General features: G+C 47.2%; 4 protein-coding genes across 4 annotated transcripts; 2 read left to right on the top strand and 2 right to left on the bottom strand.

Moving 5' to 3' along the window:
• Positions 1-20,316: 20,316 nt before the first annotated feature.
• Positions 20,317-22,380, bottom strand: LOC145946772 (uncharacterized). Its single transcript, XM_083056525.1, has one exon. The coding sequence runs from the start codon at positions 22,375-22,377 to the stop codon at positions 20,317-20,319; it is 2,061 nt and encodes a 686-aa protein (XP_082912651.1). The 5' UTR covers positions 22,378-22,380.
• A 704-nt stretch (positions 22,381-23,084) lies between these two features.
• LOC145946797 (uncharacterized) lies at positions 23,085-23,925 on the top strand. The gene is made up of 3 exons (XM_083056555.1): positions 23,085-23,416; positions 23,564-23,765; positions 23,858-23,925. The coding sequence occupies exons 1-3, from the start codon at positions 23,330-23,332 to the stop codon at positions 23,923-23,925; spliced, it is 357 nt and encodes a 118-aa protein (XP_082912681.1). The 5' UTR covers positions 23,085-23,329.
• A 24,668-nt stretch (positions 23,926-48,593) lies between these two features.
• On the bottom strand, positions 48,594-52,641 carry LOC145946796 (uncharacterized). Its single transcript, XM_083056553.1, has 2 exons — positions 52,186-52,641; positions 48,594-51,251 (listed from the first exon to the last, which is right to left on the bottom strand). The coding sequence occupies exons 1-2, from the start codon at positions 52,639-52,641 to the stop codon at positions 48,594-48,596; spliced, it is 3,114 nt and encodes a 1,037-aa protein (XP_082912679.1).
• Positions 52,642-59,251: 6,610 nt separating this feature from the next.
• LOC145946795 (uncharacterized) lies at positions 59,252-60,085 on the top strand. Its single transcript, XM_083056552.1, has one exon. It carries the CDS (start codon positions 59,252-59,254, stop codon positions 60,083-60,085), a length of 834 nt encoding a protein of 277 aa, XP_082912678.1.
• Positions 60,086-72,089: the final 12,004 nt, after the last annotated feature.

The raw sequence follows: 72,089 nt of genomic DNA, 5'->3' as shown, positions 1-72,089 counted from the left end.
GACACTTGCCTTTGTTCGGCTATTTCGTCCGACCACCAGTACGCTTTGCGGCGCGGTATATATTTGACCCGGGGCATGGCTGCGTCACACGCACTCGTGATCACCTCCCCGAGCCATTCGACCCGACCCTGCACTCCCTCATTGGGTATAACCGTGCCGGGCCAGGTCGCCGAGGCGACTGCGGCCACTAGCCTGTCTGCATCCAACTTCTTCAAGGCCCATCTCCTTGGAGGCCTCTCATCTCCCCCTTGGGCGCGGCTGAGCACCCCTTGGCGGACGACGCAGACCCGCATCTCTATATAGAGATGATCAGATAGAGTCTCGTCGTCCACCACTCTCCATCCGCTTATTCTGCTGGCCGCAGGGGAATTGGCCCACGTAAGGTCAATTATCGACTCTCCCTGCGGCCTGATAAGGGTGCTCCTCGTGCCTGTATTCATAATGTACAGGCCGAGTGCCGCCGCCCATGTCTCAAGGGCATTGCCCCTAGCATCGGTGCGCCGGGAACCCCAACTGCTAGACTTAGCGTTAAAGTCCCCGGCCACTATTACCGGGCGGGGAAGGCAGGTACGGACAAAGTCCGCCACCCCGTCCATCACTTGCTCAAACTCGGCAATGCCCATATTTGGGGAGATGTAGCACCCCACGATAGAGATAGGCCCCCATTCTACAGAGACGAACCCCCTGCCCTCACCTATTTTTCTGCAGGGGGGGGAGTTCACCTCTCTCCTCCACGTAATGGCCACCGAGCCCGCACCGTTAGTCGCCCAACATGGGTGACTTTCCGGTACCATGTAGGGCTCGGCGGCAATCCCCACACCACACCGGCGCGCCATCATGGTCTGAATGAATAGATCCTGGGCGCGCCGGGCGTGATTAAGGTTGGCCTGAAGAAGGGGTATCGACATGACTCTATGTGTCGCCGGCCTCCTCCATGACCACCTCCATCATTTGATTTGCCTCCTTAGGCTCATCATTCCCATCTTTCTTAGGTTGTTCCTTCCTCTCCGCAGATAATTCTTTTGCAGCGACAGCGGCAGCAGCAGACATTCCTTTGCTTCCACTGCGCGTGATTCTGCGGGTCTTCTGCGTTCCTTCTCTTGAGGTTGTTCCACCTTCTGCACTCCTTCCAGCCGGGGTTTTCTTTGGCAGCCCTGCCTTCTCCTTCTCTGGTTTGCCCCTTTGTTTAGGAGGGGTGCAGATCCTGCTCCCCATCCTGTGTCCCGCAGGTCTGCCTGCTTCCGCGCACAACACGCACTTGGAAGAGTTTTGGCAATCTTGAGCTTTGTGCCCCTCTTCCCCACAATTGTAACAGGTATTTCTCCTGTCCCTGTCATTCTTGCATTGCGCCTGCACATGGCCCATGCCCATGCATTTGTAGCACTGCACAGGCCGTTCTTTTAGAAGTTCCACGGTGGCCATTATCCAGCCAATCTGGATTCTGGCCACCGCTAGTATCTTCTTCGCAGAGGCAAGCGGGCACTTCACCCAAACGGTGCCTAGGGCTCTGGCGGCAAAGCGCATTTTCCCAACTCTTACATCGTCTGGGCTGCACTCTCCCACCTCCGCTAGCTTCCTTCTTATTTCTTCATCTGTTGTGGCCCTATCAAGGCCACGAACACGTAGTTCAGCCGTTTTAACCGGCCTTCCTACTCTGACGCCTTCAACGTCCTTTAGGACTTCGCGGAGCTTATTCGCAAACTCATCTGCTTTGGTCCCACGATCCTTCCCCTTGACCTCATAGACCATTGCACCCGTGACCCCTATGTGCGCCTTAACGCTGGGGATGCCAAGGTCCTTGATATTGATCATATCCCTTGCCTTGCCGATCACCTCACCATAACTTCCAGGGGGACATGTGAGAGTGACCGCGGCAGTTCTGAGAGCCCTCTTGTTCCCTATACCCTCCTTTTTTGCGGGCTTCGGTCTCTCCATCGCCTTACCCTCCTCTTTTTGAGGAGGGAGTGAGGATGCGGCCCTTTTTCCCGGTCCGGATGTCGGTGTTTGTTGTTGGTTCCGTTTTCTTGTGGCTTCCTTCTCCCGTCTGCCTACAACCTTGCTCCAGAAAATTTCCTGGGTTTCGGTTTGTTGGGGAGGGAGTGGAGCCTTCTCCGGGCCGGGCATTGGGATGGAGGGGGGATTCTTCCTTTTCAAGAGAAAGTCCTCTCTCGGACGTTGAGGCTTCGGTTCCTCCTTCGCCTCTGTCTTCTTCTTCTTCCCCTTCTTCTTTTTCTTCCTCTCCTTGTCACCAACCGTCGTTGCCCGAGGATCAACGCCACCTTGCGCAGCAGGCGTCCGCTCGGGGCAGCTGGCCGGTACCGCCGGCCGAAGGGGCGTGGAGGTATTTGAAAATGAAGAAGAAAGTTTTCTTTCCAGCGGGAGGGATTTACTATCCCCTCTCTTGAGGTTCTCCATAAAAGCCCCTCTCTCCTCGAGTAATGCCTGGATCCTTTGTGACAGGTCATCATATATTACTTTATCCTCCTCTTTGCTTATTCCAGGAGGATGCTCCCCTAGCGCCTTGGTTGTTCCTTTGATGGGGGGTCTCATTGGCTGCGATGAAGGCAAGGGAGTCGCCCTCACCTCCATCTCCACCTCCATCGGGTCGTCAGTGCTCTGTTGGGGTTGCGCAGCTTCCCCCATCTTTTCCAACTCGTCTGGCGGGTGCGTGTCTATTGCGGGAGGTTGGATGCTTCCATCCTCTATACTTTTACGCATTATCCGCGCTCTTTTGGCTTCATTATGAAGCCTGGTGTTCTCCGCCTTAAGGGCCCGGACTTGCTTCCTCAGTGCCTCCGTCGAGCCCTCTTCCTCTCCGATATCTTTTGCATAGATTCTCCCACAGATGGTAGTGATGGCAGCCTCTAAATAGCAGGCCGCCTCCTTAATCTGTGCCTGAATCTTCCCTTGCAATCCCTTCTTGGACTTGCAGAGCGCCTCCATTAACGCCCGTGTCTGGTTCAGACTCTCGGCCGCTATTTCTGCGTTTGGAGCAATTCTCAGATCGTCCGCACATTCTAACACCAGGTCCTTCATTCGCAAGAATTGTTTAGATTCTTGATAAGGAACCTTGGTGCTCGCGATGGCTCTCTCATACTCCTCTTCTATTTTGGCTCTCTCTTCCCTTTCTTGTTTAACCAGCCTGAATGCGCCGGTGGTCTCGGGCCTTCCTCTCTTCCTTTTCCTGGGAGGAGGTATGAATTCCTCTTCATCTGAGTCATAGTGTTCCGTGTCCTCCACGTCCACAAATGGCTCCTCCGTGTCCACAGATGGTTTCACCGACATTACAGGCCCTCTGGATGGACCAGCCACTGCCCGATCATTCGGCGGTAGGGTCATTCTCGTCCTCAGCACTGGCTTCCTCACTGCGATTTTATGATCGATCTGATCGATCTTTTTGATCCTCAGTACTGGAACCTGCGCCTTGCAAGTGCTCGACCCACTCGTCGTTTCACTCCGACTCTGCTCCTCCCCTGCGCTTGACATCGTGGCGCTTGTAAGTTTGGAAACTTCCGTTTCCATCACCTCCACCTCCCGCTCATTCTGTTTCTTATTTATTTTTGTGCTAGTAATCATCTCCTTTAATCCCACTTTCCCGCTGCGGCTCCGTCCCCCAGGGTATACCCCCACCGGCCAAGGGGTGCCCCGAAACATGACCGGCCACACCCCAAGGCCGGGCCCCAAGTTCCCCCGGGGAGGGGACATATGTCTTAGGCCGGGGGGATACCGCACCCCGGCCAGACTCCGAGCCCCTTACTCACCCGTGTGGGTTTTTGACGCCCACACGGGCTTTCGGGGGTCCCCTGCCTCCGACAACAGGGGTACCGCAGCGGGTGGCGCCACCCGGGGGGCCCCACGGACGTTTCGGGCAAGGTCGCCGCTCCCCGGCCCTGCCCTACACGCCGTGGCGACCAGCCGTCCCCCCACCAGTAATCACATCCAGTGGAAGGGACACCACCTCTCCCGGCCGGCCGGTTCGGTACGGGAAACGGTCCCGACCAGCCAGGAGTACAAACTCTCGCCGCCAGGCCCCGCCTCGGAATAAGTCCGAGCGGCCCCAGCGGTAGGCCCGCGTGGCACCCTCCGGGCGATGCCCCTCGGGTAAACCCTCCGGGCAAAGCCCCTCAGGTAACCACGCGTGACCACTACGCCGCGCCCGGCCCGAGCTCGGAAACGTCCGAGTGGCCCGGGCTCGGCCGACCCCAGGGACGCTGGGACGGGGACCCAGGCTACCCAGCCTGGAGACCCCCAACCAGCACCCTGAGGCCGCACTTGTCGCCGGGCCCCGCCTCGGAATACGTCCGAGCGGCCCCGGCGACAGACCACCGTGACTCCCTCCGGGCGATGCCCCTCGGGTAAACCCTCCGGGCAAAGCCCCTCGGGTAGTCACGGATGGTCACCCACCCCCGCGGCCCCAGCCGCACAAGACCCCACCCCGAGACCCCGAGGGGAACACCCCCAGGAGAAACCCCGGAAACATCCCCCCCGAGAAAACGACGCAAGAACCCCGCGGCCCGAGCCGCAAATGCATGGCGGGAGGGCAAGCGCCGGAGCGCCGTGCAGTGCCCTCTCCTAACGGTGCCATGCCACCGGGCGTTTGAATTCAAGGTCGCCATCCTCTACCACATACGAGCCGAAGCTCTATAGGGGAAGTGGGCCCCGTCCTCCCACAGGGAGGGCTCCCCGGGACTGGGGAAACTCCCCAGACCCGGGGAGTTGATGTACCCGACGTTACTCGGGTACGGGATGCTGTTAGCACCCCTTGCAAGACTATCCTCTTGCAAGGGGTGAGCTCTCTCGCCACGGCAAGGCCGCATCCCACGAGAGAGGTGGCAACCTAACCTAACCTAACCTAACCTTTTTTTTTTTTTTTTTTTGACGCTGTGGAAACCTCATGGTACCACTCATCCCCCGGGTAGGGGATGAGGGTTATGTGGGACTCCTTGTCCCCCATCACCGATACACGAATGTATCGACGATGGGGTCCAAGACCTACCTCACTAAAACCACAGCGGGTGCCTTCGCGGGCTATTCGGGGGATGGCAAGGAACTGCCGAAGCATTACTTCTTGCCATCCCCAAGCCTTTTCATCCCGGGAGAGCATCTTCCCCGAGAGGAAGATACTCTCCCCCCGCACTTATCGTGCGGTTCTTCGCGGTTGCGACGCAGGGGGACACCACCCCCACGTCACGCCCTCCCAAAAAGTTTGGGGGGCGGGGTCACGGCTCGAGTGTTCCCGCTCGAGCCGCCACCCCCGGCTCCCGGAACGAGGCTCCCTCTCTCTCCCAAAGGAAGAAGAGATTCGGCCAGCGCTCCGGGAACCCTACTCCTGGGAACTCCCCCCCAGAAGAGAGGGGAGAACCCCCGCAGGCAGCGCCACCCTCCCACCGGCGCTCTAAGGCACCGGTGAGAGGGCCGCCGCTGCCGCGTCCATACCCGGGGGACCACGTGCGATGAGGCTCCTGGCGAGCCTCTGTGGTCCCCATGCCCCCGGGCCGCGGTTCCCTCCATTAACGGGATTCGACCATTGGTCCGGGGGCGTCACCGAGGCCCTCCCCGGGAGGAGGAACCTAACCTTTTTTTTTTTTTTTTTTTTTACGTCAGGGAATGTGCTAAACACATACCCTCCACCTCGGGGGAGGTGGAGGGTTATGTGGGGATGGATGAGGGCGGAAGGCCCTCTATCCGACCCACTAAACCCTGACGGTGGCCATCCTCGCGCAAAACTGGAAAACCCCCGGGTTCGCTTTACGCATGCAACCGGGAGGTTTCCTCGCGCTCGCGCGCCGAAACGCGCCCGCCCTCTAGGAAGGCCGGTTTTTTGAGGCCGACCTTCCTTGAGAGGGAGAAGTGGGGCCACCACCACTTCTCCCCCTCGGAGGGGACTGCGTGCAATGGATTATAATGGCCCCCGCCATTGAAATCCTGCAGTCCCCCGACCCCCAAGCTGTGGCTCCCTCCGCCCCCAAAAGGGATGTTAGGATTCGGCCATCAACTTAGAGGTCAACTCCCGGAGATTTCCTTCGGAAAGGAAACCTCCGTAGCGGGAGGGGGGAAGACATTCAGCTCAGAGGCCGGTGTTGTCCTCCTCCGTCCCGTTCTCTCACCAATTCTATTCTCATCTTATCGAAGGGAGGGAGATACAAGTCTAGGGCATTCGAGCGTATGCCCTTCTTCGCGTTCCGCCCCTCCTTCCTCTTCGGACGGAATCCGCATTGGGGTCCGCTTCTCTTTCTCTCTCTGCTTCTTCTTTAGCAGAAATGACCACTTCGCAGAATGTGGTCATTCCCGCAAAGGCTTCTTCTTCCTCAACCATTTTCGCGATGATCGTCGGGAGAGACAAGTCTCTCCCTACCTTCTCCACCAGGACACGGCGCTGTTCATCCCACGCTGGACAATCCTCCAGCGTATGCTGCGCCGTGTCCCGATCTGCACCACAGTGGTGGCATCCTGTCGTCGGCTCACGCCTCGCAACTCTGTGCAGGTACTCACCGAAGCACCCATGCCCCGTGAGCACCTGCACCAGTCTATATGTCAACCCGCCGTGCCGCCTCCCCACCCATTCCTGCAATACCGGGCGGATGGCCTCGACGGCCCTCAGGCCTGCTGTAGCTTCTTCGAGCCTATTCTGCCACTTGGACAGTAGGAGCTGTCGAGCCTGATTCTTCAGTCCCGCAGCTGCCTTCTGTGTAAGGATGGCCCCACCTTGTCGGATCTCCCTGCGTCTTCTATAGAGCTCCGCGTGCGATTCCGCCAAGAGTATCCATGGTGGCGATCCCGCCACGACACATGCCGCTTCACAGGCGTTGGTCCTGTACCCCCTCGCCAGTCTGGTGGCCAGTCTTCTTTGAAGCCCCTGCACAATTCTCGTGCTGCTTCTGCTGGCCACCAGACTTTCAGCCCATATGGGGGCTCCATAGAGGATCATCGAGCCCACCGCCGTCATATAAAAGCGACGGGCTCTGTCCTTCGGCCCCCCAATATTTGGCATCAGTCTCCCTAAATCGGAAACCGCCGCCCTGATGCGGGGGGCGAGGCGGCTAAAGTGTTCCTCGAAACACCATTGACTATCAATAGTCAGTCCCAGATATCTTATGTGGGAGCTGATTTCAACGCGGACTCCCCTAATTGTTAAGTGAGACTGATCTGGTCTGTTCCTCTTTGACTTGGCGAACCATATGGCCTCCGTCTTATGGAGGGCCACGTTCAGCCCCAAAGCACGAATGCGACCAACGACTATTGTGGCGCCCACTGTCACTCGGCGGGTAGCCTCCTCCCAGTCTCTCCCCCTGGCAAACACCAGCGTATCATCCGCGTAGCATGTTGCACTTATGCCAGGGAGGAGAGCGCCCCGCAACACAAAGTTGTATCCGAGGTTCCACAGGAGCGGCCCAAGTACCGATCCCTGTGGAACCCCACATCCCGTCTCCCTCCTGAAGAAAACCCCATACCGCCCCCGGTATATGATGCTCCTGTCGCGGAGGTAGTCCTCTATGATCCTCCTGATATAAGGAGGTACTCTGTGATACTCGAGCGCACTCCTTATGCTTTCCCAGGGCAGAGTGTTGAAAGCATTGGCGATGTCGAGACTCACCGCCAATGCCACTCCACCCCGGGATGTCGCCTCCTCCGAGAGGTTTCGCACCCTTTCTATGGCATCAATAGTCGAAAGCCCTTCTCGGAAACCGAATTGGCACTCAGCTAAGTTGGGACCCCTTCTCGACAGGTGCCTGACGATGCGGGCCTCAACTATCCTTTCCAGTAATTTGCCCGCCTCGTCTAACAAGCATATAGGGCGATATGCCGACGGGGATTCTGCAGGGCGCCCCTCTTTAGGGAGGAGCACCAGGCCCGCTTCCTTCCATATCTTTGGGAACTTGCCTTGCTTTAGACATTCGTTGAACAAATGTCTTAGACGGCTACCCAGGGCACTCAGTGCTATAACCCACGCCTTTCCCGGAATGCCATCCGGGCCTGGGGCGGTGTTCTTGGACCTTAGTTTTATCACCGCTCTTTTTAGCTCAAAGGCCGACACTTCCTTGTCCTCTGTCCAAAACACTGCTGGGATAAAGCTCTCCCTACGGTTGTTCCGTTCTTCACCCTCTGGGAAGAGGGCTGCCACCACGCTTTGCAGTGTTTGCGGATGGAGACTCTCGGTAGGAGGAACCTAACCTAACCTAACCTAACCTAACCTAACCTAACCTAACCTAACCTAACCTTTTTTTTTTTTTTTTTTTTTTTTTTTTTGTCGATGAGGAATCACAGTCTTTACTGACACCCGCCGCTTCGGGGGAAGCATTGGGTAGTGTTGGACTCCGGTGGTGACGCATCCGCCGACCTGACCGACTACCAACTAAACCTCACCGGTGGCATCCTGACGCTTAGTGGCAACTCCCCGGGAACCGCTCGCGCATAACTTCCGGGGAATTGCCTCGCGCCTGCGTTATAACGCACCAACTAAAATCGCGAAAACTAAGAGACCCGGGCCAATATAAGACCCGGGTCGACCAACTCGAAGAGGGCATTCCAGCGCCACGTGCAATTGCCGGAATGCCCTGCCCACCATGATTCGGGCGTGCTATGGCGCACACAAACTACCCCGTTTGTGTCACCTGCCCCAAGCATGATGGGTTAGCACTCTATGTAAAAGGAATAAGGAAGTATGGAAAGGAAATGTAGGATAAGGATAAAGGTTTAACAATATTTCGCTCATCATGTAGAGAACGATGACGGAGAAACGGAGAGCATCCCCTCCCGTCTACGCTCCTCTTCCTCCTTCATCTTCATAACTGAGGATGCGAATTCCGTGAACTCAGTCCAGAATTCTTGACTCACCAGGATTATGTCCATTACCTTTGTCAAGGTGAGGCCTTCAACCGGGTCCAGACCCAAGTCTCCCGATAGTCTGTTCCTAAGATTGGCCCAGCTGGGACAAACCGCTAGCGTGTGCTCAAGCGTATCGTCGATGTCATGACAGTGGTAGCATTCGGAGGTTGTCCTCTTGCCTATTCGCCAGAGAAAGTGCCCGAAGCTGCCGTGCCCAGTTAAAATTTGGGTAAGATGATACGTGACAGCCCCGTGCTCCCTCTCCATCCAGCGTACCAAGTGCGGCTTCGCAGCATCGATAGTCCTGCGCCCCCAGGCTCCTGGCCGGCTCAAGAAGATAACCCATTGTCTATGGAGCAGGATTCGTTCCTCCATTCTTATTTCTTTTATTGCATCTAAGCTCCATTCATCGCTGTTCCTCAGTTCCATAATTCTTTGGTAAGTCCTTTGTCTCAAGGACGCCTCCAGAGCCCATGGTGGCATTCGAGCGAGCAGTGTTGCCGCGTCAAAAGAGACGGTTCGATACGCCGCAATGACCCTTATAGCAACGGATCGTTGAACCCTTCGCAGAGGGCGTAAAACTTTGTCCGGAGCAGAGGATAACGCCCTACTCCAGACCGGCGCCGCATACATTGCTACAGACGTCAATACCCCTGAGTAGAGTCTTCGTTTCCGTTCACCGGGTCCCCGGAGATTTGGCATGAGGCGGCTCAAAGCTCTAGATACTTTAGCCAATTTCGCCTCAATATACTCAAAATGCGACCTAAAGTTCCATTTGCCATCGATGATTACCCCGAGGTATTTCATGGACTTACCTACCGCGATATCCGACTTCCCGACTCTAATCAGGGGCATGGCGTCTGGATACCTGTTGCAAAACAACACCGCCTCCGTCTTACTTTCGGATACCGTAAGACCCAGCTTATTAATGTGCCTAAGAACACGCGCTATTTGAATATTCGTATTCACAATTGCTTCAAACAGCCTGTCAGCGGTAGCAATAACCAAAGTGTCATCCGCGTAGCAAATAATCTTGCACCCGTCCTCGAGGTGCAGATCCAACACTGAATCGAAGGCTATGTTCCACAGGAGCGGCCCCATTACCGACCCCTGTGGAACACCAGCCCTCACCGCTCTTTCTTCCAACAAGCCATCCGGATTTTTATACGTTACGGATCTACGAGAGAGATAGTTCGCAACGATTCGCCTAAGGTACATCGGTATGTCCTTGTCTTTCATCGCGGCCAAGATCACACTCCATGGGATGGAGTTGAAGGCGTTCGCGATGTCCAGCCCCACTGCTATCGCGAAACCACCCTCGTCTACTACGCTCTTAGTGCAGTCCCTTACCCGAATAAGCGCGTCCACCGTCGATCGGTTTTTCCGAAAGCCAAATTGATTGGCGGAAAGCGAGTGTTCTGGATTATTTTCCAGCCAGATGTTAATTCGCATCGAGATTATCCGTTCCAAAGTTTTCCCTACTTCGTCTAGCAAGCAGATGGGTCGTGCCTTTACCTTGTTCGGGGCATTAACCGGGCCCTTTGGAATTAGCACTAAAACAGCCTTCTTCCATGCTACCGGAAAAACCCCCTCTTTGAGGCAAAGCGTGAATAAATTTGCTAGGTGGCACATGACTATTCGCGGAGTCCTTTTCCAGATGACCGCCTTGATGTTATCGGGTCCCGGAGCGGCATCCCTCAAAGCGCGCTTTTTCACAAATTCCTCTACCTCCATGAAATTTACCTCGCACTCCTCGTTCCATTCTTCCGCAAGAGTCTCAGGCACGCCCTTGACCCCCACGTCATCAGGAAACAAGGAGTCCAAAAGGCCAGTTAGCACGTCCCTATCCAAAACTTCCGATAGGGTGGGACTGGACTTGCGCAGTTTATTAAGCACAAGCTTATACGGAAGCCCCCAGGGGTCCTTCTCGATCGAATCCATCAACTCACCCCATGAAGTGTGCTTGGATCTCTTTATAGCTCTTCTTAGAGCTTTTTTCGCATATCCGTAACCGACTTCCGCCGATCTGATGCCTTCCGCGACACCCACTCTTCTCAATCTAGTGAGCCGTCTTCTCGCACGCACAGACGCCTTCCTTAAGTCGGAGATCTCCTCCGACCACCAGTACATCTGTCTCCTCTTGTTGTTTGTACGTATCCTCGGTGTAGATACGTTACACGAGTCGCTGATTATCTTAATTAGCCAATCAGCGTACCGATCCGGAGAAAGAGTAGCCTCGTCCGGAACCTGAGCGTCTAAAATAAACTCCAAGGAAGCCATAAATAGCTCCTTGTCCATCTTTTTATGGTTCCACCTACTCTTTGCTGGTTCGCGTACGGTACTGACAGAATTACCGATTCCAAACACGATGTACCGGTGATCGGAAAGAGATTCCACTCGCTCCAACACCGCCCAGTTTGCCACACGCCCAAGGAGACTTGGTGTCGCCCATGTAAGGTCGACAACCGAATCCCCCTGAGGCCTTACACAGGTGTATGAATTGCCCTGATTGATTAGTCTTAAATCGCGCGAAGCTGCCCACCTTTCCAGCAACTCACCCCTTCTGTCTGTATAGGAAGAGCCCCAAAAGACAGACCAGGCGTTGAAATCTCCGCAAACTACCACAGGGCCCGTCAGACTATAAACACCAATATCCAATTCCTCAAGAAAGTTCATGAAAACTCGGATACTGACGTTGGGTGAAATGTAGCACGAAAGGAAATTTATATCCCCGCATTTAACTGCCACAAACCCCCTACCTCGCCTAATACATTTACATATTGACCCTGAAGAACTCTCCGCTCTCCACATAATGGCCGCAAGCTTGTCTTCGCTTGAAAACCACCGATTGGAATCTCGTACGTTTCCCGGAGGTTCGGATATTAGACATAACCCTATATCTTTCTCCATAATATATTGTTTGGACAAATCTAGGGCCGGCCAGCTTCTATTTAGATTTATCTGCAAAATCTTTAAACCCATCTTATCTAAATATCTCCAATGCGAACCGGGGCGTTACCTCCATTTACCGCCACCGAACCCCTTCTGATTTTTTGCACCCCGCTGGGAAAGCCCTGATTCTCTAAACAGCGAGGTGAGCCCAGTCTGTGACGATGATCCTTGCCTATTTCCTCACAGACTACACACCTGGGCATAAGATTACAGCCATTGGCTGTATGCCCTGCCTGACCACATTTGAAGCAAGAACCAGTTCTGTCTACACTAGCTCTGCAATTCACTCGAACATGCCCAAATTTCCAACATTTGAAGCATTGAATCGGTCGCTTCTTTAATAATTCAATACGGACTAACGTCCAGCCTAGCATTACGCTTCCTTTTTCCGCGATTTTAACTGCGTATTCCAGTGGACAGGATATCCAGGCAATGCCCATACGGTCGCGCATTGTGCTGATACCACTAATTTTAATATCATATAGTGGACAGTCGCTGATGCACGCCAATTCCTGCCTAATTTCTTCTTGAGACGTTGCTGGATCAATACTACGCAGCCTTATTTCCCCCATAGCTACAGGGTTCTCCACTCTTGCATCCTCTCCAAGCGCTTCCCCGAGACTAGAGCATAATTGACCCGCCAGCTGTTTGCCCTGCGGTCCAGGTATCTCTATTACTATGGTTCCATTCATCGCCCTCCTCATGCGGGTGTTTTGAATCCCAAGGCTCTTAAGCGAGACACTGCTCTTAGCTTTGCCAAGTATATCCGCGTAAGTGGCTCCTCCCGATCTACTGGTTATTGTCACCACCGCTGGCTTAACCAATCTTTTGCCCGGCTTAATATTATCCGTTTGATTCACCCTCCTAATCGTAGGTTTTTCAATCCTTGGCCTTACCTTGGAAGGAGAAGGAGAGGGATAAGGATGAGGATGAGGATGAGAATGAGGATTATTATAACTAACCCTTCCTCCCCTCCCAACTCTATTCCACTCCTCTCTCGGGGGAATGAGTTGCCTATTTTCTATGATTTTGATGTCCCTACGTGGTCCTACATCTATTTTATTTTTATTTTTAGGTACTCTAAAGACACCTTGTGGCTCGTCAGAAGGCTCCGGGGTTTGCCAATCCATGCTCTCCGGACCTTGCGGCCATGGATCTTTCCTATTCATATACTCTTCGTTACGCGAGCAACCAGGCGTGCTGCCCATCGGTGATCCATCGTCTTCTCGGTAAGTATTAGTGTTAGAGTATATCTTAGTTTTAAATTTAGGTTCACCCTTCTCCACTTTCCTCACCGTTTCTGGCGACCTCTTTTCCTTTGGCGTATTCCTGCTGTTATAACTTCCTGTGTGAGAGGAAGGAGGAGGATCCGGTACCTGAAAGGGACCACATCCCCCCTTCATTGCCGTGATTTGTTTTTGCAAACCTTTGATCATGTTTTGCATGTCCAACATCTCTTTACTGTGTCTTATTTCTTTTCTCTTAAGTTCTTTTACTTCCTCTTTCAATTGGAAATTTTGGCTCTTTATGTAGAGGATATCTCCTTCGGCAACCACCTTTTCTATGAGAGCCTTAAAGATATTTCTGGCGACCTCGTTGCAGCTCTTGAGCTTACCTTCGACGCGTCCTCCCAGGTTGTTGCAAATGGATCTTTGATGTTCCAACTCCGCGAGATAGTCCAAGCCTCTCGCTCCTAATTTTTCTCCATCATATTCGAGCCACTTTTCCCTGTCAAACGTAATCTCGTTGTCTATTTCATCTTTCGAAACAATTTCTTTTTTATTGGACTTCCTTCTAGCTGGTGTGCGGTAGGTCTTCTCTGTCTTCGCTTTACCCTTTTTTACACCCCTTCTACTACCTCTCGATTCCTCTGCCTCGCTATCGCTATTACCGGCAATAGGAGTGTCCTTTTCCTCTCCATAATCTGTGTCTTTTTTAGCTTTCCTAGATTTCTTCTTTGATCCTTCTGTTGCACTCGTATTCGTTCCCTCTTCGCTCTCAGATACACTCCGATTACCTGTACTCTGATTACTTGAGACTTGCCGCGTTATATTTTTTCTCTGGGGTTTAATAAACTCAGCAGACCCTGCAGATTTGTTACTGGAGTCGCTATCAACTACATTTGACAAGTCTATTTTGCTGCTTTGACTCATATTTAGGCTCTTATTAAGTTTTTCTAATCTTTTGGCTTTCAACTCCCCGAAGTTTGGTTTTGTTTCAGTCTTCCGTGTATCGTGTCTAGTTTGTCTTCTGGATACTTCCGGAGATGAAGATGCTAGTTTGTTTTTGTCTAGCTCTTCCAAACTTGAGTCCTCCGTTAATTCCATTTCTGTTGCCAGATTTGATGTGGCTTCTTCATATACTGCCGCAACCTCGATAATCCTGGCCTTCGTTGGTCCACCCTCCTCAAAACCATCTTTTTCCTCTGGTGAAGGCGGATTTTTCCTTTTCACAGATAAGGAGATTCCCGGAGTAATCTCCTCTCAGTGTAATACCTCCCTCGATGCTTCATGGTCGGCGAGAGGTTCTTTCCGACTTGCCTCAGATTGAGTGCAGTCCAAGCTATATCAGCCTGCACGCTCGCTGGCAACGTGCAGACTTTCCCCTCTCTCGATGACGACGGATCAGCACCGGGTACCGTGCCGACACGCCGACCACTGGAGGTTCCGAAGTCCTCCTGTGGTGGTAACTCTTTATCCATATGTTTGTCCATGTCATCATAATTTAAATTGGTTTTATACCGGGGTATCCTTCCCCTCATGTCCAGTTGATCGCCAGTTTGCATAGTATTATCCGTCCAATGAGAGCTGATGTCCTGCATCTCCATATTTGCTATATCGAGGTTACCGTCGCGTCCAAAGCTTGCCATAGCCGCGTCTACCTCGCAGTCGATATAAATTAACTCGATTTTCTTGTCATCTATTTTTTGTGACACATTGATAAACGTGTCTCGAGCATAATCCAGTTTGTTCAGCAGGGCATTGCTATCTATGTCAGTAGGAGATGCAGCCTTAACCTCAATCAATTCAGATGACAATTCCTTACCTCCGCTTTTATCAAAAGAAAGCTCCTCTCCGGATGACTCGCCCGTATGACGCTAATCTCTTCATTTAGGCTTTGAAGTCCCAGCTCTTGTTGCCTTGTTTTATGTAATAGTACTTTTCGCGCCAAGTCCATTCGTTGTCCATGGTCGTATAGTAGTTTAACCAGACAGATAGTTTTCCTAACTGTGTTACGCATATGGCGATGTTCATACGGCAGAAAATATCTCTCTACTTGATGGAGGTTTTCAATTGTGTTCATTGCTAGCCTGTCCACCGATACCCCCTCAAACAATAATTCGTCCATGCCTGCCTCAATATCAAATAGCTCCATTTTGATAATATAAACCAGTCTAAATAATACTCTATGGTAGAGATAGGAGAAAATATTTTGACCTAATAAGAATCCTAACTCGAATTAAATAAATAATAAGGAAGATTCCCAAGGTCTGTTTTATGTGATTAAGTTACGCGTATATAATATACTTGCATATAAGACACCCTGAGAAGAAATTGTATCGACAATATCGCCCAAGGTCAGAAAAATTGAAAGTGCAAGCAGAAAAACACTAATTGTAGTATTCTTAATGATACTATTCTACTTTATAAAGAACCCTAAACTAGGCTAAAGAAAGCTAATATTACTATTTAAGTTTATGTAAGAAAAGTACCTTTGAATAACTATTTAGATTACCCTCCCGATAAAAGTAATATTCAACGTATTATAAGTAACACTAGCTAAGTAAATCGGTATAGTCTAATACCCGATAATATTTACTTCAATCTTCCACAATTATGTACAAACCTGCACAAACCTGCTTGTAAGTTTCTCCGTAAACCGTGCTGACCACCTGTTGGAAAATAATAATAAAAGAACAAAAAGAAAGAAAAAGAAAAATAAAATAAAATAAATTAAAATAAAAATAAAATAAATAATTAAAGTTAAAGATTAAGTTAATTAGAATAATTAAATTTAGAATTAATTAACTAAAGGAATAGAAATACAGAAATAAGAAAGAAAATAATAATGAGATAAATGAAATAATAATAATGATAATTAATCAATTAAATTAAATTAAATTAGATAAAATCTGGTCAACACAGTCAACAGGAGCCTCCTGGATCCGGATGTCCAACCTACGAAAAGAATGATGGGAACAGCAGGAATAAAGATAGTAAAACAACCAATATTTTACACTACGCCGAAGACAATATGAGAGTGTCAAAGAACTCCCGTTATAGCAAATTAAATCTACTTTAAATGTTATAATTATAAATCTAGTCAAAGGGACCACTGATTAGTTTAGAAACTACAAAAATATCACTTCACGTTCCCTAAAAGGTATAGTCTATACATTCACAAAGCCTCTTCGGATTTTGCGACACGTCAGCCGTATGCCACGTCATCCCATCTACGTGTAATTTGCCAGAGATCGTCTAAACCTCAATCTAATGTGCACACGCCGTTGCGCTCGTCGCTATTGCCGTATGTCCTGTTCAACACCACCCTCGTTCCAGTTTGATACCTCAAAATGCAGAATTAGCTAATTAATAACTACACGAGCAATTGAAGAGTAATATTTCACCCGTATAATAAATGAACAAAGCCGGGCAGCAGTAATGCGTCTTGCCACGCCTGCACACATTCCTGGACTGATAACCATGTACGAACCTCAGATGGCGCATACACAGCTTGTAGGAACCATCAGCGCCACCCCGACGCGAGCGCCACCCCAAAGGACAGGCCAATTCATACAACCCGTGACTCACAAATACAAATTCGCTTCGTCACAGACCATACACTTTTACACTCGTTTCACACCTTAAAATTATCGAGTCACCGAGTGGACAATTTCACTCATCGACCCAAGCGCCAAGGTTCCGAGAATCACCGCAATACACCATGTGTCTCGGAATTTAAGTATTAATTATAAATTATAGCATATAATCCAAAGAAGTATAAATATACAAAGCTATAAATGTCTAAATGCCTGCAAAGTATTACAAAACACGAATTTCGCAGCTGATTTCTTAATTATGCTAACTTATTGTTATAATATCCTAAGTACATATTTAGTTAACTATCAAGTAAGTATAAATCGTTCGTAAACGAAAATATGAAGAAAAATAATAATAATGTCATTTATAACTAAATATCTATGTAAAAGATCGAAAAACTAGATCCTAAGATCGCCAGAAGCGCGCAGAAGTGTTTATTCAATTATTGTTCACAGGACCTGTGAACCGGACATAATACCTCAGGCACCCTGTGAACCAAGCTTAACACATGCCTATGATATGTCACGTCTGGGTGATCTCCCTTCTCTCTCTATGCCTAGGCTAGTGAGAAAACGGGCGCTCTCTATTTTTGTGAGGCAACCTGCTTACACCGGCTATACCTCTGGGACGCCGAGAGCTAGGACCGAAGTTACGGATCTAGGGAATGTTGTAGGTCACAGGAGTGGGGTATTAGTTACTAGTTGGGAGTATCGAATCTATTAGCGATATCTTCGATGTCGTTTAAAATAGTTATGACTTGATTGAAAGTTATTTTACCATTCAAATATTCATAGATCAAATTGAGTATTAATTGGTAAATTGTATTGCAAATTAAGCCTTGAAGTTGTTTATTCATCTGGATAATAATAATTCAGGGGCTAATTAATAAAATGAATTTGATATTTATTTAATCGTCTGTGAATTCGACGCTTATTTGAGCACCAGGGATATGAAGATTATCTAAGCAGACTATGAGTTGATCGATATCAATAGTTCCTTCTAAAACGTCAGTTAGTAGCCCGATGATTATATTTATAATTGAATTTGCATCATCGTTTGTTAATCCTTGGACGTCTAATTCAGTAGATCTGGGTAGCATTTGAATTAATTGGTAGAGGCAATGATGAGAATAATATATTTATAATGAGTTAGATAAGGATTATCGTGAGATAACATGAAGGGGAACTAGAGGGAGTGAGATATCAATATCCGATACGTCTATTCATTTGGGTTTAAATATGAATTCAAAAGGAAGGTCTGGGGGTACGGAGAATGTCTTCGGGCAAGTATGATGAATGCCTCGTCGACGATGGAGATACGCAGGGTGTTGATGGGAGGTTTGTCGTCGGGCAAGTATGATGAATGCCTCGACAACGACGGGAAGTAGGGGAAAAGGCAGAGAGTTGCTTGTGTGCTTACGGTAAAAGTATGCGTTGCAACTATAGGTAAAATGAGGATTGGACCACGTCCAGAGTGAAATTAGTTCCGGAATTCTGTTTAAGAATCCTTATGCGATATCTTTCTCCTGTTATCGATTTTTATTAGGTGAGAGAAGGTAATGAGGAGTTGTCTTCGGGCAAGTATGATGAATGCCTCGTCGACGATGGAGATACGCAGGGTGTTGATGGGAGGTTTGTCGTCGGGCAAGTATGATGAATGCCTCGACAACGACGGGAAGTAGGGGAAATGGTAAAGAGTCGTCTGGACCTACGAAAGGTACGTCCAACGGCTAGAGGTAAAATGCGGGTTTGGACGACGTCCGAGTGATACCAGGAGTATTGTTTCTACGTTAATGTTGCTAAATTCTGATATTGATACCTTGAATAATTATGAAAAGGTAGTTGGATTCTGATTTGATAAATACTGATTGACAACGGGAAACTGTTAGCTGCATGCAATGCTTAACAGTGGATTTCGTTTATTTGTTTTAGGAGAAGGTAGTGATTGAAAGAGAATTGTCAGTCTAGAGTAACTTAGAATTAAAATTGGCGTGTTAAATAGTCTGGGTAATTATAAGTACTTACCTTGTGATAGACTGTGAACTTCAGGCAGTGGATCGTAATACGCTCGTTCGCCTTTTTCCCTTCTCTAGGACCTCGGTCGCGGGATGTTTGGCAAAATCAACGTATTCGAGTTTTGAAGCACAAGAGTTCTTTATTTAACTTTTACTTTATAATTCTATGCGCGACTAACAATTTGAGTATGTCGACGCAGTTGACGGCAAACGCGTGACTTTATACAGAGTATCGTAAGGCTACAGAAATGATGTACTGTAGAGCTACGGTGGGATCTCGATAATGAGATGCCGTAGAGTTACGGTGAGATGATAATGATGGTATGCCGCCGAGTTACGGTGAGAATTAAGGGTTTATATACCCATCAAATCGAGAAAAATCTGAGTGTCGTGTGCAATTCCCTTTTGGTGGGGATTTCTAAGAAAGACGTTTTCTTGGAATATGTCACAATAAATTGTACTAAGAGGTCATGATACGGTGACCCGCAGGAGCGAACGCTCTAGGTGTCAACTATCAATTTACGAGTTTTAGATAATCTGGACCGGATATCGAAGTTAGGCGGTGAGCTTGAGATGAGGAGCGACGATTCCAAGAAGTGTCTAATTTATTATTCTTTTGTGGTTTGAACGCTAGCATCCGATAACGCGAGGGAGATAACGGACGGAAGCGGCTTGTCACCTACGATCGGCACTTAATTACTTGCTGATTGTGAGCTGATTTTAGAGGGGTCTGCGCATAGATACATGTTAAAGTTTCTTGTAGTTCGCCAAATATTCATTTGTACGTTTATGGAATCATTTCTTATATAATTTATTTTATGTTATTAATTGGAATTCTTAATGATTGATAATTTATAATAAAACTTGAGTTTAATGCAATAGGGTAAGATTAAGTTATTTCTAAATTATGATTCCATAACGTAATATCGAGGCTTTCTTGTTCTCGTTTGACTTAATTCTATAATAAAATATTCTCTTTAATTATATCCACTTGGGCCTTATTTATAAGTCTCTTCATTTAATAATTTACTCAATAAATCTTAATAATCTTGGGTTCGTTATCGAAATCATTTAATGACTGAAATAAGGCTTCGTAAATATAATTGCGGATGAAATCTTAAAATATTAAGTGTTTGAACACTTTTAGTAATTCATCGAATGCTTGTCGCAGGCTTGTCGTTACAATGCATCGCAAGATAAGGATTTATGGAACCTTCCTCATAATAATTCTGTCAGTGATTAAAATACTTCTAAAACTCATTACTATAAGTCTTAAATTGTTAAGTAAAGTTCGACAAGTTATTATGTTTCTGATTCCATAAATAATATTATTATATTGTTTAATTAATATTGAATATTCATATATAAGTGGGTTAGTCATGATTAAAATATATTCTTATTGCTAAGGGTTAGTTTCATTTAATAATAACTGGTTAGTTGAAGTATACGCTCAGGGGTCTCGGATGACGTTTGATTGGTCGGATCGCTAGTTCCTGGTAGCGGCTAGTTAGAACTAGATAACTGGAGACCCTAGATTTGGTATGGTTAGTAATTAATAATATAAATGCTTGATTTTAGTCTAAACAATTATATGTAAAGAGGAAAATCATTAATTATCCTTAAATTTTAAGTATTGGCGCAGGAAAAACAGTAGTGCGCAAAAATATGGTTTTGCGAAAATGACGGGACGTTACACCTCCCCCCTTATTTAAGAACAAATTGCGATGTATTCGAAGGAATTTGTTCGAGATCTTTTAAACGATCTCTTAAATTCTGATATGAATTAATATCAGAAACATTATTAGTAGTTGCTGATTCGATGTTGGATGAGGCATTATCATTTGGTCTTGAAAACCCATTAATGATTACGGTAGGTTCCCTGGAGAGGTCTTCAGGAGCAGAAGGTGACGGTGGTCCCTTGGCTGGTTTTTTATTATCGGTCCTATCGACAGGTCCTCGTGCGAGATGAAGTAGTAGATGAGTGAGAGAGCTCCAAATGGCTCCAGCCAAATGCATGCTCCATCCATAGGCGGAATGTAAGGCATAACCGTGAATAGCTGTATCGACGAAGACTTTTATGATGCGGATAATTATTAGAATGCCAAGGATTCCAGCGGTTGCGGATCCGAATGAAATAAATCCGGTCCATACTCGTGAGGCGGCACTCTCGGCAATTTTATTGAGAGAGGCTTCGTCCAATAAATTATACATGGAGACAGCGTCGGAGTTAATGGAGTATCCCGTAATTCCTCTTGCAATTGTATTTAGAAGAGCGGGTTTCTCTGCGGGGAACATAATGTGATCCCTCAGTTTTTCTATATCTTCTTCGGAGTATATTCCGCTGACAGCGAGGGCTCCTGGCGTCAAATAATCCCAGGTTAATGTCGTCATTGGTTTTAATTGTTGCGGAGGTAACTGTCTGATTTGAGGTTCAGGTGTAAATTGAACCCATGTATCCTCGATACGGTACATAGTTGGTAATTCAAAACTGCATTCCCTTTGATTTCCATATTTAGAAATTATCCGGGATTTCGGGGTGAGAAACAAGGAAGTGTTGCGGGTGGTTACAGGTAATTCCGTGTAACATTCCTTTGTTTTCCTTACTACAACATCTACAGGTATGCATTTGACGATGTGCGTGGTTTCCCCGGTTGTAACTGCCATATAGCCGGGTCCTTTCATAAGGCGATATGCGAATTCATCTGGTTGAAGAGTAGCGAAAGACAGGGCGTTGGTGATTACCTGTCTTTCTAATTCGCATTTTTGTTGCATAACATTATAATATAATGAAGTCATTTGTTGTCGGATGTGTTTTTCCACATACACGAATTTAGAATTCATATATGTGAATATATCCAGGTTGTCCACGGGGATGATACCTCGGCTGGCGAAGGTATCGCCTTGCTTTGTCTCTAGGATAAAGAGCTTAGGGTGCTCTGTGCGAAATAAAGTGTATCCGCACAAGGGTTGTTCTTTTGTCTTCGTAAGTGCGAACGTGACGTCCTGCGTAGTCAGACTATAAATAATTGGAGAAAGAGGGTTAGTTGAATTATCTGTAATTTTAGTTGCTAAACCCTCATAAAGAACGTCATATTGATGGAAATTGCAAGCAGATGTTGGCAAGGATTTCCAATACGAGTATCCGTTTTCGGAATCGATGCAAAATCCTTCGCTCAAGAGACAAATGGTTCCGGATTTTAATATTATTTTTCCGGAGTTTAATTGTACGGGAACGTGCGATGTCCTCAAGGAGATCTTGACGACGGCTTGAACAACGACGTTGTCCCAGGTTCCGTAAGGGTCGGAGTACTGAGTGCCTTTGCAGGTTCCGTCGTTATTAGTGCGTCCGGCTAAGGTGAGACTGTGATAAGTAGTCTGATTAGCTCTTAGTCCGTGAATGATATTGCTATCTCCGAGAGAGAATGTTCCATCTTGGAATGCCCTTCGGCACACTGTATATCCGGTTTCGTGGATATAATCTGCCTTTCCGTTATGGACTATGGAGACATGCGAGTGCATTCCGCAGTGGTAAATTGTCCGTGATATTTCCACCTTGCACTGGATGACTTCTGCATGATTGTAGTCCGAGAGTTGTAAGAGTTGCATGTAGACGTCAGTCGAATTGGGTTTCCGTATATCAAGATTGCATTCTCCAACATCGAGCAACGATACCGAAGTAATATTCAGGTGTTGTCCGCCACAATCGAATCCAATAAGAGCGTGAATCGGATTAACGAGAACGAGAATCGCGAAGTACGACAACATGTCTGTAATAATGCATAGTGAAGTATATATATATAGATATTCTTAATCTAATTGTTCGTGTATGTGATATTGCTTTAAAATTATGGTTATATGTGTATGTTTGTATTCCTATAGCTTTGTAATCAAGTAGGATATATATATATGTGATTATTATTGAATATATATATATTCTTATTCTAATTATACGTAAATATATATATATTGTTTTATTATTATTATTTTTTTTTTGTGTGCTTTTTGGGTTTTTTTTTTCTTTATATATATATCTATATATATATATAGTATATGAGGTATCCTTTTGTCACCGAGTAAAGTATGGAATTATAATAGATTATATGCACGTTTTATTCTAAAATTATGAATATGTAAATTATTTTTTTCCTTTTTTTTTTTATATATATATGCTATATGTCTTATAACTTTATTTTGCAACTGAGTAAGATATAAGAATTGTACTTGGGTATATATGTACGTTCTATACTTAAGATATATATATTTCATTAAAATTACTTTAATTAGATCAGTTAGAACCAATGCGTAGATGTTAATTATTTAGGGTGAAGCTTATCGTAGCGAGGAATATATACTATATTAACTTACATAGATGCTTAATGATAAAAAAAATTCTCTTCTCTCTTTTTGTTATTATTTTTTTCGAGGACGCTTTCGTATTTTGTTAGTTCTCTGAATCAGGCCGCCAAGCTGCGAGGGTCTGATATTGCATCCATATGTGTAGTTTTTCGCTGGGAAAGGTTGTGTTTTAACGTCTTTGGTAAGTTAGAAAGGGCGTGTCAAGTCGTAAACATATCATAGGTAGAAGTGTATGTGAGTAGAGGGGGAATGGGAGGAAAAAGAAAATGGTTTTCCACGTGCAGGTCAACGAAGAAGAATCGCACAGTCGCACTTTAGTTTTTGCAGTGGTAAGAGTGTTGTGAGAAAAGAAAAATTTATAATGGAAATTGAAGTCCCGTATTCGAAAACGAGGGTGGTGATCAGGCGATTACCGATAATTCTGGTGATGGAGTTTGATAAGGAGAACGTAAGTAGTTATTCATGAATGTGTATGAGTCTGTTTTATTATTAATGCTATTACCTCTGATATTAATGATATTTGATATTTGCTTAATAATTTGGAACGGGGCGATCGAGATAGGGAAATATAATAATTAAGGGTTTTCTTTCTCAGCCCGACGTTATTCTTTCTGTGTATCAATACACGAAGAAGGATCGCGAAGATCGGCGAGTGAGAGCCGAAGAGAGACGGCGCTGGGAGGCTTTCCTGGAGGAGGAAGGGGATGATATTTTCTCCCTGAATAAATTATTTGAGGAATGGAGCGAGGAGGAGAGATTGTTCAGAGAGAGATTTCTGATCACCGATGAGATGCTCAGTAAGTTCTTTTAAAAAAATTTTTTTTTTATGACGCGGTTTGTTAATATATAATTGATAATTCGATGTATGTAACCTTTATTTGTTTGTTAGAGGACGACTGGGATTGTGGACCACCGTGGAGGGTATGCTTGTGGAAGAACGTAGTGAAGATGAGATGACTACGTGCTGAAAGAAGGGTGCAGAGAATGATCGATTTCGCGGCGCCGGTGAGGAGGTGTGAGGACGCGGGGTACGATGATTTTGAAGACGCGGAGTACCGTGAAGAAGTTTTACGCCAAGCGGGATTCTATAAGAATTAGGTAAGTAAGCTTTCTTTTACTTTGTTTTGCCTTGGGTTTATCTCATTGCTTGACATTACATTATTTTTGTGCATTGTTTCAGAACTGCCTTGATAGCGTCATCGATTCAGGTTATTCTGAAGAGCGCGCGCGCGATTGCAAACGTATATATTTTTAATAGTTCCTTTATAATAATTATTATCGCATGTATTTTACGTAATTATTAAAATTATGCTTATCGAGAAACTGCGTTATTTTATTTCATACTGCCTTCATAAGTACTTTATATACTCGTAAGATTAGAGGAAACACCGTAGAAGCATTTTATTGTTTATGATTAAGATTCATTAATTAAAATATATATATTCTTATGATTTAAATCCATATATATATGATTCGTAAGAAGCTAAGAATGCACTTTGTTATATTATTATCGTATTAATTATCGTATATATATATTTTGTTTTTTTTTTTATTTTGTTTTTTTTATTATTTTTTTTTATTTATTAAATAGGACGAGCACTTTATTATCTACGATCAAGATTAAATAAATCAGATATTTGTCAGCCATATTTGCTTAAGACTAGTTATTTGTCGTAATGTAATTGTTTCGCCAGAATAATTATAGTAGTAAGATCGAAGGAAGCTATAAAGAGACATTTTATCATTTTATATATATAAGATTAAATAGATAGGACACTTTATCGTATTAGGATTAAATAGATAGGACATTTTAAAGTTACTTAAAGTATAGTATATTTTCCAAAATGTTTTCGTTCAATGTCTTCATTAAGTATTAAAATACTTAGAGTTAAAAGTAGTAATATAGAATGTATATTTTATATAATTTTAACGATATATTATCATTTAATATATATATATGTATTATCTCTATAAATTTGAACACTAATAATGATTAAATGCTGCGTATAATTTTCATATTACGTTTTAGACTGTACGTTTAACGAAATGTAGTATAACTAGTTTACTGTATCTCCTAATTTTAGTTAATTACGCGGAATTGCATTTGCCTTGGACTTAAGTATTTATAAGGTTATAATAAAGATATAATTTATTCTATACTTTGTTATAGATTAGTGATTTATTTGGTTAATAAATGTTAAGCTAGAGACCGTTTATAGAATTGTTTTAGTTATGACTAGATAACTCATCAAGGTTAGAATATAGGTTACATAGGAGTATGTAAATGTTAAAAAATAGATTTTGTTTTAGTAAATAGATTATTTGGTTATTAGGTTGGGGTTCTCAATTCAATTTCGAAGCCAGTGTTGTTATCGTACACCGAGAGGTAAAGAACATCCAGGGTAGCAGTGTCCAGAACTAGAAGTGCGATTTTGTTAGAATAGTATGTTTTAAAGGCGTTCATGAATTCTATATAAGCGATAAAGCAATCGTTACATTGTAAAACAGAGCGTTTTTCTATGGCTATTTCGCTGCTGCAGATTTGACAGTCGGCAGGGCTCATATCTCCGTCTATAACTCCATGACCAATTATATGTTTATAACCCTTTGGGGTTGTGCGGTTATAGCATTTAATACAAAGTCTATTGCCACTTTCTTCAGCTTGGTAGCCAGATATTCGTAGGCATTTTATTTCATATAGTTCTGGAAAATGCTTTAACAAGGGATGTGGGTTGTATTTAAAATTCTTCCCGATGCACATTTTGCAATTAGTAAGTATAGCGTTAGTACTTATTGTTGTTAAAGTTTTTTTTTTATGCGTATAAAGTGGAAATATTTAGTACGGTTGCTGCATTTAAGCAGAAATTAAGATGGTTTATTAGAAATGGAAAATTTGTTAATTAGTTAATTAATAAAAGATGTCAGGTGATCCGTAAAACAGTATTGATAAAAAGGAGAACTGTTTCCACCTGAAGTTGATCCGGGGCCTTAGGGGCAGTTCGTAGTCACAGACGATGGAGAGCTGTTAAAGAGGATAACTGCTTTAGGCCCTGGAATAATGTTTCGTTGGCGCTGCCAACATCTGTAAACAAAGATGATACATGTTATTTTATCCTGGTTCAACATGTGCAATTTTTAACTTGTTAACGTGAACAATTCTGGGTTTATTTTTGACTAATAATTTGACGTTGCACTGCGGTAGAACTTCTATAATTTCATGGGGTCCGGTATATTGGTCGGCGAATTTTCCTTTTGCAGGTTCCTTTAGTAAAAATACACGTGATCCTACTTGAAAATTTTGTTCGTTAACTTTTCGATCGTAATAATGTTTACTTCGTTCTTTAGAGTTTATGAGGTTTTTGCGTGCGTCTTCTTGTGTGTCATGTATTCTGTTAAATAAATCAGTCAGATAATCTCGATAGGTAGTCTCTAGATTTCCTTCGACAGGTGGGTGAGCGGAGGGTAATCGGGCTATTCTACCGAAGATTAACTCAAATGGTGGGTATTTAGTTCCTTCATGAACACTAGTGTTATAAGAAAACATTGCCATGTTAATATGACTATCCCAGTCTCTCTCTTTCTGGACCTGAATTTTAAGATATTCTGTCAGTACATGATGTGATCTTTCAAGAGAACCGTTAGATTGAGGATGATAGGCGGTAGTTTTAAAGTGTTGTATATTAAACATTTTAGCTAAATTTCGTATGAGACCAGAGAGAAAATTAGTTCCTTGGTCCGTAAGGATGGCTTTAGGAGCGCCGTATATGCAAATGAAATTTCTAGTGAGCGCAATAGCAATGGATAAAGAATTAGCTTCTCTTAAAGGAACGGCTACAGAATATTTAGTCAATAAATCTTGCATAGTTAATATATATTGATTTCCAGAATTTGTTATAGGGAGAGGACCTACTATATCGAGAGCTACTTTGTCGAATGCGGCCCTAGGTGTATCTGTAATTACCATGGGTTGTCTTGTTTTTACACGTGTTAATTTCTTTAACTGACATTGACGACACCTCTGAATAAGATGCTGTATATCTTTTTTCATAGTGTTCCAATGATAATAAGGTCTTAATCGGTTATAAGTTTTAGTTACTCCTTTATGACCACCGTGAGCGGAAGAATGATTCTCGATAATGAGCGTTTCGCGTTCTTCGGCAGGGGGAATTCGAACTAAGTTTTCGCAGACTGTAATGTGGATGGGTAATTCTCTCAAAAATTCTTGAATTTGACTAATCACGTATCGCCATGGTATATCGTCGAAACGATCAGTTTTACTGATACTAAAGGAAGCTAAACGTAATTCGGTTACGGCATCTAAAAGGGAACGCATACAATTTTTTAACGTTTGTTGTTCTAAACGCGAACGATTATTTAATCTTATAGGAATGGATATTAATGTTTTTGATTTAACTGTTTGTACATTTACTCTTTCAAACGTGAGGTTCTCATATACAGGTAGTAAATTTGCTTGTTGATATTCTTTAGCGCCGTTATCATAAGGAGTTCCATCCATTTGAATAAAAATTACGTGATCGTCTTTTTGTCTTAATAAACAGTCGCGGCTTTCGGTTACTAGAATTAAATCTGTTTCCCGTGGTTCTGCGAGTTGGAGTACTTCTTCATATATGTGATCTCCTTCGCGTAGGTCAATAACTGTTCTTCGTTTATTGTCGCCGTCTTCGCTGCTGTCGTCGTCACTGGAATATTCTTCTACTATTACGTCAGGTTCCTGAGGATGTGGATTAGGTGGAGGAGTCTTAATAACTTCGCAATAAATATTAGGGTTACTAGAAACAGGTTCGACTAATGATTCGTTTGGAGGTTCATCATACTCGTGATTTACGAATAGAGGAATGGCGAGATTAATAGGTGGATTTCTGGATAAAGCATCTGCATTATTATTTAAACTCCCTTTCTTATATTGTATTTCGTATTCGTATTCAGCCAATTTTGTTCTCCATTTCCATAATCTGGAGGAAGGGTCCTTAATAGAATGTAACCATACGAGGGGTTTATGATCAGTAATAATAGTGAATTTCTTTCCGTATAAATAAGGTCGAAAATGATTGACGCAATAAACTATGGCTAAGCATTCTTTTTCGATAGTAGAATAATTTTGTTCGGCGTTATTTAACACGCGGGAGGTATAAGCGATAGGTAAATCTTTTCCGATTTGCCCTTGACTGAGTACTCCTCCGACAGCATATCCGGATGCGTCGGTTGTTAAAATGAAAGGTTGAGTGAAATCGGGATATTGAAGTATAGGTTCAGAGCATAAAGAGCGTTTTAGAATGTCGAAAGCCTCTATTTGCTTTTGTTGCCAATTAAACGTATTATTTTTCTTTAGTAGGTCTGTGAGTGGTTTAGCGACCTTGGAAAATTGAGGGATAAATCGTCTATAGTATCCAGCTAATCCTAGAAATTGTTTTATGTGTTTTTCATTTTTCGGAGGGGGAAATCTAACTATAGATGCTATTTTCTTTGGATCGGGCCTGACTCCGTCATCTCCGATAATATGACCGAGGTACGCTACTTCGTGATGTAGAAATTCGCATTTATCGGGTTGTAATTTTAAATTCGCGTTTCTTAATCTTTGCATCAATTTATTAAATTTAATTTCATGCTCTTCTAGAGATCTGGCGTAAATAACTATGTCGTCCATATATACGAATAATTCATTACCCTGTAATCCAGAAAGAACGTTATCCATTAATCTTTGAAAAGTCGCTGGAGCATTTTTTAGACCGAAAGGCATTCTTTTAAATTGATAATGACCGTATGGAGTTGAAAATGCGGTTTTAGGGGCATCTTTAGGAGCCATGGGGATTTGATGGAAACCGGAGGCTAGATCGAGAACAGAGAAATATTTAGCGGATCCTAATTGATCTAAAATATCAGTTATATTTGGGAGAGGGTATGCGTCTCCTATGGTTTTTTCATTGAGACCGCGATAGTCGATGACCATTCGCCATCTTTTATTTCCCTGCGAATCTGATTTTTTGGGTACTATCCACACGGGGGAATTATAAGGGGATGTAGAATATTCGATTAAATTATTGGATAATAATTCATTAACTTGTTTATTGATCTCGTCTTTGTGGACAGGAGGAAATCGATATTGTTTCGTATGGATAGGGATCTCATTAGTAGTGGGTATGAAATGCTGAGTGGCGTTAGTAGCTCCGAGATTATCGTCAGGAAGATGAAATCTGTCGGCATGATTATGAATTAATGATTTGACATTATTGAACTCCTCGGAGTTTAAATGTTCTAATCGTAGAAGCTGCATGGTAGCAGATGTGCGATCGCAAGAAGCTTCGTCATTGCGAACTTCTTCGAGATATGAAGGGTTATTAATATATAAAGGAGAAGTCGTTACGAGCCCTCGGGTTGCAACGACTTGGGTAGAATTGTCTTCAAAATCTAATTGATCATTATGAATCACTGGGTGCCCTAAGGTTGCAGTGATATTTTCGTATCTAACCTTTTCATTGCATTCAGAAGAAGGACCATCGGTCGTCTCATTCCCTCGGGTTTTGACGACACCGTCTGGGATCGTGGATCCAGACGTATCCGCAAAGTCAAAATCTTCTAATTCGGCAGAAGGGACCTCTACGTGATAAGCACGGTCAGAGGTATTAATAATGGGTAGGTAAGCTTTACCGTTAATATTAGAGACTATAGCTTCTCCGAGATATACATCTTTGTTATACACGAAGCGAGGTATATATCCGTATGATTTATCTGGGTTAGTGATATTAATGAAAAAGGGCGAGACGGATCGCGGTCCGACGCGGAGAAAACTTGCCTCTGAGAATGGAATTCTAATATCGTCGTAATGTAAGCATCGATTTTTATAATCGATAGTAGCGGCGCGTGTTTTCAAAAAGGTGTTTCCTAAAATTCCATCCTGAGGAAAAGTGACGGTATCGGGAATTATATGAAAACAGGTAGGGAGACCAAGAAAATTTATAACAACGGAGCCTAAAGTCGGCATCACTTCTGAAGATAGTCCCTGAAGAGCTAGGACATCTTCTTCGCGAATTTTTATTTTTCGATCAAGACAGTGTCGTTTTATGAGATTTACTCCAGAGCCTGAATCGACCATGAAGAGGCAGTCTCCCTGAAGGTCTGGGGATGAAAGGACAACAGTGGGTAAGCTATGGGGTTTTGCTTTTTCTTCTATTCTTCCAATACTGGTGATAAGGTATGAGTCGGGCTTAGAGGTCGCACTGTAGTAACTGGTGCGCGTTGGAGAAGAGAAGGGCGTCCCGGTTGAGCATCGTTCCGGCGGGCGCCAATTGTTACCGGAACGCTCTGGGCGTTTCCCTGATTATTGTTACTGGTAGAAGGGTGAGGAGGGGAAGAATTATTTCCGAGGGAGCGTCTGTACGCGAGCTTGCGACATTCGTCAATAAGATGTCCGGGGTTTTTACAGTAGCGACAGATTTTCTCGGTAGGGTAATTAGGTCCGGGTTGTCCTGGGATAAGAGGTTTTATAAAGGGGATATTATTTCGTGATGATTTTGATAGAGAGGATTGTTGTGGATCATGAGTTATTGTTTGTTGCAATGGTCCGGATCTATTCGAGAAATCAGCGCGAGGAGGGATGTTAGCTCTATGCATGGACGTAGCCCGTTTGCGCGCATTTTCTGCTTCTAGAGTTTTTGATAATTTTATAGCAGTCTCGAGGACGTGGTCGAGTGAGAAGGCTCCTTCTAATTTAACTCTAATCAACAAATCAGTAGGGAGACCGTTAACGAAACTAGTACTAACACTACGGTCGATGGTATCTTTGGTGGATTCGTCGATATCTCCGTAACAGTCGCTTTCTCCGTCGATTATAGCTGCACGTAATTCTTTTACTCTGGCTATATAATCGAAAATATCTTCGTTAGGTTTCATATAGATGTTTGCGAGTTCACCGCGATACTGATCTACAGATTTATTTGGACCGAAAATAGCTTTTAACTGTTTTGTTAATGAAAAAACAGAGTTATATTCTCTTCCTTCTACTGCGGAGTAAGCATGTCCTTGTAATTTATTAATTATAAGTTGCACTAAGTAATGTTCGTGATATTGTGGTATTAATTCGCGGGCACGTTCGCAGATTTTACTAAATTGAAAAACAGACATTTTGTGTCCGTCGTATTTAGGGATAGAATCGACTACGTCTTTAAAACGGATCGGAGAAGGTATGTCGACGGGACTAGTCGCATGAGTGTTTTCTGAAGGGAGGTAATCAAAATGAGCTCTTCTTTGATTGGATGCATCAGAAGTCAGACTATTATTAATACGTTGGTTTAAAATCTCTACTTGTCTGGGTAAAGCACTAAGGTGAGAGATTTGCTCAACTAAGGTAGTTAATATTGAGTCATGCTGGTCGTCTGATTTTTTTGTTTCGATTTCTCGTAATAGTGCTTTAAATTCGTCTGTCTTTTCCTGCAGTAATTTGTGTTGTTCTTTGAGTGATTTTTCTTTTTCTGTTAACATTTGACTAAAAATTTCAAGTTCGGATCGTGATACACCTTCCTCAGCCTCGGAGGGAGGATTAGAACTTTGCGATCGTGTAGTCGGCATGGCGCACTTACCTTAGAGAGAAATAAGAGGCTGAAAGAAAATATATTAATAAGATTAGTTACAGTGTTCGGTCGCTTAATCGGGACCGAATAGATGTCGAATTTTATAGATTTTGCGACGGGGATCTGTACGTTCAATTGTTTTGTAATCAGGATATTTGCATTCGAATTCTATTGGCGTTGGGTTGTAATCGATACTCTTATTTTCGTTAGATAGTGGTTCGGGGTCGTTTGTATTATTAGTTAAATTGTATAATTTGGTAAATAAGAGAAGGGGATTTTGGAAAGAGGAGATGGTTTCTTTGATCTGGAAATTAATCCTTTTAATTTGAACTCGACGCCCGCCTTTCCTGGGCATGAGGGAAAATAAAATGTATTTGAAATTTTAACTTATTTCTCAACTGTTGCCACACTCTTCGTCAGCGACAGTTGGTGTTGTTGCCACACTTCGTCAGCGACAACTAAGTCAAATCTCAAATCAAGATAATCATTTAGGAAAGGAATTGAATATAATTGAAAATTCAATCGTAATCGTCTGTTGCCACCCTCTTCGTCAGCGACAGCGATAATTGTTGCCACACTTGTCAGCGACAATTTGATCAAATTTCAAGTTACACTCGTTATTCACTTTCGATTTAAATTTTTAGAATTTTAACGCGAAAGAGGATTAATTCTTGAGACCTTTACACAGGAGGATCCTTATCAGTCCTTTAGGCAATCCCACCGCTGCCACCAAAGTTTTTTGGATTGTCACGTCTGGGTGATCTCCCTTCTCTCTCTATGCCTAGGCTAGTGAGAAAACGGGCGCTCTCTATTTTTGTGAGGCAACCTGCTTACACCGGCTATACCTCTGGGACGCCGAGAGCTAGGACCGAAGTTACGGATCTAGGGAATGTTGTAGGTCACAGGAGTGGGGTATTAGTTACTAGTTGGGAGTATCGAATCTATTAGCGATATCTTCGATGTCGTTTAAAATAGTTATGACTTGATTGAAAGTTATTTTACCATTCAAATATTCATAGATCAAATTGAGTATTAATTGGTAAATTGTATTGCAAATTAAGCCTTGAAGTTGTTTATTCATCTGGATAATAATAATTCAGGGGCTAATTAATAAAATGAATTTGATATTTATTTAATCGTCTGTGAATTCGACGCTTATTTGAGCACCAGGGATATGAAGATTATCTAAGCAGACTATGAGTTGATCGATATCAATAGTTCCTTCTAAAACGTCAGTTAGTAGCCCGATGATTATATTTATAATTGAATTTGCATCATCGTTTGTTAATCCTTGGACGTCTAATTCAGTAGATCTGGGTAGCATTTGAATTAATTGGTAGAGGCAATGATGAGAATAATATATTTATAATGAGTTAGATAAGGATTATCGTGAGATAACATGAAGGGGAACTAGAGGGAGTGAGATATCAATATCCGATACGTCTATTCATTTGGGTTTAAATATGAATTCAAAAGGAAGGTCTGGGGGTACGGAGAATGTCTTCGGGCAAGTATGATGAATGCCTCGTCGACGATGGAGATACGCAGGGTGTTGATGGGAGGTTTGTCGTCGGGCAAGTATGATGAATGCCTCGACAACGACGGGAAGTAGGGGAAAAGGCAGAGAGTTGCTTGTGTGCTTACGGTAAAAGTATGCGTTGCAACTATAGGTAAAATGAGGATTGGACCACGTCCAGAGTGAAATTAGTTCCGGAATTCTGTTTAAGAATCCTTATGCGATATCTTTCTCCTGTTATCGATTTTTATTAGGTGAGAGAAGGTAATGAGGAGTTGTCTTCGGGCAAGTATGATGAATGCCTCGTCGACGATGGAGATACGCAGGGTGTTGATGGGAGGTTTGTCGTCGGGCAAGTATGATGAATGCCTCGACAACGACGGGAAGTAGGGGAAATGGTAAAGAGTCGTCTGGACCTACGAAAGGTACGTCCAACGGCTAGAGGTAAAATGCGGGTTTGGACGACGTCCGAGTGATACCAGGAGTATTGTTTCTACGTTAATGTTGCTAAATTCTGATATTGATACCTTGAATAATTATGAAAAGGTAGTTGGATTCTGATTTGATAAATACTGATTGACAACGGGAAACTGTTAGCTGCATGCAATGCTTAACAGTGGATTTCGTTTATTTGTTTTAGGAGAAGGTAGTGATTGAAAGAGAATTGTCAGTCTAGAGTAACTTAGAATTAAAATTGGCGTGTTAAATAGTCTGGGTAATTATAAGTACTTACCTTGTGATAGACTGTGAACTTCAGGCAGTGGATCGTAATACGCTCGTTCGCCTTTTTCCCTTCTCTAGGACCTCGGTCGCGGGATGTTTGGCAAAATCAACGTATTCGAGTTTTGAAGCACAAGAGTTCTTTATTTAACTTTTACTTTATAATTCTATGCGCGACTAACAATTTGAGTATGTCGACGCAGTTGACGGCAAACGCGTGACTTTATACAGAGTATCGTAAGGCTACAGAAATGATGTACTGTAGAGCTACGGTGGGATCTCGATAATGAGATGCCGTAGAGTTACGGTGAGATGATAATGATGGTATGCCGCCGAGTTACGGTGAGAATTAAGGGTTTATATACCCATCAAATCGAGAAAAATCTGAGTGTCGTGTGCAATTCCCTTTTGGTGGGGATTTCTAAGAAAGACGTTTTCTTGGAATATGTCACAATAAATTGTACTAAGAGGTCATGATACGGTGACCCGCAGGAGCGAACGCTCTAGGTGTCAACTATCAATTTACGAGTTTTAGATAATCTGGACCGGATATCGAAGTTAGGCGGTGAGCTTGAGATGAGGAGCGACGATTCCAAGAAGTGTCTAATTTATTATTCTTTTGTGGTTTGAACGCTAGCATCCGATAACGCGAGGGAGATAACGGACGGAAGCGGCTTGTCACCTACGATCGGCACTTAATTACTTGCTGATTGTGAGCTGATTTTAGAGGGGTCTGCGCATAGATACATGTTAAAGTTTCTTGTAGTTCGCCAAATATTCATTTGTACGTTTATGGAATCATTTCTTATATAATTTATTTTATGTTATTAATTGGAATTCTTAATGATTGATAATTTATAATAAAACTTGAGTTTAATGCAATAGGGTAAGATTAAGTTATTTCTAAATTATGATTCCATAACGTAATATCGAGACTTTCTTGTTCTCGTTTGACTTAATTCTATAATAAAATATTCTCTTTAATTATATCCACTTGGGCCTTATTTATAAGTCTCTTCATTTAATAATTTACTCAATAAATCTTAATAATCTTGGGTTCGTTATCGAAATCATTTAATGACTGAAATAAGGCTTCGTAAATATAATTGCGGATGAAATCTTAAAATATTAAGTGTTTGAACACTTTTAGTAATTCATCGAATGCTTGTCGCAGGCTTGTCGTTACAATGCATCGCAAGATAAGGATTTATGGAACCTTCCTCATAATAATTCTGTCAGTGATTAAAATACTTCTAAAACTCATTACTATAAGTCTTAAATTGTTAAGTAAAGTTCGACAAGTTATTATGTTTCTGATTCCATAAATAATATTATTATATTGTTTAATTAATATTGAATATTCATATATAAGTGGGTTAGTCATGATTAAAATATATTCTTATTGCTAAGGGTTAGTTTCATTTAATAATAACTGGTTAGTTGAAGTATACGCTCAGGGGTCTCGGATGACGTTTGATTGGTCGGATCGCTAGTTCCTGGTAGCGGCTAGTTAGAACTAGATAACTGGAGACCCTAGATTTGGTATGGTTAGTAATTAATAATATAAATGCTTGATTTTAGTCTAAACAATTATATGTAAAGAGGAAAATCATTAATTATCCTTAAATTTTAAGTATTGGCGCAGGAAAAACAGTAGTGCGCAAAAATATGGTTTTGCGAAAATGACGGGACGTTACAGATATCAAAAATGCACGAAAAAGCATGTGATACGCACTCCGATGCATCAGGGAACCGCCACAACGTTAGCCAGCCCCTTGGTATATAATATTAGACACTAATTATAGCAATAATTAATGAAAGTTACTCCTAAACTAACTTCGATATATATCGAAACTATTTCCGTCCTCAGACAGAATATACGATCACTTGTCACTGCGGGAAATGTATAGATCACTATAGTTTGCTCCGCACTATCGCTGGAGGGTGCCGAGGCCCCCCCTCGGTCAACAATGTTAATAAATAATCCAAATTATTCACAGACTGTAAGAGCACGTGTCTATAACGTTCCCGACAAACTCGGTGTAGAACCTGAGTGCAGAAAGCGCAGCCAAGTGCTACTCACCACCAGCGCCAAAGTTACGCACTTTGCCGCTGCGTAAAGTACAGTCCGCGACAAAAATAATTTAAAAATATTAACCACGTGCTTGCCAGTAATCCAAATTAATCAAGGATGGAAATAGATTGCTTTAGATATGAATAGGATACAACGGCAATGTCCTTATCCTTAATAAGAAAAGGTTCTCAGAATATTTCTTCAGTATAACGTCTTTTAGACAATGTTATAGTTATGTAACTTATCTAAGTAACTGTTTCTCATTTTAGTCAGAATACCCAAATGTCAATTCAGAAACTAATTAAAATATTAATACTATTTATAATATTACTAACTTTAACTATATTTAAATGTAGTTTGTGGCCACTCAGTACACACGAAAGTTAAACTATATGACGTCAGGAGATTATATGACTATGCCTGTAAAATTGTTGCTAGAAAGTCCAGCATAACAACAACGAAGCATAAATTATCACGTTGTTCGAAAATTAAGTCCAATAAAGTCATTCCACCACGTAAAGTTAACAAGTCTTTTAACTCCCGTGAATTTAATACACCCGGTATGCAACTCTACTCATTAAAGTGGCGCTGCAAAACGGAAGAACCTCGAACTTATGCAGCTACACCGAAAAGCAGCACCCAGATCAATAATGATTGGATACTTAATTGTTTATTCACTCAGTTTTCTTTAGCAAAACGGCATATGCCCGCACATTACACCATAGTTCGTTAGGAATTACGGTTGATAAGAAAATAATAACTTCAGCTTTCAGTGAGAAATATTACAAGAGGATTGTATCGAATTACATGTGCATCTGCACTAGGTACACCTTGTAATAATTGATTGACAAGTAATTTCACTTTAAGTTATATAAAGTTGTAATAACGTACAGGACCTGCATATACGTAAGTCTATATTAGACCAAGCAAAATACAGTATCCTGTAAGCAATACTTCACCAAATATCAGCTGCACCCAAGTATAAGATCTCGACGTGACAGCTGGAAATCACCGCAAGCGCCTGCGCCCCAAGACTAAGGAGACCTTCTGCCAATACAGGGATGCCATCCCAGTGTTGAGCACGCGAGCACACTTGTAGCGGACGACAGCAGCCACAAGCTGCGCAGACATCCACGCAGAACAGCCCAAACACGTTCACCAGTCACGTGTTCAGTAAATTACAAGTTGCCACCACACTTTTGCACGCGCGAGCGCAAGTGACGTCACACTCGTCTGCGCGAGAGAATGCGCACGCGACAAGTCTCTCAATTACTAAAGTATTAATTACTCAATTACTAACAAACAAAAGATGCTGCATCCTTTCCACAATACTCACATACGAACAAAGAGTATAACAAAAATACCCCCAGTTCCCAAATAAATTTATATTAATAGAAATTAGACTAAGCAAAATTTCCCCACGAGTGCGACAAAGACAGCTATAGTAAGATTTTATAACGCATAAATCTAACAAAATTAAATATATAGAGTTAATAAAAACACTTAAAATAGAGTCACAACCGATATTAATATCACCAGTGTATATTAGTTATCGAAGCCACAAACTTAATTCAGAAAACACTTATAAAGTATATTCAGCTGCCACGTGTAATGTCACTAGGCAGAAACTCAAAGGTAACGGAGCCCGATCGACAGATAAATGTTAATTATTAACTAATTATCGCACAAAAACCGCACAAATCATATATCTGCCGGCAGATAATAACTCCTATAGGCCGTGTGACACCACTTAGGTAGTAAAAACTACAAACGTCAATTAATTAGCACTTCTCATATACGGAGCCCATCGAGACACGTCCGCACGGCTCGGCGTACGCGAGAGACAATCTTTTTTTTTTTTTTTATTTACGTCAGGGAATGTGCTAAACACATACCCTCCACCTCGGGGGAGGCTTTGGGTTATGTGGGGATGGGTGAGGGCAGAAGGCCCTCTATCCGACCCACTAAACCCTGACGGTGGCCATCCTCGCGCAAAACTGGAAAACCCCCGGGTTCGCTTTACGCATGCAACCGGGAGGTTTCCTCGCGCTCGCGCGCCGAAACGCGCCCACCCTCTAGGAGGGCCGGTTTTTGAGACCTTCCTTGAGAGGGAGAAGTGGGGCCACCACCACTTCTCCCCCTCGGGGGGGGACTGCGTGCAATGGATTATAATGGCCCCCGCCATTGAAATCCTGCAGTCCCCCGACCCCCAAGCTGTGGCTCCCTCCGCCCCCGAAAAGGGGTGTTAGGATTCGGCCATCAACTTAGAGGTCAACTCCCGGAGATTTCCTTCGGAAAGGAAACCTCCGTAGCGGGAGGGGGGAGACATTCAGCTCAGAGGCCGGTGTTGTCCTCCTCCGTCCCGCTCTCTCACCAATTCTATTCTCATCTTATCGAAGGGAGGGAGATACAAGTCTAGGGCATTCGAGCGTATGCCCTTCTTCGCGTTCCGCCCCTCCTTCCTCTTCGGACGGAATCCGCATTGGGGTCCGCTTCTCTTTCTCTCTCTGCTTCTTCTTTAGCAGAAATGACCACTTCGCAGAATGTGGTCATTCCCGCAAAGGCTTCCTCTTCCTCAACCATTTTCGCGATGATCGTCGGGAGAGACAAGTCTCTCCCTACCTTCTCCACCAGGACACGGCGCTGTTCATCCCACGCTGGACAATCCTCCAGCGTATGCTGCGCCGTGTCCCGATCTGCACCACAGTGGTGGCATCCTGTCGTCGGCTCACGCCTCGCAACTCTGTGCAGGTACTCACCGAAGCACCCATGCCCCGTGAGCACCTGCACCAGTCTATATGTCAACCCGCCGTGCCGCCTCCCCACCCATTCCTGCAATACCGGGCGGATGGCCTCGACGGCCCTCAGGCCTGCTGTAGCTTCTTCGAGCCTATTCTGCCACTTGGACAGTAGGAGCTGTCGAGCCTGATTCTTCAGTCCCGCAGCTGCCTTCTGTGTAAGGATGGCCCCACCTTGTCGGATCTCCCTGCGTCTTCTATAGAGCTCCGCGTGCAATTCCGCCAAGAGTATCCATGGTGGCGATCCCGCCACGACACATGCCGCTTCACAGGCGTTGGTCCTGTACCCCCTCGCCAGTCTGGTGGCCAGTCTTCTTTGAAGCCCCTGCACAATTCTCGTGCTGCTTCTGCTGGCCACCAGACTTTCAGCCCATATGGGGGCTCCATAGAGGATCATCGAGCCCACCGCCGTCATATAAAAGCGACGGGCTCTGTCCTTCGGCCCCCCAATATTTGGCATCAGTCTCCCTAAATCGGAAACCGCCGCCCTGATGCGGGGGGCGAGGCGGCTAAAGTGTTCCTCGAAACACCATTGACTATCAATAGTCAGTCCCAGATATCTTATGTGGGAGCTGATTTCGACGCGGACTCCCCTAATTGTTAAGTGAGACTGATCTGGTCTGTTCCTCTTTGACTTGGCGAACCATATGGCCTCCGTCTTATGGAGGGCCACGTTCAGCCCCAAAGCACGAATGCGACCAACGACTATTGTGGCGCCCACTGTCACTCGGCGGGTAGCCTCCTCCCAGTCTCTCCCCCTGGCAAACACCAGCGTATCATCCGCGTAACATGTTGCACTTATGCCAGGGAGGAGAGCGCCCCGCAACACAAAGTTGTATCCGAGGTTCCACAGGAGCGGCCCAAGTACCGATCCCTGTGGAACCCCACATCCCGTCTCCCTCCTGAAGAAAACCCCATACCGCCCCCGGTATATGATGCTCCTGTCGCGGAGGTAATCCTCTATGATCCTCCTGATATAAGGAGGCACTCTGTGATACTCGAGCGCACTCCTTATGCTTTCCCAGGGCAGAGTGTTGAACGCATTGGCGATGTCGAGACTCACCGCCAATGCCACTCCACCCCGGGATGTCGCCTCCTCCGAGAGGTTTCGCACCCTTTCTATGGCATCGATAGTCGAAAGCCCTTCTCGGAAACCGAATTGGCACTCAGCTAAGTTGGGACCCCTTCCCGACAGGTGCCTGACGATGCGGGCCTCAACTATCCTTTCCAATAATTTGCCCGCCTCGTCTAACAAGCATATAGGGCGATATGCCGACGGGGATTCTGCAGGGCGCCCCTCTTTGGGGAGGAGCACCAGGCCCGCTTCCTTCCATATCTTTGGGAACTTGCCTTGCTTTAGACATTCGTTGAACAAATGTCTTAGACGGCTACCCAGGGCACTCAATGCTATAACCCACGCCTTTCCCGGAATGCCATCCGGGCCTGGGGCGGTGTTCTTGGACCTTAGTTTTATCACCGCTCTTTTTAGCTCATCCGCCGACACTTCCTTGTCCTCTGTCCAAAACACTGCTGGGATAAAGCTCTCCCTACGGTTGTTCCGTTCTTCACCCTCTGGGAAGAGGGCTGCCACCACGCTTTGCAGTGTTTGCGGATGGAGACTCTCGGTGATCGCGGATGCACGTGTTCGGAGCTTCTGTCTCACGATTTTGTACGGTCGCCCCCACGGATCATCATTGAGAGTCTCCATTAGCTCCTCCCAGGCTTGGGCCTTAGCTGTTTTTATTGCTGACTGCAGATTCCTCTTGATTTCCCGATACTCTTCATGCAATTCGGCCGCTTCCTCCACTGCATGCTGTTTTCGGCGGCAACGGGTATATCGTCGCCTTCTTTCATTGCATTTAGACCTTAGGTCTGCAATCGTTTGTGACCACCAGTACACCGCTTTGTCTTTGGAGGGTGCCCCTACTCTTGGCATTGCAGCGTCACAAATCTCTGTTAGTGCCTTCCTAAACCAGAGTGCTTCATCCTCGATTTCAAAAGGTCCCTGTGGTGGCTCTTCCAAAGCCTTGGCAATCGCGGCAGCCTTCAGCGCGTCTATATCCAGGCGCCGGAGCGCCCATCTTGGTTGCCGCGCATTTCTTCCCGCTTTTCGACGTTGTCTCGTCTGCTGTCCCAGAGAGGGGTCACTTACAGCCATCCGGATATACCGGTGGTCAGACAGAGTCTCGATTTCTTCTACGACTCTCCACTTAACCTTTTTTTTTTTTTTTTTTTTTTTTTTTTTTTGCGTGTGGAAATGCGCGACCGCATACCCTCACACCTCGGGGGAGGTGAGAGGGTTATGTGGGGCTGGGATCAACGCCCACCGGGACTCAAATGCGTCCCGGGGACTCCCCCGACCCACTAAAACCACACGGTGGCCCTCTGAGCGCTTGTGCAGCGGCCCCGGGAATCGCTTCCGCATACGCCGGGGCCGCTGCACGCTGAGCTTGCGCTCCAAACCTTGATAAAAAGGACCGGGTTTTACCCCGGTCCTGGAAGGAAGAGAATGGGGCCACCCATTCTCTTCCCCCTCGTGAGAGCCCGCGTGCAATGGATCTCCGGAGCCCCCGCTCCAAAGATCCTGCGAGCCCTCCGCCCCCCCGTATCACGGCTCCCTCCGCCCCCGGAGGGGGTTAGGATTCGGCCGTGACACGGGGGGCACCTCTCGGGAGACCCCTCGAGAGAGGGAGTATCCCTAAGCGGTAGGGAGGGGCCCGTGAACCTCGCCCCGTGGGGCGAGGATCGTGTCCCCTCCGTTCCGCCTCTCTTTTGGTCTTCTCCCGGGGATCGGGCTCCCTCCGCCCCCGAAGGGGGTTGGGATTCGGCCGTGATCCCCGAGAGAACCTCCTCGCGAGGGGAGTAGTCATCCCCCGAGAGGAACGACTCTCCCCCCCGCCTCCGAGGCGGGATCGGGGGAACATTGTTCCCCCCGATCCCGTCTCCTTCGCACAACACAACTCCCTCCCACTATCCTCTCGCCGCGGCTGCGGCGAACCTCCTTCTCCGGACGCCAGCCCTCTTACGACGTATCGGGTCGGCGTCCGGGTCTTCCTCTCTCTCCCTTTCCGCCACCTCCTTCCGCGTTAAAACGTCCTCGCAGAAGGAGGCGACGGCGCTCCACTTTTCTTCGCTCTCCAGCATGGCCTTGACCATGCTGGAGAGCTGCAAGTCTCCCCCTATTGCTTCGGTCAGGGCACGGCGCTGTTCTGCCCATGCTGGGCAGAATTCCACGGTGTGTTGCGCCGTGTCCCTGACCTCCGTGCAATGATGGCACTTCGTCGTTGGCTCCCTCCGCGCCTTATCGTGCAGGTACTCACCGAAGCACCCGTGCCCGGTGAGCACCTGTACAACCCTATAAGAGAGTCCGAAATCTCTCGACAGCCAATCCGATAGAACTGGCTGAATCGCTTGGACAGCGCGCAGACCGGCCCTCGGTCGGAGTAGTTCCTCCGACCATCGTTCCACCGCGCGCTGTCTTGCCCGTTGCCGGGCCACTTCCGCCGCTTTCGGTGTCAGGGCCAGGCCCCGCTGGCGAAGGTCTCTCCTCTGCTCGTACAACTCCTTGTACACCTCCGCCAGCAGGGTCCAAGGTATCGACCCCGACACCACGCATGCCGCTTCCACGGGAACCGTGCGATAGCCGCGGACGATTCTGATGGCCAGCCTCCGCTGCAGACCTAGCAGCAGTCTTTGGCTAGGTGCCATCAGGTCGCCCGCCCACACAGGTGCCCCGTAGAGCGCCATAGATCCGATCGCCCTCATGTAGAGGCGACGGATCTTCTCCCTCGGCCCCCCGATGTTGGGCAGCAAGCAGCCAATACCATTGACCGCTGCCCTTATCCGGGGGGCTAAGCGGCAGAAGTGTTCCCGCCAGTTCCATCTGCTGTCGAGCGTGAGTCCCAAATATTTCAAGTGGGACTTCACCTCCATTCGGACTCCCTCTACCTCTATATGGGACCGAGGTGGTCCCCTCCTTGGACCGTTGAAGTGAATAACTTCGGTCTTTTGGAGGGCCACCCTCAGTCCCAAAGCGCGGATCCGTCCAACGACGAGTGCCAGACCCACCGATGAAAGTCGGCGGGCCCCCTCCCAGTTGTCACCCCGGGCAAGCACCAGTGTGTCATCAGCGTAACACACTAGGTGCATGCCCGGGAGAAGTGCGCCCCGCAGCACCCGATCATATCCGAGGTTCCACAGGAGTGGTCCTAAGACCGACCCCTGCGGAACCCCCCGGCTCATCCTCCTGCGATGCGGCGTTTGGTACCGCCCCGTGTAGGATATCCACCTATCGCTAAGGTAGTCCCCGACCACATCCTGTATGTACTGAGGCACCCGGTGGTACCGGAGTGCCTCGCGGATGCCTCTCCACTTAACCTAACCTTTTTTTTTTTTTTTTTGCGTCAGGAATGTGTTAAACACATACCTTCCACCTCGGGGGAGGCTTCGGGTTATGCGGGGATGGGAAAGGGCGGAAGGCCCATTTCCCGACCCGCTAAACCTGACGGTGGTCCTCCTGGCGCTACTCGGAGGCCCCGGGAATCGCTTTCGCATGCACACGGGGCCTCCGAAGCGCCGTGACGCACCACTTTCTGGTGCGTCCCCTCCGTTTGATAGGACAATGTCCTATCAGGCAGAGAGGAGTGGGGACCACCACCACTCCTCTCCCCTCCGTGGGGAGGCGGCGTGCAATGGGACCCGGGAGCCCCCGCTCCTAAGTCCCTGCCGCCCCCCCCGGCCCCCAATGTTGCCGCTCCCTCCGCCCCCAAAGGGGGGTTGGATTTGGCGACAACAAAGGAGGCCCCCTCTCTCGACGGCGGCCGCTCCCTCCCCCCGGGAGAACCCCTAGGGGGTATACTCCCGGTGGAAGGGCCACAAACCACCGCCTACCTCGCAGGGGGGGAACCGCGTGCAATGGGGATCAAGCCGGAGCTTGGACCCCCTGCGGCACCCTCCCACTGCCAGACGCCATGACTCCCCCCCTCCCCAAAGGGGTTAGGAGTTCGGCCAGTGGCGTCCGGCACTAACGCCGAGGCCTCTCCGAGGAGACGCCCCGGCTGGACGGGGACGCAGGGCCGCCCGCCATCCCACCGGCCAACTCTTACGAGCCGCCGGCGGGCGGGCAAGCGGCCAAGCGCCCCCGTCCCTCCTTCTACTCACTATGAACTCACAGCGCTCCTCCCTCCTCCCCCCACTCCCCCTTTAATGGGGGAGACAGTCAGGCCCACGCGCCCGGGGGGCCTCCACCTCGGCTGTTTCGCCGAGGGGACCCCCCCGAGCCCGCGGCCGGGTTCTCTCCTCATTCCCCCCGGGATGCGCGAGGGCGCCGCCCTAGCGCATCCCGGCCCCCCAAGTTGGTGCGCAGACGGTCGTCGGAGGTCCACACACAGTGGACACCGAGGGCCGCCCACGCACTCCGACGCCCTGTGGCCAGGGGCGGCGCAGCGATAACACCGTCCGCCCCTGTCCACCAACGAGGTGCACCGGTACCGCACGTGCCCAGGGCACAGGCACCGGTAGCACCTCGCCGTCCCCATTGCATTGGCGGCCGTGGCCCCGCCGAGGGACACGGCCCCCGCAACACCCTTAACCCTAACTCCATCTCCATTACTATCCCTGACACCAGCGCCAACGCCGACGCCAACGCCAACCCCCGCTCCCACAATCCCCACAACCCTTCTCCTCTTTTTTCCACCACCTCGCCCCACAACCTCCACCCATTCCCCCTTATCTCCCCCATCAGAGGACGAACCGGACAAGTCCGGCTCCTTCCTCTCCATCCTCTCTTTCTTCCTCCTCGCACCCGTCTTGTTCTCAGCGATCCCCTTCTCGAGCAAGGCGAGCCTTTCCGTGTTGGAATCCAGTCTGGACATTATGTCGTCCAGCCTGGACTCCAGCCCATCCTTCATTTTGTCCCGAGGCGGAGTCTCCGGTGACGCGGCCCGACCGATGACTTCTTCCGTCATCGTGGCCGCATCACAAACCCTCACCTCGGGCCGACGCTTGAGCCGCTCGCATTCGCTCTCAAACAAGCATGCCCTGCGAGCCAGCTCCATCGTCCCCTCCGTTATGTCATTGATTTTATCCGTCAATGCGTCCAGTATTTTACCTTGGTCCACCGTAATGTCCATATTTTCCACGAGCTTGTGGATTAATTCCTCCGCATCACATCGGTCATCGACACATCTCGCGGTAATATCGCGCGAAGGACGATCGGCCAGAGACTCCTCGTACCAAGTACCCATTTCTGGTCCAAAGAGCTCCTCCATCTGAAGGGCCCCAAGCTGTTCCCTCTTTTTTGCCTCTTGCTGCCCGTCGTTCGATGACGACAGGGTAGAGGCCGGGACTATACCCCCCTCCCTGCCGGGCCCTGAAGCATCCGAGTTCTTCTGGGTCGGTACTACCTTCTTTGTCTTTTTGCCTCCCATATTTGTGTTTTTATTTCGGGGTGAGCTCCCCTAGGGCGGTGGGCCTAGGCTCTTAGGCAGCCGCCCACTGCCATCATACACTCATTCATACATAGCCCCCATGTTTGTCTACTCCCCCGACGGCCCGTCCGGCATGGGTGGCCCTACCGGGGCGAACCCCGCCGGCATGGCCCGTCAGGATCATCGTTAGACAATCATGAGAACTTCACGCATACCGCCTTTCCAGGCATGGAAAGGCCTTGTACCAAGAATTCTTGGTACTGGTCGCTCTTAGCACCCAGTACGACAGTGTACTGGGTGAGCCCTCTCACCACGACAAGGTGGCGACCGACGAGAGGGTGCCACCCAGGAGGGTGCGATAGATTTCGGGTCCCCGCAGAGACCGTCCACCCCAAAATGTCCCTCTGCCCGGACATACCTCTCGTTTGGGGGAGGAGCCTGTACACCTGCTAGACAGACACCCCCCCCGATCGCGTGTCACTCGCCGAATGTTTATAGTGGACCGAGTGATCCCCACTAGACAGACGTCTGTATTGGCAGGGAGTCGCCTCTCCTGCGAAACCCCTCTTGGCACCTAGCCTCTGACAGAAGAGGGGAGGTGGGCCGCTCCAAGTGTCATATGGGGTGAGGGGGCTCACCAGGGACCCACCCCGACACAAGGAACAACCGAAATCGCAGGAGCACGTGCCCGTCCACCGGTCAGACCATGCCATTTAACCAGGATGTTTCCATTTCGAATACATCCCAGCACCGGCCGCCTTCGCGTTTTTATACGAGGGGAAAGGCGGACCCCTGTTTGTATGATGCATTGCCCTCTGAGTAAAGACCCAGAGAACCATCATCATCTCTACCCGTGTCCCCGCCTCCGAGTTTTTATACGAGGGGGAGGCGGACCCCTGTTGCTGGCGATGTCAGGCTCCGGGATCCCCCTTCACTTGACATCACCGCGCCCCGGTGGGCATCCGTGTCTCGACATAAGTGACTCGATGTAAGTGTGCTTCCGTATTTCCGGAGGGTGAAGCACAACCCTCATCACCCACTCTACTTGGGTCTCTTTCGAGCCCCATGCGGAGCGGGTAACGCGTGCAGACCTCAGGCGATCCGCGAATCCCAGCCAACAGATCACCCCGGCACGGCCAAAGCCCACCGGTACATCACCGTCAGCCAGGACGCGCAGTGAGGCCGCTCCTGCCCGAGCATCTCCGACCCCGGAGGCGCAACCTACTAGCGGAGAGGATGGCTGTTCCCAGTAGGCTCGTCGAGGCGTGCCTCGCCTCCCACCAAGCCGCCACCTCTCCGTGAGCACCCCGCAAGCAAGGCACCCGAGCCGGTTCTCCCTCAGATTCGGAAACAAGCCAAGCTATATTTCCTTCCTCCTCAGGTCGGCCATCCCGAGGAACAAGCTTCCTCGAGATTGCGCCTAATGCGCCGCGATGACACCTTTGCGATCACCCGACATCCCCTGCCACGGCTTAAGGATAATTACCCCCAGCCTATCGACCGGGCATTCGCCCAGTTTTCGGCTGTGACCGCAGCATTCGAAGGGATATCAAGCGATCACGCCAGTGTCCAGAGACACATAGCGATATATGCGCTCTGCCCGAAGCCAGTGACCCGTTAGCCGCCGAGGGGGTACCTCGACGTTTCCAACTCTCACCACGTGGAGGAGGGTTTGGCACATGGACCGTCGTCCTTTGAGAGTCCACTTAACCTAACCTAACCTAACCTAACCTAACCTAACCTAACCGACCCGGACATAACCGACCAGTAGTAACCGGAAAAGTCCAGAAAAAAGGCCGGGAAAAGGCCAGAAATGACCAGAACTTACTGAAAAAAAAAAAAAAAAAAAACCAATAAAATTTGGGGGTCCAGAATGCGTAAATTTCGATTCTCTATAGATTGGTATACACTAATTTTGTTTTATTTTGTGAACCCCGCTTAGCCTTGTGGGACTTGGACAATTTATCAACTCTTTTCCAAGAGTAAACTACCCTAACGGTTCGAGATAGAAGGTTGGACCATAGGACCATTTCGACTCATCTCGACCTCAGCAACTCGAATATATACTTTTCCAATTTTTATAAAATTTTTTCAAAATTTACACCTTTAAGGGATGGTCCGATTCGACCCTCCTTTTGGCCCCGAAGAACCCTCCTCGGATGAGAATTTTTCCACCCATAACAGAACCCCCGACGCATACCTTATTTTCAACCCCCTTCCAAGAGTAAACTACCCTAATGGTTCGAGATAGAGGGTTGGTCCATAGGATCTTTTCGACTCGTCTCGGCCTCAGAAACTCGGATATACACTTTTCCAATTTTTATAAAATTTTTTTTTTTCAAAATTTACACCTTTAAGGGATGGTCCGATTCGACCCTCCTTTTGGCCCCGAAGAACCTTCCTCCGATGAGAATTTTTCCACCCATAACAGAACCCTCGACGCAAACTTCATTTTCAAGCCCCTTCCAAGAGTAAACTACCCTAACGGTTCGAGATAGAGGGTTGGTCCATACCACCTTTTCGTCTCTACTCGACCTCGAGAACTCGGATATATAGATTTCGTACATCTCCGACGGTTCCTTGTAACGTTTCTCCTCATTTTGAAACTTCAACCCTTAGTATCTAAGCACAGGGGTGAGATAATCAAAAAATCTCGACGGATATACGTTCTTGAGGTCCAACTCTATATGTACAAATTATTAAAAGTTTTCGTAAAATGTCTAACCTTTTTTTTTTTTTTTTTTTTAAAGACTGGAAATGCCTTTACGCACTCGTCCGGCACCCCTGAGGGGGAGTAACCGGACTTGTGGGGGACTCACAACCTGACCACCGGTGCGGCCAGGCTGAATACCACACGGTACTAACCCCGATGTTAGTACCGATGCCCTAAAACCAGTCCGTAGCCCGTAGCCGAACGAGGAGACACCCGGAACCGCTCTCGCATAACCTCGGGTGCCCCCTCATGGCCCGACCCGTTTCCGGGCCCTTCCCGAAGGGCGGGTGTCCCCCCTTAAACCAATACCCGTGCTCTTGCGAGCTAGAGAGGAGGACCGGGCTACCAATCCTCCCCCCCCTCGTCCCTGGACGACGTGCAATGGGAAAGAGAGCCCTCACTCCCTTTCCCTGCCGAACCGGACGGCGAGCCGCGCAGCGACTCACTCACACTCACCAAACATACGACAAAACGCGTATGGACGAAACGACAGAGGGCGTAACCGAACCGGCCACTCTCCCCCACTCGAGGGAGAGAAATGCCGGCCGCAGCCCCCATTTACCACACTAAACTTTACAACAACGCAAAGTAACAAGTACAAGAGGCGTAACCGGACCACGCGATCCCCGTTTCCGGGGAGCAGGTAGGCCGCAGCCCACATATAGACATTAGACTTACCAACAAGACTACAGACAGAGGACTCAACCGAAAACCAGCCACTCTCCCTCCAAAGATGGAGAGAATGCCGGCCGCGTTCCCCATATACAACATTGGACCAAAACAAAGACGACTCATTCGCTCAAACCACGCAAAACAGGAGAGGGAGGTAGCCCGACGCTAGCCGGATCCACCTCCATCTCCTGCGACACACCAACAGGCACACACCCGGATGACCCCCCATCGGGGCGCCCCGGGGCCTGCCACCGACCCTTGGGAGCATTCTCGCGTCCCCCATCGACTCGTTTGGGCGGGACGACCAGCTTAGCACAGCCGGACGAACCCAACCTGTGCCTCGCCGGCCGCCCACTCCCCGCGCACGCGACGCAATGCGGAGGGGCCGCGCACGAGGCTGCTCGATGCCCCTCCTTGCCGCATCTGAAGCAGCACGCGGTGCGATCCACGGAGGAACCACACCGCGATGCCGCATGGCCGAAGCTCAGGCAGCGGAAACACTGAATGGGCCGGCGACTCAACGGATGAACCGTCAGAGTCGTCCAGCCCACGCAGAGCCCTCCCGCCGCCGTGAGCCTACGCGCCGCCGTCGCCGGGCACCTCAACCACAAGGTCCCGTAACGGGCACCCTGGGGAATCCGGACCTCTCCGGCCCGAATCTCCCCGACCCCGCAACCGCCAACAGAGGCCACCTCCGCCAAAATCTCGTCCCTCGAGACCAAGTTGGTGACGCCCTTGAGGCGCACCTCCTCGGTCCTCGAGGGGCGAGCCACCCGAACGGCCCGAGAGCCGGCAAATACCTTGGAGAGGCCGGCTGCTAAAGCGTCCGCTTTCGCCTCCGACCCCTCGCCCGGGACTGTGAGGAGCATGCCACCGGCGACTCCCCACCGCATCCGCAGTCCGCCGATGCCCAGGTCCTTCAAGCTTACGCTCGCCTTCGCCTCGGACAACACCGAGGCGTAGGACGGGCGATCTTCCCCGTCACCCGCCACCGTCAACGACACGACGGAGGCAGGCGGCACGTGGACTCTCTCCCGAGTCCCACGCGCAGAGTCCGCAACCGCTGGAACTCCTCCACCGGAAGCTCCGTCAGGCAGACGCCCACGCCGAGTCTTGCTCCTTTTTCGCCTCTTCTTGGACGCCCCAGCCCGAGAGGCATCCGCGACACCCTCCGCAGCGGCAGAGGGCGCGGAGCCCCCCGAAACCGGGGCGGCATCTGCGACGGACGCACCTCCTCCACCCGCCGAGGAAGGGGGCTCGGGAGATCCTCCAAGAGGAGGAACCCCGGCCCCAGACTCCCCGGCCGGACCCGGCCGCAACGCCGCCAAAACCGCCGAAACGACGTCGCCCCTCATATCCAGCAAACGCTGATCGAGGAGCGACGTCATCTCCTCTAAAAAGGTCGAGGTGCCCCCTGCCTCCTTGAGAAGCGAGAGAGCCCCCTCCGACTCCACGCAACGCTTGGAAGCCTGCAGCTCCTCCAGATCTTTCCTCTTCCTCTTCTTGGCCTCCGCTGCCTTGGCCGCCTTTTTCGACGCCTCCCGATAAAGGAGGCGCTCAACTTCTTCCCCAAGGTTGGGAAGACTGGCTCTGAGGGCCCCCAGCTCCCCAGTCACCCTCGAGACCTCCTTCTCCAGGGTGGCAACCCGCCTCCTCAGTCCGACGTTCTCCGCTCTTAGGCCCTCCACCTCGGGAACCGCTGAAGCGGAGATCCTCTCCTCACACACCCCAACGATCTCCTCCAATCTAGAGGAGGAGACCGCCAATTCTCTCACCAGAATCTCCTCCAACCCGGTGACCTCGGCAACCTTCCTGATTTGACTCAGGTATCTCTCCGCCAGAACCTTGAGGTCCAGCGCAGAGACACCCGTAAGTCCCTCCCGGAACTCCTCTCTGGAGGGGAGCTGCTCCCGACCCATCCTCGTGAGGTTTGGACCGATAAGCGGATCCAGCACTCTATCGGCATCCTTGAGAAGGATCTCCTCTCTCAGCGCAGCATTCAGGCGCTCCTTCGCCTTAGCGAGCCCGACATATTCACCGGTCGTAGCCGGTCGACCGCGCTTTTCCACGTAAGTTAAGCAAGTTGAGGACTTACCTTTGCCTTTAGGGGTCCTCTTCCCTCCGGATGGACCTGCCCTCGGAGAGACCCGTCCTCTCGCAGGAGTCCGCACCTCGGTCCGAGGCAACAACGCCTCATTCTCCCCCAATGGTGAGGTCGATCCAATTGAGATGAAGGAGGGGTCCTCCTCCCCCGCCTCATCCGAGGTGTCGCGAACCACCTCCACCTCCAACAACCGAGCATGCTCGCCGGAGTCCCTGCTCGGTTCTCGCGAACTCACACACGACCGGGGGGGCTCAGGAGAGTCTCTCCCCCGCTCACTCGCACTATTCGACACCGAGGATCCAGGATCCCTCTCCGACTCGAAAGGATCCCGATCCTTGATTTCCGACTTTAATAGCTTGTCCCTGAGGTCTACGAGGGTGTCGAAATCTTTATGTTTTCGATCTTCCTCTGAACAGGCCCCAGTAAAGTCCACAAGCCGCCTGCGGATCCTCCATAGTGGCAGATGGGTGTTCTTCCATAGGTGCACCAAACTATCCACCGTATCACGGCGCACTTCCCCACTAGCCCGCGCGATAACCGTTTCCTCTGGTGCCCTCGCCGTCAAGGCACCAGATGGCCCGTCGTCCGATGACGACGAGGGGGAAACCGGGACAATATCCCCCCCCGCCGGTTCCTGGTATCCGACCTCAGGAAAGTCTTTCGTTTTATTGTGCTGTCCATGTTGTATATGTATAAGTTCGTCACTTGGTTTTCTGTCGGGGTTTTCCTTCCCTTAGGAGATTGTCTTACCAGACTAACGGAGCCTCCTCTCCGGGATTTTTATCGAGGTTTTCCTTCCTCTACCAGCAGTGGGCCAACTTCCGAAGAAGAAGACCCTATGGGACCCGCTGGCATCCCCTTGTTCCATCAAAGATGGAACTGTACACTCTTAGCACCCGATACAAGTATCGGGTGAGCTCTCTCACTACGGCAAAGTGGTGTACGACGAGAGAGAAAATGTCTAACCTAACCAAACCTTTTTTTTTTTTTTTTTTTTTTTTTTTGTCGATGAGGAATCACAGTCTTTACTGACACCCGCCGCTTCGGGGGAAGCATTGGGTAGTGTTGGACTCCGGTGGTGACGCATCCGCCGACCTGACCGACTACCAACTAAATCTCACCGGTGGCATCCTGACGCTTAGTGGCAACTCCCCGGGAACCGCTCGCGCATAACTTCCGGGGAATTGCCTCGCGCCTGCGTTATAACGCACCAACTAAAATCGCGAAAACTAAGAGACCCGGGCCAATGTAAGACCCGGGTCGACCAACTCGAAGAGGGCATTCCAGCGCCACGTGCAATTGCCGGAATGCCCTACCCACCATGATTCGGGCGTGCTATGGCGCACACAAACTACCCCGTTTGTGTCACCTGCCCCAAGCATGATGGGTTAGCACTCTATGTAAAAGGAATAAGGAAGTATGGAAAGGAAATGTAGGATAGGGATAAAAGGTTTCACAATATTTCGCTCATCATGTAGAGGACGATGACGGAGAAACGGAGAGCATCCCCTCCCGTCTACGCTCCTCTTCCTCCTTCATCTTCATTACTGAGGATGCGAATTCCATGAACGAAGTCCAGAATTCTTGCCTCATCAGGATTATGTTACCTTTGTCAAGGTGAGGCCTTCAACCGGGTCCAGACCCAAGTCTCCCGATAGTCTGTTCCTTAGATTGGCCCAGCTGGGACAAACCGCTAGCGTGTGCTCAAGCGTGTCGTCGGTGTCATGACAGTGGTAGCATTCGGAGGTTGTCCTCTTGCCTATTCGCCAGAGAAAGTGCCCGAAGCTGCCGTGCCCAGTTAAAATTTGGGTAAGATGATACGTGACAGCCCCGTGCTCCCTCTCCATCCAGCGTACCAAGTGCGGCTTCGCAGCATCGATAGTCCTGCGCCCCCAGGTTCCTGGCCGGCTCAAGAAGATAACCCATTGTCTGTGGAGCAGTATTCGTTCCTCCAATCTTATCTCCTTTATTGCGTCTAGGCTCCATTCGTCGCTGTTCCTCAATTCCGTCATTCTCTGATAAGTCCTTTGTCTCAAGGACGCCTCCAGAGCCCATGGTGGCATTCGAGCGAGTAGTGTTGCCGCGTCAAAAGAGACGGTACGATACGCCGCAATGACCCTTATCGCAACGGATCGTTGAACCCTTCGCAGAGGGCGTAAAACTTTATCCGGAGCAGAGGATAACGTCCTACTCTAGACCGGCGCCGCATACATTGCTACAGACGTCAATACCCCTGAGTAGAGTCTTCGTTTCCGTTCACCGGGTCCCCGGAGATTTGGCATGAGGCGGCTCAAACTCTTTCTCCGGATCGGTACGCTGATTGGCTAATTAAGATAATCAGTGACTCGTTACACGAGTCACTGATTATCTTAATTAGCCAATCAGCGTACCGATCCGGAGAAAGAGTAGCCTCGTCCGGAACCTGAGCGTCTAAAATAAACTCCAAGGTAGTCATAAATAGCTCCTTGTCCATCTTTTTATGGTTCCACCTACTCTTTGCGGGTTCGCGTACGGTACTGACAAAATTACCGATTCCAAACACAATGTACCGGTGATCGGAAAGAGATTCCACTCGCTCCAACACCGCCCAATTTATCACACGCCCAAGGAGACTTGGTGTCGCCCATGTAAGGTCGACAACCGAATCCCCCTGAGGCCTTACACAGGTGTATGAATTGCCCTGATTGATTAGTCTTAAATCGCGCGAAGCTGCCCACCTTTCCAGTAACTCACCCCTTCTGTCTGTATAGGAAGAGCCCCAAAAGACAGACCAGGCGTTAAAATCTCCGCATACTACCACATGTCAGACTATAAACACAAATGTCCAACTCCTCGAGAAAGTTCATAAAAACTCGAGTACTGACGTTGGGTGAAATGTAACACGAAAGAAAATTTATATCCCCGCATTTAACTGCCACAAACCCCCTACCTCGCCTAATACATTTACATATTAACCCTGAAGAACTCTCCGCTCTCCACATAATAGCCGCAAGCCTGTCTTTGCTTGCAAACCACCGATTGGAATCTCGTAGGTTTCCCGGAGGTTCGGATATTAAACATAATCCTATATTTTCCTCCATAATGTATTGTTTTGACAGATCTAGGGCCGGCCAGCTTCTATTTAAATTTATTTGCAAAATCTTTAAACCCATCTTATCTATAATTACATATCACCAATGCGAACAGGCGCGTTACCTCACGCGTTACTCCATTTACCGCCACCGAACCCCTTCTGATTTTTTGCACCCCGCTGGGAAAGCCCTGATTCTCTAAACAGCGAGGTGAGCCCAGTCTGTGACGATGATCCTTGCCTATTTCCTCACAAACTACACACCTGGGCATAAGATTACAGCCATTGGCTGTATGCCCTGCCTGACCACATTTGAAGCAAGAACCAGTTCTATCTATGCTAGCTCTGCAATTCACACGAACGTGCCCAAATTTCCAACATTTGAAGCATTGAATCGGTCGCTTCTTTAATAATTCAATACGAACTGACGTCCAGCCTAGCATTACGCTTCCTTTTTCCGCGATTTTAACTGCGTATTCCAGTGGACAGGATATCCAGGCGATGCCCATACGGTCGCGCATTGTGTTGATACCACTAATTTTCATATCATATAGTGGACAGTCGCTGATGCACGCCAATTCCTGCCTAATTTCTTCTTGAGACGTTGCTGGATCGATACCACGCAGTCTTATTTCCCCCATAGCTACAGGGTTCTCCACTCTTGCATCCTCTCCAAGCGCTTCCCCAAGGCTAGAGCATAGTTGACCCGCCAGCTGTTTGCCCTGCGGTCCAAGTATCTCAATCACTATGGCTCCATTCATCGCCCTCCTCATGCGGGTGTTTTGAATCCCGAGGCTCTTAAGCGAGACACTGCTCTTAGTTTTGCCAAGTATATCAGCGTAAGTGGCTCCTCCCGATTTACTGGTTATTGTCACCACCGCTGGCTTAACCAATCTTTTGCCCGGCTTAATATTATCCGTTTGATTCACCCTCCTATTCGTAGGTTTTTCAATCCTTGGCCTTACTTTGGAAGGAGAAGGAGAAGGATAAGGATTATTATAACTAACCCTTCCTCCCCTCCCAACTCTGTTCCACTCCTCTCTCGGAGGAATGAGTTGCCTATTTTCTATAATTTTGATGTCCCTACGTGGTCCTACATCTACCCTATTTTTATTTTTATTTTTAGGTACTCTAAAGACACCTTGTGGCTCGTCAGAAGGCTCCGGGATTTGCCAATCCATACTCTCCGGAGTCTCATACTCACCTTGCGGCCATGGATCTTTCCTGTTCATATATTCTTCATTGCGCGAGCAACCAGGCGTGCTGTCCATCGGTGATCCATCGTCTTCTCGGTAAGTATTAGTGTTAGAATATATCTTAGTTTTAAATTTAGGTTCACCCTTCTCCACTTTCCTCGCTGTTTCTGGCGACCTCTTTTCCTTTGGCATATTCCTGCTGCTATAACTTCCTACGTAAGAGGAAGGAGGAGGATCTGGTGCCTGAAAGGGACCACATCCCCCCTTCATTGCCGTGATTTGTTTTTGCAGGCCTTTGATCATGTTCTGCATGTCCAGCATCTCCTTACTGTGTCTTATTTCTTTTCTCTTAAGTTCTTTTACTTCCTCTTTCAATTGAAAATTTTGGCTCTTTATGTAGAGGATATCTCCTTCGGCAACCACCTTTTCTATGAGAGCCTTGAAGATATTTCTGGCGACCTCGTTGCAGCTCTTGAGCTTACCTTCGACGCGTCCTCCCAGGTTATTACAAATGGATCTTTGATGTTCCAACTCCGCGAGATAGTCCAAGCCTCTCGCTCCTAATTTTTCTCCATCATATTCGAGCCACTTTTCCCTGTCAAACGTAATTTCGTTGTCTATTTCATCTTTGGAAACAATTTCTTTTTTATTGGACTTCCTTCTAGCTGGTGTGCGGTAGGTCTTCTCTGTCTTTGCTTTACCCTTTTTTACACCCCTTCTACTGCCTCTCGATTCCTCTGCCTCGCTATCGCTATTAGGAGGCGAGAGGTTCTCTCCGACTTGCCTCAGATTGAGTGCAGTCCAAGGCGATAGCTATATCAGCCTGCACGCTCGCTGGCAACGTGCAGACATTCCCCTCTCTCGATGACGACGGATCAGCACCGGGTACCGTGCCGACACGCCGACCACTGGAGGTTCCGAAGTCCTCCTGTGGTGGTAACTTTTTCCATATGTTTGTCCATGTCATCATAATTTAAATTGGTTTTATACCGGGGTATCCTTCCCCTCATGTCCGGTTGATCGCCAGTTTGCATACTATTATCCGTCCAATGAGAGCTGATGTCCTGCGTCTCCATATTTGCTATATCGAGGTTACCGTCGTGCCCAAAGCTAGCCATAGCCACGTCTACCTCGCAGTCGATACAAATTAACTCGATTTTCTTGTCATCTATTTTTTGTGACACATTGATAAGCGTGTCTCGAGCATAATCCAGTTTGTTCAGCAAGGCATTGCTATCTATGTCAGTAGAAGATGCAGCCTTAACCTCAATCAATTCAGATGACAATTCCTTACCTCCGCTTTTATCAAAAGAAAGCTCCTCTCCGGATGACAACGCCCGTATGACGCTAATCTCTTCATTTAGGCTTTGAAGTCCTAGCTCTTGTTGCCTGGTTTTATGTAATAATACTTTTCGCGCCAAATCCATTCGTTGTCCGTGGTCGTATAGCAGTTTAACCAGACAAATAGTTTTCCTAACTGTGTTACGCATATGGCGATGTTCATACGGTAGAAAACATCTCTCTACTTGATGGAGATTTTCAATTGTGTTCATTGCTAGCCTGTCCGCCGATACCCCCTCAAACAATAATTCGTCCATGCCTGCCTCAATATCAAATAGCTCCATTTTGATAGTAAACACGTCTAAATACTCTACGGAAGAGATAGGAGAAAAAATATATCGACCTAATAAGAATCCTAACTCGAATTAAATAAATAATAAGGAAGATTCCCAAGGTCTGTTTTATGTGATTAGGTTACGCATATACAGTATACTTGCATATAAGCCACCCTGAGGAGAAATTGTACCGACAATATCGCCCAAGGTTAGAAAAATTAAAAATGCAAGCAGAAAAAACTCTAATTATCGTATTCTTAATGATACTATTCTACTTTGTAATAGAACCCTAAATTAGGCTAAAGAAAGCTAATATTACTATTTAATTAAGTCTAATTGTGTAAGAAAAGTCCCTTTGAAACTATTTAGATTAACCTCCCGATAAAAATAATATTCAACGTATTATAAATACACTAGCTAATGTTTTTAAAGCATTGTAAAAGACATGAAATATTTCCAAAACACCTAGCGAATTATTACAAAAACAGATTTAGATTACAACACTATAAATCAATAACTAGGATGGATAGACTGTTGCAAAAAATCAAATCAGAAATTTTAAATATTGAAATCTTCGGTTTGTATAGGTCACTCGATCATCTTAACATAAAATTAAGGAAATTCATAGGATTACTCCATAGCTGCCTCCCTCCCTACATCTTTGATGAGATTGCTAACCAGCACATTATTTCTTTCAATTTATACAACAAAAAGATATATCAATCCTACAAGAGAAAATTCCTCGGGTTGCTAAAAGCAAAGGAGAGGGATTATATTAACAATATAAAACCGATTGAATTTAATTTGACAGAACACACATTAAATAAATCATTAAAAAACTCGGACGAAATCTCGAATATTTGTATTAAAGCCAATACTTTTCAAGGCAAAATCACTAACCCCTTAGAAAACACAAATAAAAAGTGGTTAGATTAGGTTATGTATAATGTATATGTGTCGAGCACGTTATTGCGTTTGCGAGTTGCGCGTTATCCGAAGCCGAAAAGAAGTATGCCACCACAGAACAGGAATGCCTCGCTGTCGTGTGGGCGATTAAAAAGTTTAGGCCGTATCTCGAGGGATACAAGTTTCGCGTCATTACGGATCATAGCAGCCTGCGGTGGCTGCATAACTTAAAAAACCCAACGGGACGGTTAGCACGATGGGCTTTAGAACTACTAGAATACGACTATACGATCGAGCACCGAAAGGGTCCACTACACCATGTCCCTGACGCGAGGCGTTGTCGAGAATATACGAATCTGCCAGAGAATAAGTTTGCGCAGTCGCGATAGCGAATGATGAGTGATATAACGCACGCATAAGAGATGTCGAAGAATCTCCACGCCGATATCCGGGCTGGAAAGTAGAGGACGAGAGGCTTTACTTTAGGAAACCGAATCGCGTAGTCGCTGAGGTAGTTGACGACCTACAACAGTGGAAGCTCGTGCTTCCTAAAGAATCGCGTCTCGAAGTAATACGTGAAGCTCACGACGGCCCGCAAGCCGGCCACTTAGGCGTCGAGAAAACATATCAGGGCGTTGCATTGCGTTATTTTTGGCCGCAAATGTTTAAGGATGTCGCGGAATACGTTCATCGGTGTGATATTTGTCAGAAAACTAAAATCGAACAAGCGGCTCCCGCCGAATTAATGGGTAGACGGACGGTAGAGACCCCATGGACAGTTGTCGCGAGCGATATTATGGGACCGTTCCCTCGGAGTAAGAACGGATTTGAGTATTTGTTAGTGATTCAGAATCTATTCACGAAGTGGATAGAATGTTGTCCGCTCCGGAAAGCGACCGGTAAGAAGATACGCAAGATACTAGATGACGTGGTAATCAATCGGTTGTGGCGACTTCTGCCACTCGACTCTAAGTCCCTAGCGTGCGAACCAATCGGCAAGCGATTGCCGATATTTGCGCGCGTCTCCCTATAACTCGTCGGCGCTTGCGCGCGTCTATAACTCTCTCGCGGGTTTTCGCGTGCGGATCGTTTCCGCCTTCCAAGAGATTAGGTGTGCTTTGTCTCTCGCGTGCGAACCATTGTACTGGTCGGAAGTCTTAATAAGTTTTGTAAGTGCGTGCTTAGTCTCGGCTTAATTATTACATCCATGTGAACTGTTTCTGTCGTTAATACCATTCACTCATGTCGTCAATTAACCTGCTCATGTCGTATCGAGCTTCTAGTAGTTCCTACAAACATTGTATCTCGGAAATTTGATATATTTGTGATTAATAATAAATTCTGTTATACGTTAACCAGTGTGACTCAATTTATTGCGCGTGGTCGTAAGAATAACCTTCGGTGTTGGCATTCTATTCTTCTTAGAATCGCCACATCGAAAATTGGTGACCCCGACGTGATACTAATCGCACGACCAGCGTGATAATTGCGCGACATCATAATTACGGGCGTTAATTGACGTACATTTTTTTTTAACATTTTTCTTTCGCGGGTGATGAACATTCTCAAATGTCGGCGAGCCACGAAATTCTTGCGCGTGATCACGTGATCACAATCCTGTGTGACCGCTGAGTCAGCTGATCGTCACGTGTTTTGATCGTGCTGTGCCGCGGGAAAACACTCTTTTGCACAAGGACATCGGTATAAACAGACATCCGTTGCGAATTTGAACAGAATTATATTGTGTCGCTAGACTTTTCGCGAACGTTTCGTGACGCGTGAATATATCGGGTGATCTGAGTGTTTAGAGTGATAGAGAGTTTTGTATTCGATGTCGGTCAGACGTTCTCCATCGCGCGATACCTTGCCCGCGGACAATGAACCGATGGTAGATGATGCGAGTACAATACGACCTTCACATTCGCGTGATACCGAAGAGGCCAGTGTTAACACAGCGAGGCTGATCAAGCTGCCACCTTTCTGGCGTGAGAACCCGATGCTTTGGTTCGCCCAGGTCGAAGCTGGATTTGCACTGTCGCGCATCTCGAGCGACGAGTCAAAGTTTCGGTACGTTATCCTCAATCTTGACTCAAGCGTCTTACCGTTTATCACAGATATTGTTACATCACCGCCCGCGCATAATAAATATGGAGCAGTGAAGGATCGCATCATCGCATCTTTCGATGAATCTAGCGAGTCGAAGCTCAGACGTCTGCTACAGGGATTGGACTTTGGAGAGGAAAGGCCGTCTCATTGCCTGCAGCGTTTGAGGAATTTGGCAGGAGGTCAGTGCACTGACACCGTTTTGCGCACCCTTTTCTTAGAGCGATTACCTGATCCTGTCAGAGGAATCCTCGTCGCCAATGATACCGCGGACTTAGTTCAACTCGCACTTCAAGCCGACAAAATAATGGACTATACGAGAGGTGCTTCACGAGTCGACGCCGTGAGTTCTCCGTCGACACAGCCAGAACGTTTGACGGAAGTTGCCGAATTGTATCGCCGTATCGAAGAGCTGTCACGTCAAGTCCGAGAAAGTCATACTCCTGATCGTCGGACGAGACGCCGTTCGCGCTCGCGTCCACGCTATCGCGCGCGAAGCACACCTCAACAGCAGAAGACAGCTGTATGTTATTACCACTCGAAATTTGGAAGCGATGCAAGGAAATGCCGACAGCCGTGTGCCTGGTCTGGCACACCCCCGCCGTCGGGAAACTGAATCTGCCAAACCGCATCGAGGCAAGCAGGGAGGCCCGTCAAACAGAACGACGCCTCATACTCATTGACGCTATATCCGGTATGCGCTACCTGGTTGATTCTGGAGCCGACGTCTCCGTGCTACCACGCAAAGCAGCCAGAGATAATCCGATCTCGAAAACCTTTCGACTCTTTGCTGCGAACGGATCAACTATCGCTACTTACGGAGAAAAATTAGTCGCAGTCGACCTTGGCAAACGCCGCAAATACGAATGGATCTTTATCGTCGCAGATGTAACGCAAGCAATCTTGGGTGCTGATTTCTTCGCACATCACAACCTTATGATTGACCTTCGACGACGTCAGCTTGTGGATGGAGAGACAAGGATGGGTTCCGTCGGACGACTCGTTCGAGTTCGAGTTCCGTCTTCCGCTGTTTCCACGATTGATCGTACCGTCCGGTACGCCGACCTACTTAGAGAATTCACTGAAATCAGACCAGCGCGCCGCATCGAGCCTAAGCATAAGGTATGTCATTACATTCAGACACGAGGACCGCCTGTCGCTGAACGTGCGAGACGCCTGCCACCCGAGAAGATGAAAGTCGCTCGCGAGCAATTCGCGCATATGCTGGCCGAGGGTACTTGCCGCCCGTCGAGCAGCCCTTGGGCTAGTCCGCTGCATCTGGTCAAGAAGAAGACGGGAGATTGGCGTCCCTGTGGAGACTACCGTCGTTTAAATGCTGTCACCGTTCCTGACCGCTATCCTTTGCCACACCTGCATGATTTCTCGTATCGCCTGCAAGGTTGTCGCGTTTTCACGACGCTTGATTTGGTAAGGGCGTATTACCAGGTACCAATCGCACCAGAGGATCGTCTGAAGACCGCCGTCATCACACCTTTCGGCCTGTACGAATTCAACGTCATGACATTCGGCCTGTGTAACGCCGCACAGACCTTTCAACGTCTGATGGACGCAGTGCTGCGCGGACTAGATTTCGCGCACTGCTACATTGACGACATCCTCATCGCATCGCCTGACCCAGATCAACATCGTCAGCATCTACAATTGGTGCTCGAAAGATTGCGAGAACACGGCCTGTCAATCAATACATCAAAATGTTATTTCGGAGAAGACGAGGTGGAGTATCTGGGATACCTGGTTGACGCACAGGGCACCAGGCCGCTACCTTCTCGAGTTCAAGCAATTCGTGATTTTCCGAAACCGAATAATATCACCGAATTGCGACGTTTTCTGGGCATGCTTAATTTTTATAGACGCTTCATCAAAGGTGCGGCCGCAACCCAGAGCCCACTTCACGCCCTACTCACCGGGACAAAAAGACGAGACAAGCGCCCAGTTTCGTGGACGGCAGCGACGGAAAGTGCTTTTGTGACATGCAAAACACAGTTGGCCGATGCAACATTGCTTGCGCATCCGCTGGACGTACCATTACTGCTACGCACCGACGCATCCGCCACGGCGATTGGCGCCGTCCTCGAACAGCGTTGCAACGATTCCTGGCAGCCGCTTGGATTTTTCTCCAAGAAGATGAGCCCAGCGGAAGTGAACTACAGCACGTACGACCGCGAACTCCTGGCTATCTATCGAGCTATCAAGTTCTTCCAACATTTCATCGAGGGTCGAGAACTGATAATAGCGACTGATCATAAGCCGCTCATCTATGCTTTTAAACAAAAATCAGATAAAGCAACACCACGCCAAATGAGACATCTCGACTGGATCGGCCAATTTTCCACCAGGATCGTACACATTGCTGGCGACAGCAACACCATCGCTGATGTATTATCGAGGATTAACACTATCAATATGCCAACTATCGTAACAACAGACGAGCTGGCGACACATCAACTCAACAATGATGAATTGAAACAGCTTCTGCAGAGCGGATCTTCTTTGGATCTTCGCAAACTACGCATTCCAAATACGGATTTTCATCTATACTGTGACGTATCAGGAGAAGATGTCAGACCTTACGTCCCGCAATCATTACGCTGGACGATTTACAACACAGTCCACGGATTATCTCATCCCAGCGGACGGACGACGCGGAAGACCATTCAACGCAGTTTCGTATGGCCGAGCATGAACAACGATATTGCTACCTGGACATGGGAATGTCTCTCTTGCCAACGCAGTAAAATTCATCGCCACGTGAGAAACATTCCAAAGCACATAGCGATGCCTAATGCGCGTTTCCATCACGTACATTTGGATATCATCGGACCACTGCCGCCATCGAGAGGACAACGCTACTGCCTGACAATGATTGACCGCTTCACGAGGTGGCCTGAAGCCACACCTATTACAGACATCTCAGCGGAAACTATCAGCAAGACCTTCTACTGTACGTGGGTGTCGCGTTTTGGCGCACCGGTCACGATCACCACGGACCGGGGTACGCAGTTCGAATCTATTCTATTTCAGGCACTGACAAATCTCATCGGCAGCAAGCGAATACGGACCACAGCCTATCACCCGCCTTCAAACGGCATGATCGAGAGATGGCATCGTTCCCTGAAGACAGCTATCACGTGTCATGGCCAACGAGAATGGGTCGACATACTGCCTACTGTCCTGTTAGGCCTGCGTACCTGCATAAAAGAGGATCTCAAAGCTACCACAGCCGAGCTAGTGTATGGTACTACACTGAGGCTTCCCGGTGAATTTTTCTTGCACGAAGAACCACGGACCGAGCCGCAGACCTTCCTGAAGACGTTACGTGAGCACATGCGACTGCTCCGACCAGCTCCAACCGCGCATCATAATAAACGTAAACCCTTTGCTCATAAGACTTTGTATACTTGTACTCATGTTTTTGTCAGGGTTGATCGCGCAAAGCGACCACTTGAATCACCATACGAGGGACCATACGAGGTGCAGAGCCGCCCGAGCGACAACGTTTTCGTGGTTGTCGTAGACGGCCAGCCGACAACCATTACTACCGAGAGGCTTAAACCCGCCTTTATCGAGACGACAGCGACAGAGGAGCCTGTACCGAGTACATCAGCGGAGCCGGCATCAACAATGCCGATTCCGAGAACATATCCTCCAGCCCCTCGTAAACGCGTTACTTTCGCGCCTCACGAACCGTCCGTGAGTCACTCGGGGGGGAGTAATGTGGCGACTTCTGCCACTCGACTCTAAGTCCCTAGCGTGCGAACCAATCGGCAAGCGATTGCCGATATTTGCGCGCGTCTCCCTATAACTCGTCGGCGCTTGCGCGCGTCTATAACTCTCTCGCGGGTTTTCGCGTGCGGATCGTTTCCGCCTTCCAAGAGATTAGGTGTGCTTTGTCTCTCGCGTGCGAACCATTGTACTGGTCGGAAGTCTTAATAAGTTTTGTAAGTGCGTGCTTAGTCTCGGCTTAATTATTACATCCATGTGAACTGTTTCTGTCGTTAATACCATTCACTCATGTCGTCAATTAACCTGCTCATGTCGTATCGAGCTTCTAGTAGTTCCTACAAACATTGTATCTCGGAAATTTGATATATTTGTGATTAATAATAAATTCTGTTATACGTTAACCAGTGTGACTCAATTTATTGCGCGTGGTCGTAAGAATAACCTTCGGTGTTGGCATTCTATTCTTCTTAGAATCGCCACACGGTGGAGAACACCACGCATTCTATTGACAGATAACGGCATCGAGTATATTAACCGCGAGTTGAAGGCTTTCGCGCGCGAACGGGGTATCGGACACATCACCGTACCTCCGTACCATCCGCAGGCGAACCCGGTCGAGCGCGTAAACCGCGTATTAAAGACCATGATAACAGCCTTTCTCGAGGATAATCACAGGGAGTGGGACGAACACATAGCCGAGTTTAGATTTGCGTATAACACCGCGTATCATACATCGTTGGGAACGACTCCCGCGTTTTTGAATCTTGGTCGTGAACCCCAGCCGACGAATACCGAGAAAGGAAGGCAAAAGGCGGATGTCGCGATTGGAGAAGCGAACCCGGTAGAATGGCGAACGTGAATGGAGAAAATCCAAAACTTGCGAGAATGGGTTATTGAGAATTTAGAAGCCGCACACGAGAAACAAGCGCGATATTATAACGCGCGGAGGCGTGACCGGCAGTTCGCGATTGGCGAGTTAGTTTTTAAAAGACATGTGTTGTCATCCGCGGCGCAAGCGGTATCGGCGAAACTAGCGACCAAATTTCACCCGTCCGTTTAAAGTGTCGCGAATATTGTCGCCAGTAGTCTATGAACTACAAGATTTAGCGGATCGCGAGATAGTAAAGATACACGTGAAGGATCTAAAGCCATACTTGCCACTTCCTGTCCTATAGAATTGTCGCGGTATCGAGGGAGAGACAGAATGAGTGCCGGGGATAAGTTCCGCGTGCGCGGAGATTCTGGCCGGTAACGAGCGGACACGACCCGGATTCCTGGCCCTATTCCTAGCCGAGATCGCCCGGATACAAGCGAGCCCGGCCCCCGACGAGCCCCAGGAAGAAGCCGACCAAGACGAGAGGCCCGAGGCGGCCGCGGCCGCCCAGGACATCAAACCCACCGAAAACCCGGACGGCGTGAGTCCAACCCAAGACCCGAGGAGGCCGAGGGTGCGGGTCACCGGGACGGCGATAGGACCCCACCCTAGTTTGACGACCGGGGAATGGGATGCGCCCCGATCCGGCGAGCATCGGAGGACCCCGCTCCACCCACACCAGCCGCCCCGCCCGGCCTACCGCTGGAGATAACCGGGTGGCGGTCGGGTCCGGAATCGGCACCCCCGGAGGGGTGCTGGAACTGCCTAGGACTCGACCATTTTCTGGCCGAGTGCCCCTTCCGGTGGAACACTGGCCCCACTCGGTACTGCTTCCGATGCGGAAGGCAGGGATTCACTGTGCGAACCTGCCCGAAATGCGGCCCCGAATGGGCCGCCCAGGGGCCCTACGTACCCGGAAAGCGCCGACCGGAACCAGAGAGGCCGCGCAACCTCCCGCCGCCTTTGCGGCGACGAGAAGCAGGACCTGCCCGGTGCCGCGACCGACGGGACCCCTGGAACCGGCGAACCTGAAGGGGATGGAGGCCCGGGACCCCTCCGGGTCAGGCCTTCGACTGCTGTCGCGCCACGAAGTACAGGGACGTCCCGACCGGGAGAACCCCCCCCCCCCGTTCAGTTATATCATTAATTTTAGTTTATGGTTTCCTTCTCCCTCTGGCTTAAAATTTTTTTTTGGGAACCGAAAATTTTTTTTTGTTTCTTTGTCTGGGCATCCCGAAGCCAACCATTAGGTTCTTTGTATTTTGCATTATGTATTATAATTCCTAAGTGGTTTCGCGACCAAATGCGGGCTGTAATAAACTTCGTACGATGACGACTAGGTCTCCGTTATTGCGACCCAGATGACCATTAACCAATGAGAAGTAACCCAGTACGTCATAATACCCGCTCCGCGCCGATATAGCGCCCGAATAGATTGCGTATCCACCACCGGGAGACGAACGACCGATCGGGACATTAAGATATCGCGTTGAGTTCGTGAGACGCCTCAACCGAGTCTACGACAAAATTCTTTTTTTGGTTGTTCGTTTTTGTTTATTCGTGATACTCTGTTTTGTGTTTGTGAGGTTGTGAGGTTGTGAGGTTGTGAAATCTACTGTTTCTTCAGCTTCGTTTGCTTGTTGAACTGTAGAGCCAGCACGATATTTGCCTCTTTCCATAAAATCCATAATCATGTCTATGCACTTTTCCCCATCATCTGGGAAAATAGTGATTCCGCAGCTCATCTTGAAGTTTAGGCAGTGTGAACTGCTCTAGCTGTTCGCGGGAGATCATTTTTCAGGACGAAATTCCCACGGGTTTCCGCAACGACGAAACTTCTGTCGCGTTATCGTATGAAGAAAGGTTTTTTACTAACACACGCCAGCACGTTGATCTTGCGTGAGAGTTCAACGCGACAAATTCACGGCGCTGAATTATTCTGAAAGCGCACTTGTGTGAGCGATGGCGTATCTTCGCGCGCGTAATACGTACGTCGCACGTTCTCTTTTTTTTAACGGATATCGCGCGCTCACGAACGATGGCGTGATACTGCGTGATCAAAGATGGCGGTCCGGCTGCTGCTGTTCCGGTTATCGGCAGGTCAACGGAAGTGACGTAATTTTTAAGCACATGTATGAATTTTCTAAGAGCACACCACTTGCGAGAGAGCGATGGCGTATTTATGCACGCGAAACACGTTGATCTTTTCGAGAGTTTAACGCGAAGAATCTACGGCCGTAAATTTCCAGAGAGCACACCGCTTGCGAGAGAGCGATGGCGTATTTATGCACGCGAAACACGTTGATCTTTTCGAGAGTTCAAGGCGAAGAATCCGCGGCCGTAAATTTCCAGAGAGCACACCGCTTGCGAGAGAGCGATGGCGTATTTATGCACGCGAAACACGTTGATCTTTTCGATAGTTCAACGCGAAGAATCCGCGGCGTCGGATTGATTTGAGACCGATCACTTATGAGAGCGATGCCTCGTTTTCACTCGCGAAACACACTGATTTCGAGCGATACAAAAGCGAGAAAATTTTCCGCGGCAATGGAGGCCGGTCGAGCACAAAGGAAATCCCACTTCTGAGGTTGTAGAAGGTTTGGCCGAGGGTTAGGCGGATTATCAGCCCAGCAAACCAATATGTAACTGTTACATAACGTAGGGTGCACATGAAAAGAACAATGTTATATTTCACGGTTATACAGACGAGATGTAAATGTTATATTTCTTCGTTACATATATAATTCATAATAGTTCTTTAAAAATGTAATGTAACACACATACGTATAACTCGAGATACATAACATAAATATAACAACTGTAATCTTTTAGCAATATAACGAATGTTATATTATTAATACATATAAAATATATTATTATATAGATATGAAAAATGTCAGACGTTTGAACGAGTTGTCACGATTTTTTACGTTTGCGTAATTTCGCGATTTCATCCGAGATCGGGGTACGCGTTAAATACGAGACAGTGAGAGAGTGAGGGCGAAAGAAAGAGAGAGATATGTAAATATTAATTTTAATTTATTCGCCTGATTCGTCGCGTTTCTCGACGGAATCGCGAGAAAAAAATGTCGCTGTTTTGCCGAAATGTTGAAGTTGACGCGAGTTCTGATATTTCGCAACATGCGATCGGCAACACGTTCTTCGCGATGCCATTTCACAGGAAGAAGTCAAGAAGATCCTTCCCCGTGAAAGTCTGCAATCTAACCTGGATGCGGAGCATATATACATAATAATCTAATATACGTTTATGTTACATTAAATGATATAGAAAAATATATGTAATACATATGTCTATGTTATGTTACAGTAACATATCATTTGAAATGTATCAAATATATAAATGAGACATTCAAAGTTGCTGACATAGAGCCGTACCAGAACGTAACATTTATCTGTACAAGTAATATTACATGTAATATTCCTGACACTCGTGTTGTATTACATATATGTCTATGTTACATGCTATGGTTTGCTGGGAGGAATGGAAAGCATTAGGGATTTATGCTCGATCGGGTACGAATAATGTATGACCTCTTAGTGAAACGTAATAAGTGTATTCTTGAATTTACGCGCACATGTCGGAAACACGGTACTCGTGTCCACCTTCGTGCATGGCCGGCCCACGAGTCCCTGCTTGTTGCGTTAGCATCCGACACGAACCCGGATCTCTCGAGTCACGTGATGCGCACGCAGGCGCTGTGATCGCACGCTGACGCCAAGTACGCACGCGATGTCAGTACCGCCAACCGGCGATATGGTCAGATTAGGCTAGGTTAATTAAGGCGGTTAGGCTATGCCTTACAAGTTATATATTTATTTTTCAAAAATAAAGTATTCCAGTTTTCCACAAAATTGTTATTAATAATTTATTACCTAATTAATTATGAATAATTATTCAATAATAAAGAAGCCAAAATGCGTCCAGTAAAGATTTTAATTTCGTCCATAAAAAGTCCATAAAAATTCGTCTATAAAAAGTCCAAAATTTGTCTATAAAAGGTCCAAAATTAGTCCATTTAACATCCATAATTCGTCCATATAAGTCCAATACTGGACGTCTTATGGATATCCAGCCCAAACGAACATACAATGGATGTCCAATGTACGTCCGCCGAACTTAATATGGACGTCCAGTGAATGTACACAATGTCCGACATAGACGTCCACTGAACGTATTACATACATAAGACGTACTTATGCTTATTGGGGTATTTACTCTTCGAAAATGTTCATTTTCAAAACAGTATTATATTAATTCAACATAGTACTTTCTTGTAATATACAAACTTGATAGATAATCATCTTGTCTGATTAGATCTTTACTTATAAAGATTTCATGTTTTTGCTTCTTGTTTCCAATCTTACAATCTTAAAATTAATAAGATTGATCTGAATAATTTCTCAATCGGAACAAATTGCATATGATTTAATTAGTTATATGTAAGCAGAAAGATTATATCTTGCTTTAAAGTGGTCCAGAATTCTGTAAAATTTGATATCATTTTATACATATAAAAATACATACATATATGTATCATTTTCATACACAATAAAAATTATAATATCACATTTATACAATATCTATATATATTTACCTGTATTTGGGAGTGGAGGTCGCAATCAATACATATCCGGAGGAATAAATCGTGGAGCGAATAGTTTGACTGGTGCCGTTAGAGCTGAATGAAACGGCCTTTTCCCATAAGAAAAACCTGTCCTCTAAATGGAACTATAAAGCTTGCTACAATTGGTCTTGCTAGAAGATTCTGCAAGTTATTAAGAAATAAGTATAGAAATTTCTTATACATAGATCAAAATCTATATATATAAGTACCGTCCGTCTGTCTGTATGTACGCGAACTACTTCCACATTATGGACTGATTATCTCGAAATTGGTACCAAAATGTTGCAAATTTTTCGGGGATGAAAATGTCGCGGCTTTTTTTTGTTTTACGCCCCCCCCCCCACCCACCCACGCACGCAACATACGCACCTACACATACACACGTATACACACGCATACATACATGTATATACATGTACATATACATACCCACACACACACGTATACACACGCATACACACATATATATCATCGTTTTACGCCCCCACCCACGCATCCATATATGCACCTACACACATACGCATATATACACATGTATACACACGCATACACATACACACGCATACACACATAAGTATCACACACACAATTTTAATGATATATTCACACACACATACACACACACACATCATTTTAGTGATATATGTATATATTATATACAGGGTGTTTCGGAATGCGGACGAGAATTTCGCGACTTTCAGTGCTTATTGTTGATCGCCGAAAGTTTGGAGAGTTCTCTCGACCATCGAGATCCTCACGCGACGATCACGTGATAATCACGCATCAAAACAACCCCGATCACGTATGATGGGCGTTGAAAGGCGCGTTTTCGCCATCGATGACAAAATTCCAGTCTCAGTCTTATTCGAGCCACCGATCGACACACTTAGCTGTTCGTCTAACCAGAATACAAGAGTGAATCTATCGATTCGTTGAGAGCTCTCCGTACTATTCTTTCGAAAAGATCAACGCCTAACTATTCGCGGTCGCGATCTGGTCGCTGCATTTCCGATCGTCCTCGAGTCAAGATTTCCGTCGCGTAGAGCCCGAATCCGGGCTCTCCCGAAGATCGCCGTCGCGTCGCGTGCAGCAAAGAGAGACCAGAGTCAAGATCTCCGTTCGTCTACCCTTTCTCGCTTTCTTTTCTTCGTCACCGCCCGGTTCGCATGATTCAAACATTCGAGTGGAAGTGTTACCCTCTTTTCTTGTGAAAATAAAAACTGACCTAGTGAAAAGCTATTAACGACAATTTCTTTCCGATTTTCTCTCTACCTTTATTCCCGATCAGTACTAGTTCCTCTCCGAGTTTCACGCTCTCGCGGATTTAGTCATTGTCCGCGACACAGGGTGTCCGGTAATAGTCGCATCAACCATCGTGTGCAGGTAATGCTAGTTAAACCGAGTAGAAAAGTCCTCTACCATTTTGCGATATTCTCAATAATAAGAGAGATATTAATTAATAAAGATCCAATTCGCGTGACGACGGCGAGAAGAGATATCCCAGTTTTATGTCGTTACTAAGCATGCGGCGAAAAGAAACAGTATATATATATATATATATATATAGAATTTTTCGGAGATCGCAACGTCGTGGTGTTTTTTTAATTTTGTTACACACATAGACACACATACACACATATAATCACCCATTAGAGATGATATGATTTGAAATTTTTTTGTGTCCGGTATAATTATTACAGGTGAGAAACATGTGTCATTTGTGTGCATATGTGTGTGTGTGTGTGTGTGTGTGTGTGTGTGTGTATCACACGTGTGTGTGTGTGTATTATGAGAGTGAAGAAAGAGAGAGAGAGAGAGAGAGAGAGAGAGAGAGAGAGAAAGCTTCATTTATTACGCGCTCTGGGACAAGTCCCCTCAAGCGCCACCAGTTAATACAGAATCGCACTATAGCGAGCACGGTCTTGTATACAGGTCTGGGCACTTCGGCGAAAATATGTGAACGGAAGTGACGCCAATATGGCGTCTACAGTTGGCCGATTACCAGGAGCGTAGACACGTTTTCGGCACCCAAAAGATAATAATTGTTTTCAATGGCTTTATTAATTGAAGCTTTTCCTCCCACTCTTTTCTTCGTTCATCATCTTTTGGTGCAGAAAACATTGATAATTTCACTTTGCAAGTAGCATAACCTGTATTACAACCAGGTACTATACATTTGTAAGGCATATTTTTTTTCGCGTTATCAATGTTCAACTCACTCAGCGAATACTCGCTAATCATATATGATATATAACTAATCACTTATATGATATAAAATATGTGATACAAAGAGACCGTGTGCTAAACAGCCACAAATATACGGCACTATGTTGTCTGACAAAACATGCCAACTGCGCTTGCGCGTCGGCCTATTATAGTCGCCATATTGGCGTCACTTCGCTCACACCGGTTTATATGAAAATAGTATAGGAGTGCCCAGACCTGTATACAAGACCGTGATAGCGAGTGTATAAGCAGAGAGAAACCTGAGAGCGGCCACCGCGATCTAGCGGACGCGTGTACTGATGCGCCCCCTGACAAAGTGGACATGAACTACGTCGTTACGCTCGGTAAAAAACGTAGAAATGGTTCGAATCCGTGATATGGTTCACATCTGAACTACTCGGATAAGAACCGAGTTGAGAACCAAACCGATGAGTCAGACAAGGACCAACAATCCATCGCTCTGGCTTTGTCTCACCAACGATGAGCGTCTCGTGGACTCGTGCGGCGGCAGGCACGAGATTTTGCCTCTCGCGCAACGTTCCACGTAATTCGAGGACAAAATTTTATGACGTTAAACTTTGGGCAATATATAAAAAATGGCTCTGCGCGGTTTGAGGTCAAGGTTTCTCGTGGTCCCACGATGGTGGTACCAAAAACCACAAGTTTTTTTATTGTCCCTGATAACGAGAGAGGAAGAAAATATACTTCGCCACATGACACAAAGGATGCTTTGTATAAGGCACTAAAGCCTTCTGATTGAGGTCAAGGTTTCTCGTGGTCCCACGATGGTGGTACCAAAAACCACAAGTTTTTTGATTGTCCCTGATAACGAGAGAGGGAGAAAATATACTTCGCCACATGACACAAAGGATGCTTTGTATAAGGCACTAAAGCCTTCTGATTGAGGTCAAGGTTTCTCGTGGTCCCACGATGGTGGTACCAAAAACCACAAGTTTTTTGATTGTCCCTGATAACGAGAGAGGGAGAAAATATACTTCGCCACATGACACAAAGGATGCTTTGTATAAGGCACTAAAGCCTTCTGATTGTGGTCTAAAGGTAAATAGAATATCTTTTACTCGGAACAACGCTGTCAGAATAGAAGCTGCCTCGCCGGATATCGAAAGGGT

Source organism: Prenolepis imparis, unplaced genomic scaffold (assembly GCF_030444845.1).
Source record: "Prenolepis imparis isolate NDT839.2.m4 unplaced genomic scaffold, iyPreImpa1.0 SCAF_21, whole genome shotgun sequence".
NCBI classification, from domain to species: Eukaryota; Metazoa; Arthropoda; class Insecta; order Hymenoptera; family Formicidae; genus Prenolepis; species Prenolepis imparis.
Note: the sequence above shows the minus strand (reverse complement) of the source record. Positions and strands in the feature narration are given on the sequence as shown.

Coding starts and splice junctions, on each gene's coding strand:
- LOC145946797 (XM_083056555.1), top strand. CDS start 23,330: ATGGAAATTGAAGTCCCGTATTCGAAAACGAGGGTGGTGATCAGGCGA. Junction 23,417..23,563: donor TGGAGTTTGATAAGGAGAAC/GTAAGTAGTTAT, acceptor TTTCTTTCTCAG/CCCGACGTTATTCTTTCTGT. Junction 23,766..23,857: donor GATCACCGATGAGATGCTCA/GTAAGTTCTTTT, acceptor TTTGTTTGTTAG/AGGACGACTGGGATTGTGGA.
- LOC145946795 (XM_083056552.1), top strand. CDS start 59,252: ATGGTAGATGATGCGAGTACAATACGACCTTCACATTCGCGTGATACC.
- LOC145946796 (XM_083056553.1), bottom strand. CDS start 52,641: ATGCCACCATGGGCTCTGGAGGCGTCCTTGAGACAAAGGACTTATCAG. Junction 51,252..52,185: donor AAGGCCTCACCTTGACAAAG/GTAACATAATCC, acceptor CAACATGGACAG/CACAATAAAACGAAAGACTT.
- LOC145946772 (XM_083056525.1), bottom strand. CDS start 22,377: ATGTTGTCGTACTTCGCGATTCTCGTTCTCGTTAATCCGATTCACGCT.